This window comes from Zea mays, chromosome 1 (genome assembly GCF_902167145.1).
Source record: "Zea mays cultivar B73 chromosome 1, Zm-B73-REFERENCE-NAM-5.0, whole genome shotgun sequence".
Classification (NCBI taxonomy): domain Eukaryota; kingdom Viridiplantae; phylum Streptophyta; class Magnoliopsida; order Poales; family Poaceae; genus Zea; species Zea mays.
In genome coordinates, this window is record NC_050096.1 from 249,207,929 (window position 1) to 249,280,017 (window position 72,089).

Below are 72,089 nucleotides of genomic sequence, written 5' to 3' on the forward strand. Positions count from 1 at the left end.
GCATTCTTGAAGGAATATCTCTTTGTAGCTTCGGCATTCTCATAAGTCTGTGACGAAGGTATATTTCATTTTGACATAAACGAAGCTAGTTCAGAGAATTTAAAAAATAGGAAGAAAACTAGATTTACATTGATTGTTCCTTATTAAAAAGAAAACGACAGTGAATGTAAAACTGTGCCAAAGGTAGGATATCTCTTAATATATATGTTTTGATTCTGGCACAGTGTTGTTAACTGTGCGAGCTTCGGACCCCTCCCTGAAATCTCGCTGCTGATGGGTCTGTTGGCTCCCTTCTGGCTGCTGACCTCGTGAGTAGGCAGGCTGTAGTGGCGGCGACGGTGGGAGCTATGGCCAAGAAACTTGTGGCTGACTAGCCGAAGCAACAGAAGCTGCGGGATGATTACCCACATATTCTGGTATGTAGGGTGAATGACATGAAGCACTGTGCAGGACTTGCTTCGGCTGATTTTTCTGGGCTTCGGTTTCTGCAATTTCTTTTTGCTTTTGGACGGTGATTTGACATGTTCTTGTATTGTGGCCCTTGTCTTCACCACAAAATAGGCAGTAGATTTTCCTGGGCTGGTCCCCATATCTTCCTCCGAAGCCACTAGCGCCTCTACCTCTTGGAGCTGGCGGTCGGAAAGAGTTTTGTTGCTGTCCCGAAGCTTGCGAAGAATACTGCGGTCTCTGCTATTGACTTCCTTTGTCATCACTCTGGATGGAGTTGTGAATTGACCTGACATGCCTCGGGTGGATTCTTCCTCCGAAGCCCCTGGTCATTTCAGAGAACCTGTATGCTTCCTCCCTTCTTTGGCGGAAGTCATTGTCAGCTCGAATATACTCATCCATCTTCTGAAGCAGCTTCTCCAGAGTCTGCGGGGGCTTTCTAGCGAATACTGAGCAGTAGGTCCTGGACGAAGCCCCTTAATCATGGCTTCAATGACAATTTCATTGGGCACTGTAGGCGCTTGTGCTCTGAGATGCAAGAACCTTCGGACATATGCCTGGAGATATTCCTCATGATCTTGCGTGCACTGAAACAAGGCCTGAGCTGTGACTGGCTTTGTCTGGAAGCCTTGAAAACTTGTCACCAGCATATCCTTGAGCTTCTGCCACAAAGTAATGGTTCCTGGCCGAAGAGAAGAATACCATGTTTGGGCCACATTCTGAACTGCCATGACGAAGGACTTGGCCATGACAGCTGCATTGCCTCCATATGAAGATATAGTTGCTTCATAACTCATCAAAAACTGCTTCGGGTCTAAATGCCCATCATACACGGGAAGCTAAGGTGGCTTGTATGATGGGGGCCATGGGATAGCCTGCAGTTCTGCTGCCAAGGGAGAAGCATCATCAAAAGTAAAGGTATCATGATTAAAATCATCATACCATCCATCGTTGTTGAACAAGCCTTCTTGATGAAGCTCCCTATGTTGGGGCCTTCGATCTTGTTCGTCTTGAACAAGATGGCGTACTTCTTCAGTGGCTTCGTCGATCTGCCTTTGAAGATCAGCTAGTCGAGCCATCTTATCCTTCTTCCTTTGCACTTGCTGATGGATTATCTCCATGTTTATGATTTCTTGGTCCAACTCCTCCTCATGGAGTGTTGGACTAGTGTCCTTCCTCTTCTGGCTTTGGACCTCACGAAGAGAAAGGGTCTCCTGGTTCGGGTCCAGTGGCTGCAGCGCGGCAGCCCCTGACGCCGAAGCTTTCTTCGGTGGCATGACGAAGGTCAGTGCTTGCCGAAGGTGGTCGAAAAGGGTTCACCGGAGGTGGGTGCCAATGTTGGGGACTTGTTCTCAGATGCTATAAATCGAGGACAAGGCAACACAGAATGTTAAATGTTAATACCCTTCGTCCTTCGAAGCATTATCTCCCTTAGGATATAATGATCTTCAGACGAAGGTCATAAAGGACATACCTTCTTCATTGCAGCATATATTAATAACAGAAGAAGCATATGAAATATAAGAAACGACATAAACAATCATATGACGTTGTTAATTCATTCTTATTATATTACCATGAAAAGGTAGAAACAATGTTGAATTACAAAATACCTTCGGCTTGATAGAAGGTAAAAGTACAAGAATGACGCACGAGCAAAATACAGGTCAGCGTGAACAGTACAGGGGGTACTGTTCACCTATTTGTAGGCAAGGGACACAACCTGTGTAAAATTACATCCAGGCCCTTTACATTTGCTAATAACTTTAAGATAATCCACCGAGGTCTAAATAGCCTTTTCCCTTTTAAGTTGGTTCCTCTTTTCTGCCATTATGCCGAAGCTCCCCTGCGTGTAGCTTCGGCGCTGCGTCAACCTTCGTATTGTTCATGCTTTTCACACCGTGTGATTCTGATCCGAGAGAGAAGGCGCATGTTCACATATTACACTCGGAAAACATTGTTAAATTATGTTTTTGATGACCTTCGGAAGACGAAGGCCCCCAACAAGGGTTATTTCTATTTCCTAAACTACCATATTTACATACAATCTATCCACTCTGCCATGGCAAAATAGACCAACTCCTAGGTTTTCGATCTGATGACCACATGCTCCACACGAAGTTGCTTCGCCTTGATGCAGCCTTCGCTGTGACGCCAAATGTCGCCACTGGTTCCCTCCAGAATTACCGCCGCCGAGTTTTGAGGATCAAACTCAATAAAACCCGCCATCCGTAACGTAGGGTGGTTATAAGGCTAAACCACCAAACCGCCGTGAGTATCGCATCGTGTGAGTGTCCTCCACGACCAAATGTGTGTCCCGCCAGTCCAACGACTGTGCTGGTAACACATCCACTCCACCATGTTCTTACACGAGTGCGTGTCCCAGGTGTCATCCACCACAGCTGGCCACTAGGGATGGCAATGGGTCGGGTTCGGATCGGGTATGGTAAATATCCGCCCGCGACAATACTCGCGGGTATTACTCATACCCGCTCGCGACTATACCCGCGGGTAGGATTTTGTACCCGTGCCCGTACCCATCGGGTATTGGGCGGGTATCGGATACCCGCGGGTATAATTACACTCCACACAAATAAAACACATGGTTGACAAATGACAAGGTAGAAAAAAATAAGACATAATAAATCTGATTATTGTTACAGAAGCAAGCTGCAAGCAATATATGAGTAGTCCGTCAGTCAGTCCACAGTGAAGCCTAGTTAGTCAGTACGCCGTGAAGCCTCTGCAACAATTGGTAGCGGCTCCCAGTGCGCAGACGGGCAAACAACACGGGCAGCAGGGACGCCGGACGCAGGGCGTGCTGTGGACTTTGGTGCTGGGCGGGCTGGGCACTGCCGCACTCGCCTGGTCGCCTGGATCTCGCTCCTCGCTGGCGGAGTGGCGGTGGCGGGTGGCGGCCAGGTGGCTGGGGCAGCCGGGCAGGGACGCAGGCACGCAGCCAGCCAGCCACGCAGTGCGGCACCGTGGCAGGACGGCAGGGCGGCAGGACGGCAGGGTCGACGCCGACGAGGAGCAGGACAGGAGCGGTTTCTCAGCTTCTGCTTTCTGGCGGAGTGGCGGCTGGTGGTTGAGTTTGTGCGTGACTGGCTGACTGCGCTGCGTGAGGTTGAGGTGAGAGAGAAACTAGGGTTCCTGGGTGATTGAATAAAGGACATTGGGCTGGGCTGGCCGATTTCTGGTGGGCTGAAAAAATGAAAACTGAAAATTTCGGATATCCGTCCGTACCCGACCCGATTTTATCACGGGTCAGGTATGGGGTGAGACCCGCGGGTTAAATTTCGTACCCGAACCCGAAACCGATGGGTCGGATATCCGTGGATACCCGAACCCGCGGGTAAAATTGCCATCCCTACTGGCCACCCCTCTGCTTCGGTCCGTCAACCAAGACCCAACACTTGTCCTTTACTGCTCCCGGTCCATCAGCACGAGCTCGCATGACTTTCACCTCAATCGTCGACCACTGTCCATGTGCTCCACACATACACACCACAAGTCGACCACCATAGTTGCACATATATAATCTCACAATCTAGTTAGTCCACTGACTATCCCAGAGTGCTACCCGTTGACAATCACTCATCATCAACCCAAAACACAAGGGACAAGTCAACTTTGTGTTCGCACAACCCAAAACACAAGGGACAAATCAACCTTGTGTCGCAATAATTATAAACTTTTTTGAAAAAGACGAGCATGTCAAACTTGAGGTAAAAAGTCAAACAAATTATGAATTGAAACAGGGAAGTAGAAAACAGGAACATTTTTATGAAAGTGAATTATTTAGTAGTGTCATAATAAAAGAGACAATTTAATAGTATGTATAACTTTATTTAATATGTGGTCCCTCAAAGGGTTTATAGGGGATCAATTGAAAACAATATAACTCTATGTCACTCTTCATATATTAATGATTAAAGCTTAGGATTGTATTAAGCAGTCTCTTTGTTGTCTTTTATATTCAGAAAACCAATCCAGGGTCTCTGGGATGTGCATGATGTAAGAGCTAGTAGGAAAGTACTCTATCAGTTCTAAAATATTAGTCATTTAAGTTCTAGATTTTTATGTCTATGTTTAAATAGATGATGATAAATCTAGATATATATATATGTAAATCAAATACATTAATTATTGTATGATAAAAAGAATTTTATTTTGGAACAGATGGAATACATTTTTACGAAGAAGATTTAAATAAGATAGCTTTAGTCTCGATGAGAACTTCAACCTTTGCTGCTTGCGTGTGTATCGTGTCAGTAGCAAGTAAGATTTTCTCGGCGATTCTCCTAGCTTTTTATACTAAATGTCTAGGTAATCCAACTTTTATAAGAAGCCACCCGATTTATAAGATATAAAATAGGCCTGCCCTGCTAAGCGCGGCTCACTCAGTCTTACGGATCGACGGATACGAACGAATACTCTAAAATAGCAGCATACGTGCACCTTATTATCACCATGCATTGATCAGTTAAACCTGACATATGAACTTGGTCGTGCTCGGATACTCAAGCATCTCACACACGCCGCTAGAACATTCCTTACACCGACACCGAGATATTCAAAGTATATCTTGCACACCGTGTCATAATAGAGCGTTCTTATCCTGAAAATGCACACCTGGCATGCCGTAGCTGGCGACACACTCCTCACCAAGCCAGTTACGTTACGCCCGTCACCTTCAATCACAGCAGGATTTCAAATCATTTTCGACGGTCAGGCTAATTTTCGGCCACAGAAAATAATAATTAAATTTCGACGGTTCAAATTAGAACCGCAAAAAATAACATAATTTTTGGTGGTTTCTGTCCATGGTCGCCAAAAGTTAGGTTTCGAGATGTTTAAGCTACTAAAAGACTCTGTCGTTACATTAACATATAAATATAAGTATACTCGCTTTTGTGACTCGGCTTATGGTTATTGAGTCCAAGTAATTTTTCTCAAACAACTGTTACAATAAGATTTTAAAGTTATTTGGGGATGTGCTGCTAAAGCTTCCATTTTCGTTCTCACCAATTTGAAAAGTCCCGTCCTCGTACAGCCATACGTAATACTGGTGTTGTGACTAGGGCACTCGATGCACACGGAAGAGATACTAAATTTTATGTCATCATTCAAAACATCCTTGACTTTAATTTTGCAGGGAACAAAACTCTAAAAGTAGTGTTCTTCCTATGCGATTGGATCGACATCAATAATGGAATTAGACAAAGTCAATATGGCATAACCGAAGTCAAGCACAAGGACCGACTTCGAGGCCATGATAATTTTATCCTTACACACCAATGCGAGCAGGTGTACTATATGTCGTACCCAAACCCGAAGTTCAAAGCATGGTGGGTATTTCACAAGGTGAACCCTAGGGAACATTTACATACTCCTTGCACGACTGGTTATCAATTTGAAGATGACCAGGTTGATGAGGTTTATCAATATCACTAGTACAAATAAGCTCAAAGCCTGCGGCACGTTCAACTTTTCACTGGCGGTTTCCGTTATCAAACGTCAGTGAAAGAAACAGGTGGGCCCGGCTTTAAAAACCGCCAGTGGAAACCTATTTCCACTGGCGGTTATCTTAACACAACCGCCAGTGGAAATAGGATGTTTCCACTGGCGGTTGTGTTACACAAACCGCCAGTGAAAATTGATTTCCACTGGCGGTTATCTTAACTTAACCGCCAGTGGAAACATCCTATTTCCACTGGCGGTTTTTAAAGACAACCGCCAGTGGAAATCAATTTTCACTGGCGGTTTTTAAAGACAACCGCCAGTGAAGTGTCTGTTATAAATACCCCTCTTCCCCCGACAGTGAACTGTATGCTCGCAGCCAACTTCCATTGGAGGCGATTTTGGAGGTCCAGAATTCACAAAATACATGGGGAGAGGTTTTGATCTTCATTTTTTGGAAGAAGATTGCTAAGAAAGGTTGGTTTATGTTGCTAATGTCAATTTTTATTCATTTTTGCTCAATTTTAGCCACATTTTGGATCTAGGGTTTCACCATTGGAGAGAGAGTGTATCCTCTCTCAATTTTAGCCACATTTTAGCCACATTTTTGCTCTATTCGCTCAAATAAAGTTGTTTAATATGGTTAGATTTTGTCTATCCTCTCTCCTTTTTCATGTTTAGTTCTCAAATCAGTTTATCCATGACATATTAAGTTGTTTAATGAATGGTTCATGTGTTGTGTGGAGAGAGAAGAAGATAGGTTTGGTAATTAAGATTGTTTTTATTAGTTGCTATGAAAGTTGGTTTAATTATGTTTTAATTGCCAATTATTGTTCATCTTTGCTCAATTTTGGAACTAGGCCTTCACCATGTGTTAGAGAGAAGAGTATGGCTAGGAAAGTTTAGTTTTATGTTCCTCTTGCCAATTTTTGTTCATTTTCCTTAAATTTAGCCACATTTTGGATATAGGGTTTCACCCCTTCATCCTTCCCGACAGGTGGTGATGGAGAGGACATCCTGGATGTATAACTTATCAAGGCTAGATCCATCATACATATCCGAGGTCCATAGGTTTATTGATGTCGCTACGAACCATGCTTGGAGAACAAAGACAAAACACATATATTGTCCATGCATGGACTGCAAAAATGCTGCTGTATTTAATGACACAGAACAAATCATATCTCATCTGGTATGCCGAGGATTTATGAAGGATTACACAATTTGGACAAAGCATGGAGAGGGTAGCTCTTCGCCTTATACGACTGGAAACCCTGAGAACATCGACGACAGATTTCAGTTCGTTCACGAGACACACCAACCTCTTCCACAGAGCGAACATGTAGTGCAAAATGTTACTGATCATGGTTACGCTCGAGGAAATGAACATGATAGACCTCATGTTCTGCCAAGTGTTATGGATGAGGAAGATGCAGAGTTGCTAGAGGCAATGTTGCGTCGTCATACAGATCAATCGATGTTCTTAATGAAAGGTATGGAGTCCCTGAAGAAGGCAGCAGAAGAGCCTTTGTACGACGAGTCTAAGGGTTGTACCAAAGAGTTCACGACGCTCCGGTCTGTGCTAAAGCTGTTGATGTTAAAAGCTAAATATGGTGTGTCTGATGCTGGCTTCGATGCGTTCTTGAGTATTATCGCAGACATGCTTCCAAAGGAGAACAATGTGCCTGCTAACACGTACTATGCAAAGAAACTAATCAGTCCGCTCACTATGGGTGTGGAGAAGATCCACGCGTGTAGAAATCACTGTATCCTTTATCGAGGTGATGATTATAAAGACTTGGAGAGCTGCCCAAAGTGCGGTGCAAGTAGGTACAAGACGAATAAAGACTATCGAGAGGACGAAGAGTGTGTTGCATCCGTGTCTAAAGGGAAGAAGCGAAAGAAAGCCCAAAAAAAGACTTCAAAATCCACGAGCAAAGAAAAAGAAGTAGACTATTATGCGCTCAAAAAGATTCATGCTTTGGTGATGTGGTACCTCCCCGTCGTCGATCGATTGAGGTGTTTGTTCGCTAATCCTGAGGATGCCAGACTTATGAGCTGGCATGCTTCTGATGAGCACAAAAACGATGGGAAGCTTCGACATCCAGCCGATGGGAAGCAGTGGCAAGATTTCAATGACAACCACCGAGACTTTGCCGATGAACCGAGAAATGTTAGGTTCGCACTGAGTACTGATGGAATGAACCCATTTGCTGAGAGGAGCAGCAAGCATAGCACATGGCCGGTGATCCTCACCATATACAACCTTCCTCCATGGTTGATGCAGAAACGGAAGTACATTTTGCTAACCATCCTTATTTCTGGACCTACACAACCTGGAGTTGACATGGATGTATTTTTGGAGCCCTTAATGGAGGATATGAAAATATTGTGGGAAACAGGTGTTCAAATGTTGGATGAGTATCGTAAAGGTTCATTCACGCTGAGAGCAATTCTTTTTGTTACGATCAACGATTACCCTGCTCTCTTCACATTATCAGGCCAGTTTAAGGGAAAGGTTGGTTGCACAGTATGCATTGATGGAACTGCTTACGTATCCCTTGCTGCATCTAGGAAGATAGTTTACATGAGGCACAAACGCTTTTTATTGGAAGGACACAGGTACCGCATACGAAAGATGGATAAGTACTTCGACAATAATGGTGAACTACATTCTACTGCTCCATCGGGTAACAATAGAGGTCATAGAGTTTTTGAAATAGTCAGGAATATCAAGTTTGTTTTCGGGAAGAAGACAAAAGACGGAAAAACAAGGAAGGATGTCAAACCAGCTTCGGGGGCTATATTCAAGAAGAAGTCTATTTTCTTCGAGTACTTGCCTTACTGGAAAAAGTTAGATGTGCGGCATGCGATCGATGGTATGCACGTTCAGAAGAACGTGTTTGAAAGCATAATGGGCACCTTGCTAGACATAAAGGGCAAAACAAAAGAAGGGCTCAATTCACGCATGGACTTGGTAGATTTAGGCATAAAAAAGGAACTACATCCCGTTCTTCAAGAAAATGGGAAGTACCATCTCCCAGCAGCAAGCTACAATCTCAATGTAGATGAGAAACATGCGATGTGTGTTTGGCTTAAGAATTTGAAAGTCCCATCCGGATTCTGCTCTAGCATACGGAGTATTGTGTCAATGAAAGACCTGACAATAACCAACTACAACTCACATGATTGCCATGTCATGCTGACTACATTCCTACCTATTGCCATCAGGGCTATAAATCCTTTGTTTTTAAAGATGGCAATCACACGGTTGTGCTACTTTTTCAACAGGATTTCACAAAAGGTAATTGGCCGTGATGAGTTGGCATCTCTTCAGGAATTCGCAGTGGAGACAATATCACAGTTTGAGATGTGTTTCCCTCCATCGTTCTTTGATATTATGGTGCACCTTGTGGTGCACTTGGTGCCACAAATAGAGGCATTGGGTCCTATGTACTTGCATGAAATGTGGACGTATGAGCGTTTCATGTCAATACTGAATGGCTATGTATCAACCCGTGCTCGTCCTGAGGCATCCATGATAGAGGGGTACTGTATCGAAGAGGCCATTGAGTCCGGAGGTCCATTCTGCAATAGTATCCTAAAAGACCAGGTTGCAATAGGTCTGCCTCCGTCACGACACGAGGGTAGACTGTATGGAAGCGGGAGGATGGGACGGAAATCTTTCATCCCACCGGATTACGATATAGTACTTGAGGCACATCAGAGCATCCTACATCAGCTAACGATAATGGAGCCATTTATCCAACAACACATCAATGAGCTTCGCGAGCAAAATCCTGGGCATACGGATGATTGGGTAATGAAGCAACATAAGCAGCGGTTCAACACATGGCTAATGGTGAAGGACATTCCACGTGGAGAAACAATAGAAGAACAAACCATCAAGGGCTTGGCATCTGGACCATCACGCCAGGTCACAACATGGCAAACCTATGACATTAGTGGATTCACATTTTGTACCAAGTCCAAGGACAAAAAGAGCATGTCACAAAACAGTGGTGTTCGATGCGAGGCCATAGATGATGAAACTGGTGAGATTATTACATATTTTGGCTTTATTGAGGACATATGGGAACTAGACTATGGTACATTTCAGATCTCGGTTTTCCGATGTCAATGGGTTGAAGACAAACATGTCACGGTAGACAACTATGGGGTCAGAGTTCTTGATCTAAGTAAGGTAGGTTACAAAGATGACCCATGGATCCTTGCTAATCGTGCTGCACAGGTCTTCTATGCTGAATAGATCATTTCTAACAATGAGAAGAAAAGCACCGACAAACCGAAGCATGTAGTTTTTCCTGGAAAACAACAAGCTATAGGAGTTGATGGTGTATCTAATTTAGAGAATTTTAACCAGTTCAACGACATGTCTCTTTTCATAGACCATCCAACCAAGATAAGGAACGTTGAGCGAAGCATCCCACGCAATTCGTTGCCCTGGGTACGCCACGATGGACAAGGCAGAACAATAGCTTCCTAGATTATATACTTGTCATGTAATTGATTATTGTTAGGAACTTGTCATGTAATTGATTATTGTTAGCGACAAACCGAAGCATGTAATTGTCTTCATTCAATTTTCGTGGCTACCATTTACAATTTTACATGACTTTCTATTGACTTTATAGAGAGAGAGGAGAGGGAGAGAGAGAGGAGAGAGAGGAGAGGGAGAGGAGTGAGAGGATGGAGAGAGAGGAGAGAGAGAGGATGGAGAGAGAGGAGAGAGAGAGGGGATGGAGAGAGAGGATGGAGAGGGAGAGGGGAGAGAGAGTGGAGAGGAGATAGAGGATGGAGAGGGAGAGGGAAGAGAGAGTGGAGAGGAGAGAGAGGATGGAAATAGAGGAGAGGATGGAGAGAGAGGAGAGAGAGAGGATGGAAAGAGAGGAGAGGATGGAGAGGGAGAGGGGAGAGAGAGGGGATGGAGAGAGAGGATGGAGAGGGAGAGGGGAGAGAGAGGGGATGGAGAGAGGTAAAAGTATACTAAACAATATATAAAAGTATACTTAATATAATATATAAAAAGTGAAGTAAAACAATATATAAAAAACTATGTTAAATAATAATAAAAAACAATTTCTACTGGCGGTTGTCATAGAGAACCGCCAGTAGAAATGGCTTCCACAGACTGTAGAAGCCATTTCTACTGGCGGTTCTCTATGACAACCGCCAGTAGAAATAGTTTCTACTGGCGGTTCTCGTTGTCAACCGCCAGTAGAAATACTTCTACAGTTTGTGGAAGCCATTTCTACTGGCGGTTCTCGTTGTCAACCGCCAGTAGAAATGGCGCCTATATAAAGGGTGGCACGCGGGAGCCGAAAAATTTACAAGTCCCTGGCGCCAGTTCACTTCAAGACGACGCCATCAGGCTGCTGGATTTCGACCCCGAGGGTTTCGCCGGCGATCGTCCCCGCGCTGTCACACCCGTCTCCGAGGGGCAGAGCCAGGTGCATAGCATATGTGTGCCAGGATCTATTTCCACACATATGTTGACGTCACAAGTGTAATATATCAAAAAAACAATGCATAAGAGCGTAAATAACGATTATATTAACATATTACACTTCGAACAGACATAATGTCTTAACCTTTATTCATCAAAGTACAACGAACATGGACATCCATCCACAGGAAGATGACCAGGGGTATCACTAGACTAGCATCCATGGAGTTCAGCATCATATCTTCATCTGCAACTTCTGATCAAAATTAAGCAAGGGTGAGCTCACTTATGGTCGGGGCTCAGCAAGTGGGGGAAAAACTAATGCAAGTCTAACAAGGTGAGGCTGAGGTTGAGCAGTAAGCATTTTAGTTGGTCAACATTTTATTAACAACACCTGTCTTACTAATAAGTGTGATTCCCAAGTATTCCCATTAAACAAAGGTACAAGAGTATATAAAAAACACTTAAGTGAAACCACTTAAGCAAACCATTGGCAGATAATCGGATCTCGATTTATTTCCATCTTCAAGTTCAATTATCATGTGAGGAGTCCAGGCTGCTCATAACCGTGAGCACGGCTGATATATCGGTTTTACACTCTGCAGAGGTGGCGCATCTTTACCCATGAGTCGCGATTCCCTTCTAGCCCGGGTTAGCTAGACCCGTATTCACTTCCGAGGTGAATGGCCAGGGTCTCACTACGAGGCTTCTCCCTAGAGTCCTCATTACGCAAATGCTGGAAATGGTCAAACTGCATAAGGCACACCTACCGTAACCAACTTATAGTCCAGACTACAGGGTAAAGCTTTGGGAACTATGCCCGTATCCAATCTTCCTGAGCCAGAACTATAAGAGCTTGCCAGATGCCCCCGTTCCTGTCGACCACGACCAGCACCCAACATAAGACTTCCCTAGTTATTTAGCCAAGACCAGAGCCATGATAGTTCTCATGGTAGCACTGTTTTCCCGGGTGGTCACTCCATGTTCCAATTAATATGCAATAATCTTGTTTAACCATCGGGTTAACAACAATAACGTAAACTTACCATTTTGGAACATTAATATCATAAGAGGGAGTGACTGCATAAAGTTAAGTTGTAGCAATAGCATAGCTACGAAGGTAAAGTATAATTCCCAGGTTTGATCAAGGAATAAGGTTGGAAAGGTTATCTAAATAGGTAACCCATCAAATTATGCATATATATCCAAAAGAATAAACTTTATTAAATGTATTGTTTGGGATCAAACAGAGTATGCAGAGAGAGAAGTCCACTTGCCTTGCTTATTGAAAACTTGAGGTCCTTCCACGGATAGGAATAGATCTTGATTCTTAACTACTAGATCAACCACTGAATATCACACAAACAACAAGAAGAACAAACACCACTCAATAACATACAACATTCACCATACATAAAGCTAAAAGAAAGCCTAACGAAAAGAGCGTTCGCTTTTCAAAAACGTCGTAAGTAATGGTTATAATAAGCGGGTATTCTTTTCAAACATGTGATCTATAATTTATAAAACAAGACATAAGCTTAAAAATATCTTAATACAAATATTTGGTTCACCAATTTAAACTTTTATAAACGTTATATGTGATATGTCTAAGATTAAGGGTTTATAAGACGATAAAACACGTTATTAATCTTAGAAGCATTATGAAGCATTTTATAAATATTGTTAACCAATTACTTATGACAAATTAAGATATAAGTCTAAATAGATTTTATGTGAAAAGATTAAACACCTATTTATGGAAAGTTATGATATATGTCTTAAATGAACTTTTATGTAAAAGACAATGAATAAGCAACTTTATTTTTTATTAGAAAGTACATGTCCTATATTCTTTATTAAGAAAGCTATATACAAAACAATATGCAACTAACATCATTATTAAAGAACATGAACACTAATTTCCTTAGTTTATTCTTTAGGAAAAACTAAGTGACACATATATAAATAATATGAACTAATTTTGATTAAATAATTAAGCCTATATAACCAGTTGTAAACAAATATAAATCTAATTAACTAGGTTATGAGAGGACATAATTACTCTATTATTTATCTTTTCATTTAGTTTAGAAACATATGATCTAGATATTTAAAAATGAATATTATATTCATTGGTATGTTATTAACTATTGTTTTAGTTATAACGACGTGAGCACTTAATTAAGCCATTATATCATTATTAGACATATTATTATTTAGTACGGCTACACTTAAACATCTATAACAAATCCTATTAAATCAACATCATGATGTCTATTAAAAAGGTCATTTTATAGTTAGAAACAAGTTCTCTAATTCTTTAGTAAGAAACCTATGTTTACCAATATAACTATTATTTTCTTTATTAGGAAAGTATAAGTGCCTAGTTAAGTCATTTTAACACTATTATAAATTCTACTATTTCAGTTTTCTCCTTTCTTTTCTAAATAGAATTTATACATGTAACTAAAAATTGTTTATTTAATTCTTCTAGCATCAATATACTAAGCATTAATTGTAAATTACTAAATGGGACTTTTAATCTATACGCATATTCAAAGTAAAATCTATATATTTTCATTCGACCAAAAATACGTGGCTTAATTCCTATTATACTTATATAAAATTATACAATACCAATACTAACCAATATCATTCTACACACTAAAGCAAAATAAATTCGTAAACATTTCTAGTATGAAAATCACTGAAGTAGTGAATAGTGACCATAATCATTTTTAAAATTATAAAATCATACGCATATTCAAAGTATTATCGCGGGGTTCGATTTTGGCTACACGTATACATCGCATCTCTAAAAATCATATGCGTGAATCGCCAAATCGCATCAACATTTTTACAACAATAATTCATAAGATCAATAAAGTAATTCAAACATGATTTAGAAAATACATTAACGGGTTGGGGTTGTCTTCAACCTTGAGTTCTCGTTCTTGCGCAGGGAGTGATGAACGTCGACGAAGCGAACTCCGATGAGGCGTGTCAGCGAGTCGATGTGTGGACAACAGGGGCTCGGCGTGCTGTTTCAGTCGCGGTGGCGAACGGCGTGCGGATGCGGACGGTCCGGCGAGTTCCACGGGGGGTCCGAGCATGACGAGGCGATGTATGGTCCAGCCGGGGTGCTGCGCGGTTGCGTCGACAGTGGTCGGTGAGCGCCATATTTACAAAAGTTAGGGACCAAAACTGAAATCGATCATCTTCTACCTCCGGTTCTTGGCTTCCACGGTAAAGGAGACAACGGACTAGAACTGGGCCGGTTTCACGACTGCGGACAGCGGTTTGGGCAGGGATCCGTCAAAGGGGACGCCAGTGAGTCGTCTTCGCCGGCGACGGGGAAGGAGCAGGGACCTCCAGTCTCGGCGTGATGGCACAAACACACACGCAAACCAGCGAGCAGCGAAGAGGAGCGTGTGAGAGCGACGCAGGGAGGCGGGATGGAATGGAGAGACAAGTCCGACGTTTTTATAGAGCGAGAGGGAAGAGAAACGGCGGCCGGTGTCTTCAATCGACCATCAATGGCGTCGACATTAATGGAGGGAGGTAATGGGGAAGGGAAACAGTCGTCTTAAAGCTCCATTAACGAAGAAACGACAGTCGGCGCGGGGTGGCTCTGCGCGGGGCGGTTCGGCTGCTCGGTCGGTCGGCTTGCAGGGGCGGAACACATCGACCTGGGCTCGGCGCTGGCTCGGGCGTCGCGGTCGGGCGCTGCGCAGTCGGGTCGGTGGCGCGGACGTCGCGGTTGGGCTCGGTGGCCGCAGGGCCGTGGCTGGGGCGGCGGGTCGTCGCGCAGGGGCGCGCACGGCTCGGTCCTCGCGCGGGCGGCCTGGATGGAGGGCGAGCGGCGTCGGGTCAGGGAAGAGAGCAGGGGAGGCGAGAGAAACGAGAGAGGAGAGGGAGAGAGAAGCAGAGGCGGCGGCTGGCTTGGAAGGCAGGGGGAGCGGCTGCTTAGGGTTAGGGGGCGCGCGGCTGTTGGGCCTAATGGGCCACACGGCCGGTAGGATTAGGTTTTTTTTTTCTTTTTTTTATTTCCCTTTTCCAAATTCGAAATACATTTTGAAATAACCCTAAAAATCATAATAATCAAACTAAAATTATTTATAAATAAGATATTAATTCTTGGACTAATATTATTATATATATTATTTACTAGGATTTTTATTTAAAACGAAATGCTATTAAATGACCAAAATCAATCATGAGCATCCAAAAAAAATCATTCCAAAGGCAAATAAATGACACACGCTTAAAAGAAAATTCATTACTAATAATATCATTATTAACTAAATTAATTATTTTATTTAATGATTTTCATAGTGTTACAAATCTACCCCTCTTAAAAAGAATCTCGTCCTCGAGATTAGGGAAGGCTAGCAAGAAAACAAAGGTGATACATGGTTTATTTGTAGGTTCTTAGTTCTCATTGAACTCCTCCAAACTTAAGGAACTTCCTTACTTCTTTGCTCCGCAATGTATGCTAATCAGGCGACCTTCATCATTATACTTATAAAATGGTGGGTCTTCTGAACTACTGCTTAGGTCATGCTTGGCAGCTATCTTCTTTATTCGGTCCAGACGCTTCTTGGGGCACTCGCGAATAAGATGTCCTTCATTTTTGCAGTAGTAGCAAGCACCTCTTGCTTTGAGTTCTTTGCGAGTCAACTTTGCTTGACCAACAGGGGGTGAGGGTTGATTGGGTGTCTGTATCTTATGTAGCTGAGCCTGACTTGATTCTTCTGTTTGGGTATCCATGTTTTTCGGGGCTTTTGCTTGTGGTTGAGGTGAACTAATCATGTATCCAAACATTTTTCTATTCCTTTTGTTGTTCTTCATTCCTTTCATTGAATATCTCTGTGACTCATTTTTCTCGTTCATAGTTGTTAAGGTAGGAATATTGTCGTTGGCATCATTTACTTCATTTCCATTGGGGTTCATCATCTGGTTAGAGAGTAAGAGATAGTGAGACAGACTGCATAAGAGGCTTGTATGACATTAAGATAGAGAGCGAACACAATTTTTTTTTATTTCCAAAATAAGATTAGTCAAGGACCAAGGATGGTTTCAGATTTCCGCCTAGCTTCATCATACTACAAGAGCGTACAAGTGTTGTAATCCTTAATAGAGATCGTTTGAACCTTATAGATTACAGAGCATGATATCCAAATCATCTTTCTGATCCAACAGTATTTCTTTGAGCACAATTTGAGAGAAAGACTTGAGCGGGGACTTTAGGCCAATTAGAGTATCACATTGTTTGCATATAGCAGATGACACCACACTTTATTTTCTTTATAAAGAGGCAAAACACAATAGGTGCGAAAGATTCTCCAAATTTATTCATATATCACTTAGCACAATTACAAATCTTGAAAGGGCAACAACTTGACACTTTTTTCGTGAGACATACTCTTTCTTCTAGCTAAATGATATATTACTCTTCCTTGATAGATGTACCAATCTGAGCTGGAGGTCGGTTGTCTTCAACTACTATTGTTTCTCCAGATGGAGTTTCCAAGCACATGGTTTTCTCAGTATGTTGGATTACCGCATTAGTTCTTTGTAACCAATTCTTTCCAAGAATCACATCCTTTCCCATTGATTCTATCACTAGGAGATCAGCTGAAAAATCTATCCTGTTGATTTTAACACTTACTTTCGGACATATGTAGTTTACTAACATTTTTCCTTCAGGTGTACTGATGGTCTTCCTTGATCTCAAGGGACACTTAAAGATACCATACTTCGTTGCAAACTGGGCACTGATAAAAGAATGTGTTGTACGAGGATCATACAACACGGTGGCGATGGTTGTGTGAATGACTAGTGTTCCAAAAATTACTGCATCATCATATGGAATGGTTCCTGTCACTGCATAACTTATCTTTCCTGTGGTCTCTTTCCGTTGTTTATTCTTTGTTGATGCATGGGTTTGAGGGTGTTGTCTTTTCTTTTGGACCTTATTGATCTCCACATCTTTCTTAGGGCAACCATTAACAAGATGGCCGGTATCACCACAGCCAAAGCAAGCACGACTTGATAAGTTACATGGTGGAGTTGTCTTTACGTTGTTGGTACAAGTTTCTGTGCATTTTTGTTCATATTCCATGACTGAAGACTGAGATAGCTTCATCTCGGAGGTAATCTGAAGTGAACTCTTCTCAGGACAGTTACGGAAGTAATGACCTTCACGTCCACATTGATAGCAAGCTTTTCTTGAAGTTATTTCTTGACTTTTTCCATGTTTCTCTTTTCGTTTCTTGGACCTGATGCGACGATGAGGCTGAAACTGTGTGCAAGTAATAGTCCATCCATCAATGTAACACTCATGTGTTTCTTCTTGGGGCTGGGCATCTTTGTGATGTTTCCTTTCTGGAATACTTTGCAATTCATCAACTGACAATGCGTCAGGTATGAGAGACTCTGCTATTACTTGTTCTTGGAGAGACATTTGTCTTTTAATGCCAGAAAACAAAATTCGGTTCTTCTGTTTTGTAGTTTCACTTTCGTTTGTACTGATCTGGCGACAAGGAATTCCATAGTACTCACAACAACAACATGTTCCAAGGTCACTTGTCTGTTGGTTTGGTTGTGCATCCTTTTGTGTCTTGAATGTTTGTTCATCAGCTGTTTTATTTATAGTGTTGTTTTGACTTGCCAACACACCACATTCTTTGCACTTAGTGACATCACTTGTAATTGACATTCCAAGGTCTGACATCTGTATGGGTATGGAAGAATGGGAGGGATGAAAGGGTTGAGTAAAAACAGATTATAGAGAGCAGAGAAAACTCATCTATCTAAGGTTTTACCTAGCTAACTGATGTCATTGTGGACAAAAGTCACACAATATACCAACAATCATTTCAAAGAAGCAAATCAAACATGAACACAAAGGACAATGAACTCAAGCATACCAGCACAACACAATCCCATTCTACTCATTCAACCAAAACAATGGTGAGACAAGGTTTGGAATAAGAAAGATAATATAAAAATCAAGGAGTTGGGTAAGAATTATCAAGGAGTTAGACAAGACATATTTGTTGGTAGCCAAGAATAAAATAAGATAACCATGAACTATTAAAGTGAGGATAAATGATATAACCAAGGATATGAAGTGAATTAGGTAGAAAGCTTTATCAAGGAGACAAAATAGAGAGGCATAGGTTCAATATATCAAGGTAGATATTGCGCAAGAGTGGCAATATAATGGCACGAAAGCATAAGTATAAGAATTCAATAGGGAGAAAGCATTATCAAGGAGAAAAGTAGAGAGGCAAAAGTTTAATATATCAAGGTAGATATTGTCCAAGGATGACAATACAATGGCAAGAAAACAAGAGTAGAGAAAATCAAGGGTTATATAGCAATATTAGGGATTAGAAAACCACTTATAATATAATATCGCTATTACCGATCTAGTCGAAAATCTTAATACTAAAGAACTATCCTATCAACCTAACCAAGAAGTCTAGTAATAGATCCAGGGGATCCATCACAAAACTTCTTCCAGAGTGGGGATAAGATAGAGAATAGGGCATCGTCGATAGCTTCGAGAGGGTTTCTTCTGGCAAACTTCGCTTCAAGTTCCGCAATCCTAGCTTGATCATCTTGCAATGCTTCTGAGTAGAGTCTTCTGATAGACCAAAATCAGACTAGAAGAGTTGAAAATAAAAGAGACGAGTTTCGATATAAAGTAAGTTTTTATGGAGGAAAATATATCAAGCTTTGAAAGACTGACTGGGCTTTCCATTTCTAACTAATCTAGCGACCTACGGTCACATTGCTTTGATACCACTTCTGTCACACCCGTCTCCGAGGGGCAGAGCCAGGTGCATAGCATATGTGTGCCAGGATCTATTTCCACACATATGTTGACGTCACAAGTGTAATATATCAAAAAAACAATGCATAAGAGCGTAAATAACGATTATATTAACATATTACACTTCGAACAGACATAATGTCTTAACCTTTATTCATCAAAGTACAGCGAACATGGACATCCATCCACAGGAAGATGACCAGGGGTATCACAAGACTAGCATCCATGGAGTTCAGCATCATATCTTCATCTGCAACTTCTGATCAAAATTAAGCAAGGGTGAGCTCACTTATGGTCGGGGCTCAGCAAGTGGGGGAAAAACTAATGCAAGTCTAACAAGGTGAGGCTGAGGTTGAGCAGTAAGCATTTTAGTTGGTCAACATTTTATTAACAACACCTGTCTTACTAATAAGTGTGATTCCCAAGTATTCCCATTAAACAAAGGTACAAGAGTATATAAAAAACACTTAAGTGAAACCACTTAAGCAAACCATTGGCAGATAATCGGATCTCGATTTATTTCCATCTTCAAGTTCAATTATCATGTGAGGAGTCCAGGCTGCTCATAACCGTGAGCACGGCTGATATATCAGTTTTACACTCTGCAGAGGTGGCGCATCTTTACCCATGAGTCGCGATTCCCTTCTAGCCCGGGTTAGCTAGACCCGTATTCACTTCCGAGGTGAATGGCCAGGGTCTCACTACGAGGCTTCTCCCTAGAGTCCTCATTACGCAAATGCTGGAAATGGTCAAACTGCATAAGGCACACCTACCGTAACCAACTTATAGTCCAGACTACAGGGTAAAGCTTTGGGAACTATGCCCGTATCCAATCTGCCTGAGCCAGAACTATAAGAGCTTGCCAGATGCCCCCGTTCCTGTCGACCACGACCAGCACCCAACATAAGACTTCCCTAGTTATTTAGCCAAGACCAGAGCCATGATAGTTCTCATGGTAGCACTGTTTTCCCGGGTGGTCACTCCATGTTCCAATTAATATGCAATAATCTTGTTTAACCATCGGGTTAACAACAATAACGTAAACTTACCATTTTGGAACATTAATATCATAAGAGGGAGTGACTGCATAAAGTTAAGTTGTAGCAATAGCATAGCTACGAAGGTAAAGTATAATTCCCAGGTTTGATCAAGGAATAAGGTTGGAAAGGTTATCTAAATAGGTAACCCATCAAATTATGCATATATATCCAAAAGAATAAACTTTATTAAATGTATTGTTTGGGATCAAACAGAGTATGCAGAGAGAGAAGTCCACTTGCCTTGCTTATTGAAAACTTGAGGTCCTTCCACGGATAGGAATAGATCTTGATTCTTAACTACTAGATCAACCACTGAATATCACACAAACAACAAGAAGAACAAACACCACTCAATAACATACAACATTCACCATACAAAAAGCTAAAAGAAAGCCTAACGAAAAGAGCGTTCGCTTTTCAAAAACGTCGTAAGTAATGGTTATAATAAGCGGGTATTCTTTTCAAACATGTGATCTATAATTTATAAAACAAGACATAAGCTTAAAAATATCTTAATACAAATATTTGGTTCACCAATTTAAACTTTTATAAACGTTATATGTGATATGTCTAAGATTAAGGGTTTATAAGACGATAAAGCACGTTATTAATCTTAGAAGCATTATGAAGCATTTTATAAATATTGTTAACCAATTACTTATGACAAATTAAGATATAAGTCTAAATAGATTTTATGTGAAAAGATTAAACACCTATTTATGGAAAGTTATGATATATGTCTTAAATGAACTTTTATGTAAAAGGCAATGAATAAGCAACTTTATTTTTTATTAGAAAGTACATGTCCTATATTCTTTATTAAGAAAGCTATATACAAAACAATATGCAACTAACATCATTATTAAAGAACATGAACACTAATTTCCTTAGTTTATTCTTTAGGAAAAACTAAGTGACACATATATAAATAATATGAACTAATTTTGATTAAATAATTAGGCCTATATAACCAGTTGTAAACAAATATAAATCTAATTAACTAGGTTATGAGAGGACATAATTACTCTATTATTTATCTTTTCATTTAGTTTAGAAACATATGATCTAGATATTTAAAAATGAATATTATATTCATTGGTATGTTATTAACTATTGTTTTAGTTATAACGACGTGAGCACTTAATTAAGCCATTATATCATTATTAGACATATTATTATTTAGTACGGCTACACTTAAACATCTATAACAAATCCTATTAAATCAACATCATGATGTCTATTAAAAAGGTCATTTTATAGTTAGAAACAAGTTCTCTAATTCTTTAGTAAGAAACCTATGTTTACCAATATAACTATTATTTTCTTTATTAGGAAAGTATAAGTGCCTAGTTAAGTCATTTTAACACTATTATAAATTCTACTATTTCAGTTTTCTCCTTTCTTTTCTAAATAGAATTTATACATGTAACTAAAAATTGTTTATTTAATTCTTCTAGCATCAATATACTAAGCATTAATTGTAAATTACTAAATGGGACTTTTAATCACATATTCATGGTTATTATGACATAAATGAGCATTTTACTATTCTAAGTGATTAAGTGCTATACTCATGAGTAAAATCTATATATTTTCATTCGACCAAAAATACGTGGCTTAATTCCTATTATACTTATATAAAATTATACAATACCAATACTAACCAATATCATTCTACACACTAAAGCAAAATAAATCCGTAAACATTTCTAGTATGAAAATCACTGAAGTAGTGAATAGTGACCATACTCATTTTTAAAATTATAAAATCATACGCATATTCAAAGTATTATCGTGGGGTTCGATTTTGGCTACACGTATACATCGCATCTCTAAAAATCATATGCGTGAATCGCCAAATCGCATCAACATTTTTACAACAATAATTCATAAGATCAATAAAGTAATTCAAACATGATTTAGAAAATACATTAACGGGTTGGGGTTGTCTTCAACCTTGAGTTCTCGTTCTTGCGCAGGGAGTGATGAACGTCGACGAAGCGAACTCCGATGAGGCGTGTCAGCGAGTCGATGTGTGGACAACAGGGGCTCGGCGTGCTGTTTCAGTCGCGGTGGCGAACGGCGTGCGGATGCGGACGGTCCGGCGAGTTCCACGGGGGGTCCGAGCACGACGAGGCGATGTATGGTCCAGCCGGGGTGCTGCGCGGTTGCGTCGACGGTGGTCGGTGAGCGCCATATTTACAAAAGTTAGGGACCAAAACTGAAATCGATCATCTTCTACCTCCGGTTCTTGGCTTCCACGGTAAAGGAGACAACGGACTAGAACTGGGCCGGTTTCACGACTGCGGACAGCGGTTTGGGCAGGGATCCATCAAAGGGGACGCCAGTGAGTCGTCTTCGCCGGCGACGGGGAAGGAGCAGGGACCTCCAGTCTCGGCGTGATGGCACAAACACACACGCAAACCAGCGAGCAGCGAAGAGGAGCGTGTGAGAGCGACGCAGGGAGGCGGGATGGAATGGAGAGACAAGTCCGACGTTTTTATAGAGCGAGAGGGAAGAGAAACGGCGGCCGGTGTCTTCAATCGACCATCAATGGCGTCGGCATTAATGGAGGGAGGTAATGGGGAAGGGAAACAGTCGTCTTAAAGCTCCATTAACGAAGAAACGACAGTCGGCGCGGGGTGGCTCTGCGCGGGGCGGTTCGGCTGCTCGGTCGGTCGGCTTGCAGGGGCGGAACACATCGACCTGGGCTCGGCGCTGGCTCGGGCGTCGCGGTCGGGCGCTGCGCAGTCGGGTCGGTGGCGCGGACGTCGCGGTTGGGCTCGGTGGCCGCAGGGCCGTGGCTGGGGCGGCGGGTCGTCGCGCAGGGGCGCGCACGGCTCGGTCCTCGCGCGGGCGGCCTGGATGGAGGGCGAGCGGCGTCAGGTCAGGGAAGAGAGCAGGGGAGGCGAGAGAAACGAGAGAGGAGAGGGAGAGAGAAGCAGAGGCGGCGGCTGGCTTGGAAGGCAGGGGGAGCGGCTGCTTAGGGTTAGGGGGCGCGCGGCTGTTGGGCCTAATGGGCCACACGGCCGGTAGGATTAGGTTTTTTTTCTTTTTTTTATTTCCCTTTTCCAAATTCGAAATACATTTTGAAATAACCCTAAAAATCATAATAATCAAACTAAAATTATTTATAAATAAGATATTAATTCTTGGACTAATATTATTATATATATTATTTACTAGGATTTTTATTTAAAACGAAATGCTATTAAATGACCAAAATCAATCATGAGCATCCAAAAAAAAAATCATTCCAAAGGCAAATAAATGACACACGCTTAAAAGAAAATTCATTACTAATAATATCATTATTAACTAAATTAATTATTTTATTTAATGATTTTCATAGTGTTACACGCGCCCGTCCCCACGCCGCCATTCCCGCCCCCGCACCGCCGTCTCCAGGTTTCTTTCACTTTCCCCTAATCTGTACCGCCGCCGTCTACCGCGCCGGGCCGCCGCCGCCGCGTTTTAGTAAACCCTAGGGCACGCGCCGCCGCCGAGAGGGAGGAAGAGAGATGAAGGAGAGGGAGAGGGAAGAGAGAGGAGGGAGAGGGAGAGGGAGGAGAGAGGAGGGCGCGCGCGCCGCCCGCCGCCGAGAGGGAGGAAGAGAGAGGAAGGAGAGGGAGAGAGATAGAGGGAGGGAGAGGAGGGTGAGAGAGAGAGGAGGGAGAGGAGAGAGATAGAGAGAGGGAGAGAGATAGAGGGAGAGGAGAGAGATAGAGGGCTCATACAAATGTATTCAAATGTGTTCAAATGTATTCAAATGTAGAGAGAGGGAGAGAGATAGAGAGAGGGAGAGAGATAGAGGGCTCATACAAATGTATTCAAATGTGTTCAAATGTATTCAAATGTAGAGAGAGGGAGAGAGATAGAGAGAGAGGGAGAGAGATAGAGGGCTCATACAAAAGAAGGGCTCATACAATACTTATTTTTATTCATATGTGTGTTATATATGTGTTCAAATGTATGTGTTCAATATATATATGTGTTCATATGTGTTCAAATGTATGTGTTCAATATATATGTGTGTTCATATGTGTTCAAATGTATGTGTTCAATATATATGTGTGTTCATATGTGTTCAAATGTATGTGTTCAATATATATATGTGTTCATATGTGTTCAAATGTATGTGTTCAATATATATGTGTGTTCATATGTGTTCAAATGTATGTGTTCAATATATATATGTGTGTTCATATGTGTTCAAATGTATGTTGAATATATACATTGTAATTTTATCCGTCACAACTCGATAATATACGTATCCGATCCGATCCGAATTCGATCTGAAATCGATAATTTCTGTACGACTCTCCCTCTCTCCCTCTCTATACGTCCTATGCGACTCTCCCTCTCTCCCTCTCCTCGTCCTATACGACTCTCCCTCTCTCCCTCTCTATACGTAACTCGATAATATCCATACGATTCTCCGTCTCTCCCTCTTTATACGTCCTATGCGACTCTCTCCCTGTCCTACACGATACTATACGACTATACGATACTATATGGTTAGGGTTTAGGGTTATGGTTAGGGTTAAGGTTAGGGTTAAGGGTTATAGTTAGGGTTAGGGTTAAGGGTTAGGGTTTAGGGTTAGGGTTAGGGTTAGGGTTAAGGGTTAAGGGTTCGGGTTTTGGGTTAAGGGTTCGGGTTTTGGGTTAGGGTTAAGGGTTATAGTTAGGGTTAGGGTTTAGGGTTAAGGGTTCGGGTTTTGGGTTAAGGGTTCGGGTTTTGGGTTAGGGTTAGGGTTAAGGGTTTAGGGTTAGGGTTAAGGGTTATAGTTAGGGTTAGGGTTAGGGTTTAGGGTTAAGGGTTCGAGTTTTGGGTTAAGGGTTCGGGTTAGGGTTAGGGTTAGGGTTAAGGGTTTAGGGTTAGGGTTAGGGTTAGGGTTAGGGTTAGGGTTAAGGGTTTAGTGCCCGCGAGGATGTATTTAATTATACTATTTGTTAATATGAATTTAATTATTGCTTACGTTAATATGTGTATTTAATTATTGCTTATGTATTTGTATATATATAGCTCAATGAGTTCTCCGATCAAGGACCAAGGATTAGTGCCCGAGCACATGGACAAGAGTGTTGCTCAAGAACAATCCAGCAGTGAAGGATATGAAACGCCTAGCGACCCTTTTCCTACCACTAGCATAGATAGGGCCGCTCTCCGTGAGTTGCAACGTGACCCTACTTATGATCCACGAGAAGCTGAGGTAAAAGTACGCATCTTTAGCTTCGTATGTGTACCCTACTGATTTCACATGCATGATCTCTTGTGCATTTTATTACATGAATAGGAGGTCGTGTCTGAATTTCGTGCGATACTCGAAGAAGCCGTGGCACGATACGAAGACGTACCGGAGCCGACCCAAGACGCACCGGAACAGACCAAGACAACAACCGAGACATCAAGGAAAAGGAAGCAGAGCGATCGAAAAAGAGGTGACAGGGGGCTGAACAAATTTCCCGACAAAACATACAAAATCTCAGACGTGAGCCCGAAAGGTCAGCCCCTAGCTCCAGAAGAGGCACTACCTAAGTTCCGGAATGCACTTGGGTTTTTAGTTAGAGATAATCTTGACATAACAATACGACAGTGGAGAGATGTGTCAGATGATGTCAAGAATCAAATATGGAATAAGCTATTAATGAGGTTCGTTCTGCCTCGGGGTTCAGAAGAACTCGTGAAGGAATACACGATGAAGCAGCTTGCAATAAATTTCCGAAACTGGAGGTCTGAGATGAACACAAAGTTTGCAAAGAAAGGTCTGGACCCGACCAAAAAATATAAAATCTCAGCAGGTCAGTGGGCAGTATTTCTAGAGCAGAGGAGCAGCCCTGATTTCATATCTCTAAGTGAGGCAAATTCAGAACTATCAAAGAAGAACAAGTACCGCCACCACCTAGGCACAGGTGGTTACAAGCGTCAGGTTCCTAAATGGACACAAGAAGACGCCGAGAAGAAGGCCGCAGGGTTGCCGACGCTGTCCGAGCAACTTGGTGAAAGGGCGGCAAATTGGCTCCGTGCTAGAAAACCAAGGGAAACCGAGACCAGTGTATCTTTTGATGATCCCATTGTCGAAGAAGCGGCAAAAAACATATATACAATGGCAGCTAAGCAGAGCGAAGGAACTTTTAAGCCACAAAGGGAAAGAGACATCCTAACGGCTGGTCTCGGTAACCCTGAGCATCCTGGTCGTGTACGAGGAATCTCGTCTAAGGAAGGATGGAAGGAAGGATTCGGACCACAGTGGGAAGGTCTGTACAAGAAACGTGATCGATACAAGGAAGAGATCGCGGATTATTTTAAGGAGGAGGCCAAGAAAGAGTTCAAAGCCATGATGTCTCAAATGCTATCAAATCCTCCTCCAGAATTGATGCAACAGTTGGCGAGTGCGATGTCTGTTCAACAGATGACCACTCCACAGATACAAATAATTCCAGCAGCTCAACCGCCGGCTTCCACAGATTGTACGACATTACCAAGCTCTGTTGCTTCAACGGGAAATAAGGACCGTTATCCAGTTGATGACATCACAAGGCCTGTGGCGTGCACACTGGTTATAAGATATGGTATTAACAATAAACGTACAAAGATAGTAGCCACAGGCCTTGCGATCCCAGGACGCAAGTTCCATGGAAACGATATTCCAGATGATTATTGCAAAGTAGAAGTGACGACGGTCGTCCAAGGATCCGAGGACGACATGCTAGACATCCCTGGGCCCGAAGGTATCGAGAAACTTGGACAAGCTATCAAGAATTTTATCCTTTGGCCTCGAAGGGATGTCGAATTGCTTGATTGGTCGAATTCGTCGCAGGCGTCGCAGGCCCAACCGTCTCCGCCTTCTCAAATTGTTGTTCCTATTGTACATCCATCCTCACCTCCTCAAACTTCACATGCTGCTCCTCATCCTTTTTCTGACCCACCGTCTCCGCCACAAGCATCACCATTCAGGGCTCCACCACCTTCTCCTCCCCATCCTCTTGGTGACCCACTGTCTACGCCACCATCAAGGGATCCACCTTCTCCACAGCCATCAAACGATCCACCGCCATCAAAGAAATCTAAACTTCCTATACCAAAATTGGTGTCCCCGTATCAGAAAAAGAAGAGTAAAGCTACTACTGCTGGCACAGTTCGGTTTTTGAAAGGGATTGGACGGAGCCTCACGTCACAAACTGTTGATTTGGCCGAGCACGAGGAGTCTGCAAAAAAGGCTGAGGCAACGGCCGCAAAGATAAAGAAGCCAACTAAGGCAGATTACAAAAACATGCCTAAAAAATATGTGCCGGGCAGACCTCTGCTACCTCTTGACAAACTAAGAAAGGTCCCGGCTGGTGTTAAAAGGTTGCATGACTGGTACATGCGGGCATCATCGGTTGGCATCGACACCATCAGTGTGCATATACCAGACCATGCTTTTATTGGTTCGAACCAAAAGGCCGTTGTTACATTCGAGGACATGTGGTTAATGATGAACCTTCAGAGACTCGACGTGCAACTTGTAACGATGTTTGCATTGTAAGTGTCGCTCATACTTCCACATATGTGTGTTATTATTAGTGAGCTGTATAAAATTTCAATATCTGACATGCACGTGTGACTTGCAGAATGCAACATGATCAGCAGGAGATTCTTTACGGTACCAAGCCCAATGCTAGTGCCAGTAAAAGGGTTGGGTATCTCAACCCAATACTTATATCCGAGGAAAGCCACACTTTTAGAATCGGGAAAGACAACGATGAAATACGGGGAAAGACGGACGAAGAAGTTGAGAAGCGTATAAAGGATATGAAGAAGGATTTTGAAGCTCGATACGCCACATACATAGGACATGCAATGCTTCAATTTCAAGACAGGGAAGCCATAATGGCCCCGTACAACTTTAAGTAAGTGTGATTTTGCATAAATAAAATTAATAATTTCAATACACATGCATCACAAATTTGATTCGTACAGGGACCACTGGATATGCTTCCTCATTTATCCTAAGGTTGGAAAGGTGCTGGTGCTCGACTCCTTGAACTTCGACCCTTCGACATATGCAACATTCCTCAGCATCTTAGAGCTGTAAGCCTTTTCTATGCATGCATACTTTTATCGATTAAAATTTGAGAATAACATGGTGATTCTATTTGAGATCACAGTGCTTATAGATTCTATAAGATGAGAGGTGGAAAGTACGACCTGTCGAAAAAACTCGCGCCACTAGACATCCATCATCACTGGCCGGTAAGTATGTGATTTTATGAATACATATCATACACAATGTTGCAACTAAATAACCAATCTCCCGTTATGTAGTGCCACAAGCAACCACAAGGATCGGTCCTATGTGGATTCTATGCGTGCGAGTTCATGAGAGTGAACGGACGATACATCACGAACCCTGACAAGGTATTATTAGTAATAGTTAAGTATGTATTTATGTCATTAAAGATGCAAATGTGTTATTATTGAGTATAAATAGATGATGTTTATAAAATTCCTTTACAGCAATTTCAACGAGGAAACCTGGAGAACTTGACCGAAGCTGCATTGTATGGCATAGTCGAGGACCTCTGCACATTCATATTGAAAGAGGTCATTCCCGCAGAAGGAAAATATCACGATGCTTCCGGAACATTAGCTTTGCCAGAGTTTAGAATACTAACAGAAATTAGTAGATTATCTCTTAGCCGAGATAGTTATTAGAGCTTAGGTGAAAACTTATGATGTATAGAATGCATGAAGGATATATGGTTGTAAACAGAATACTTTGATGTATATAAATGTATGATAGAATTTAATTTCATGTTGCTTTCAATATCAATATAGATCTATATATATATGTTTGTGTGTGTGTAAATAAATATATATATAATTCAGTATTGTTTGAAATTTTGAAAAAAGGCCGGAAAACTTCCACTGGCGGCTGAATAAAGAAAACCGCCAGTGAAAAGTGCATTTCCACTGGCGGTTTGCTTTATAAAACCACCAGTGGAAATGCATTTTCACTGGCGGTTTTCTTTATTCAGCCGCCAGTGAAAATGCACTTTTCACTGGCGGTTCCTTAAGAAAACCGCCAGTGAAAATGCACTTTTCACTGGCGGTTCCAAAATAACCGCCAGTGGAAATGCTGATTTCCACTGACCCCTAGCACTGGCGGTAGTGAAAAACGCCAGTGTAAATATGTTTAGAACCGCCACTATAGAGCTTATGTGTACTAGTGTATATTAGAGGAATTACCAACCACTTTTACTTTGGATGAGGGTGTTGCACTCAACTCACTAGTCGGAGACCGTGACGATATCATTGTCAATGAGGGTGTTACACCGAAACGAAAATGATAAGCAAGTAATAAAACAACCACACAACGATGAAGACTCGTTGATCACGATGTCAATGAATTTCGATGTGTAATGCATACTTTACTTGTAGTTGCTTTAAATTATTTATGTATTATTTGTGTTTTATGTTCTATATTTAATTTTATGGGGTTAATACTTTTAATGTTTTTCTATTGAACATGATGAGTAGTAAGAAAATCAGGCACATGACGAGGGGTTCCTTAATGCGGCTAGCATGATACTCCCTGGTGCACGTGGTCGTTCCCTTTTCCATGGGAGTTCTAGCCAGAGCAGACAGGAGGCGTTGCTGAGACATGCCAGGCCAGAACTGCGTGATAGACCTATCGCTCTACAAAGGAGTATCGATGTAAATGTTTATGTAATTGCCATGAGGAAGGGGTTTTGACCATAGGTGCCGGGGTGCATGGCCCTGTGGAGGAGGTCACGGCCATAGATTATGGGGTGCAGGACCATGAGGAGGAGGTCGTGGCCAACGGTGCTGGGGTCTAGGGCCATGAGGAGGTCTAGGCGGATGACGAGACCAATGAGGCTCATGCCTTTCGATGGAGGGGCACCCGGAAAGGCCACTTTGTCCTCCCTCCCTTAGCGCTTGCACAGTCAGAAGCTCGGGTACTGATCATCCCAGTTGGTGATAGGTACTCACATTTGGCCATTTATGTTCTTACATAGTTCCTTATTTTACCGCACATTGTATATAAGACATGCATTTCTTGTTTTTTGTTATGTAGCCAATGGAATGATCTTTCAAGGTCGGGTCACCATAGATAGGTTAATCAAGTCTTAGGTAATCTATGTTGTCTACATAAACATAAAATTATGACCGACTCGAAAGGAGTCGTGGTTCCTTGCACTAGCTGGTCGACTTTCGCACTAGCTCCACATACTATGTATGGAACAGCTCAGGGCGCCGTCAAGCACGACTTTTGGATAAGAGTATTGTTTGATACTAATACTTTATGATTTGTTTTATACTAACTTTTATTTCGATGTTGGACAGAGATGCTATCGTGTTGAACTTGAGGCTCAGGAGCATGCAGACCAAGTATTAGAGAAAAATACGAAGAAGGTGTGTAAGGATGTATTTTCAAATGCTCGTCTATAGGTGTGCAAGGTTGTGAACACGTACATGAAGCGTCGAGGGTATTCTATCAGCAACTTTCGACAGTATTCGGATGTCTACTTAACTGTGGACTAGTACATGGAGGTAAAAATCTAATCTACTAGATAACTCTTCCATAGATGGAACACCGTCCACAGGCTTAAGATGTGAATGTAATTATGTGCTAACGCTTAGATGCAGGTAACTCTGCCATGGATGGAACACCGGCCATAGGCTTATGGGGCTCTATTTTACTATGTTGATGAGGTCATAGTCAACCATACCTATGGGACTAATGGACATATTCGGTTGGCGAAACTAATGGTGAGTATGTAGTATTCTATTTTACTAAGAAATGGAACTAGTTTAAACTCATACATTTGTAGGAGGCTCAAACTAGAGTTGTCCCGAGGCTAATTGATGTTTATAGGCGAGGGCATATATAGAAAACAATGAAGACCCCAAAGAGCTATGCAGTCAGGCGGCCGCTGAGCGTCTGGTAAGTAGTTGTTAGGATTAATGTTTTCTTGCCATATAGCTATACATTACATGTGTGATGAACCTTCATATTGTATTGCAAGAGACTTACAAGCAGGAGATGGTTAGAAAGCATGGTGAAGACTATGATTGGCGAGGAGCGTCTACCATCGATGTTGAAGTTGTGCTGGAGAAAAGGCCCATAAACAGTATGAACTTATGAATTTTTTCAATAAAATTGAAATTATGAACAAACAACTAATTTTCTAATTTTTTCAAGGTATTCTATGTTTACTGGTGTGATCAATTCGACGGAGTTGCGGTCTCGTGGGGGCTCTTCGTCATAGGCGGGTTGTGGTAGCAACCATAGTCGGCGCTCGAACATGGAGGAGGCTATGAGGGAGCAATAAAAAGGTTTTGTGAAGAGATGTGCTAGCAGCAAATGTCATTCATCCGACAACAATAAGAATATATGGCTGCTTACAATGTACATGTGCAACAAGCAATGAATGTGAGTGTCTTCTTTATTCTCAACACGGTCGTATATTTGTCCTATAACTAATATACTGTATTTGCAACAGTCATGATTTCTAGAGCAGGCATAACAACAACCATTCGTTTTCTCTAAATTTCAGTCGTCGATGCCTCAGTGGGGATTACATGCTCCGACACCTCCTCCAGCTCAGGTGCGTTGATAAGTATCTCTACTCGAATGTATTATGAAAAAGAACTTACTATAAACCAGCTCCGGTGCGTCGATCAAATTCAATTTAGTTTAGACTTGTCATTTGAATTAACCTTTCAAATCTTGACTTAACTTGATTTTGTAGAGATCGGGGGTTATGGGCCACAAAATGCCACCATCGTTAATACCAGCACTAGGAGGAGCTTTTGGATGGGAGCGAGCTAGTACAGAGGACCTTAGTTGGACAAACAATTCATTTGAATAGTGGTCAATTTAACATTGTAGTTGTTAATGTATTATTCTTTCTTTTAGACTCCAGACTAGATAGACGACTTCGTCAACAACTTCTTCGCTTCTGGAGGTAGTGGTCACAACTGAAACAACCGATGATTTAACTCTTATGGTGAATTTGGCCTATACGATGGATTTGATATGAAGTGCGATGGATTCTGATGTATGTGGTATATTGTGATGGATGTTATATTTGTGGTGGATGTATTGTAATATTTGTGGTGGATGGATCGTGATATTTGTGGTGTTTGTGAGGAATTGTTATATCTATGATGGATTTGTGTTGATGTAATATATATGTATTGCCGTTAATTGTTATAATATATATCTATGATGGATTTATTGAAATTGTTGTTAATTTTATCTTTTTCACATTTTTTTCTTTGAAAATGCTTAGTTTTGGTGATATAGTCCTTATTTTCGATGGTTTCTGGCCGCCGAAAATTGTTCTCGTTCAGGTAGAGAATCCCAGAGAATCGATCTAAACTAGTGATCTGTATATGTATCTGGAACTTAAAATACTTGCAACAGTTACTTGAGCCCGATGCATACAGCCAGCTCTCGCATTAGTTTAGCAGCAATAATAAAGGCGGTGACCATGAGTGGCTATTAGACTATTACACTACTACTCAGGGCTGTATTTAATCTACCGTTCTACAGCTTGCCACGTAAGATGTTGCAGCAGAAAAAACCATGCATGATGCATGCACATATATAGTCGTTCTTAATTGGTTGTCATCAGATACTGGATGATCTCACTGATATATTGTTTTAGTTTACCAGGCTATTTTTTATACACCGACAGCATAGTAGTATATCTTTTGAGTGTCCCTGTCAATGGCTCTTAACCCGTTTGGGTTTTTTTTTGGATGGGCGCGTGTAACACCCGGAACATATACACCACAATGTATGGAGCATTACGTACGTACCCTTACTACACTTTAATATCTAGTTGAAGAAAACACTAAAAATAAAACAGCAACAACATTTTCTTAAATCGAGTATGTGAACTTGTGAAGCCAAATGAGATCTAAATTGAACAACAAAAATGTCGGATTAATATGGGTTTGACCAAATTAATATTCAATAATAATCAAAGATAAAGGTCCATTTTAATGTTACGGTGTACTAAGAGTATGTTTGGTTCGTTGACTAACTTGTCACACTTTGTCTAACTTTTTTGCCTAAGGTTAGTTCTTCAATTCAGATAACTAACTCTAGGCAAAATGTGGCACAGTTAGTCACAAACCAAACAGACCCTAATACTTTAGTACCATACCGGAAGTTCGAGGGACAAATCAATCAACTTAGATAGGTGGACCATTAGTGCATCTATTAAGAAGTTGAGAAAATGGTGAAGGACTGTCACACGCACGTGCGCGTTGCCGGCCGGGCCAGGCCGAGGCCGAGGCCGTGGCCGGGCCGTGGCTCGTGGCTCGTGGTAGATCAGACCTTGGTCCGAATATTCCTTCCTAACAGTTGCACATTTTGCCGAGAGTGATGACCGTCCATTATTGTCGTTCGTTACTGTCTGTTTCCTATGTTATGGCTAGTAATGGACGGGCTATAATGGCTATCAGTTTCTGGTCCTAATGGCGACCGTTACTGTCCATTCCCCTCCCTCTGCGTGTATACAAATACGAAGGAGGTGAGGCTAATTCTTTTCACACGCACGAACAATCTCTTAGACATGTTGCACATAGCCTATTCCTGGCCGGGTGGACCACCACGAGACGAGCCGCCACCCCCACGGCCGCCCTTGCGGGAACAACGACCTCCGTCGGCGGCGGACGCCTGATGAGGGGCCACAGGGACGGCAGGTGTGGGGCGGGTAGGGGCCTCGGTAGACGGAGGGCGAGGGGCCTGGCCCCCTGAAGGTGCCTAACCGCCGGGAGGAGCGCTGTAGAGCGCCGGAGCCGGAGCAGGGGCCTCAGACGCCATGGTGAGCTCCTCGAAGAGAAGCTCGTTCCTGATGGCATGGAATGTGGGAAGTGAACGGTCCTCTTGATGAGAGCCTTCAGGTGGCCATAGCGGGGGTTGAGGCCACGCAGAAGGTTCAACACCAAGGTCCGGTCGGCGATAGGCTCGCCGAGGTCACGGAGAGAGTCTGCCATGCCTTTCATCTGGCGATAGTACTCGTCCACGGAGAGCTCCCCCTGAGAGAACAGGTGGAACTGGGCATCGAGGTGCAGGGCACGAGCGTCCCGGTTCCCGAGGAACTGTTCTTCGAGGCGAGCCACGCCTGTCAGCCCGTGTCCACCTGATCACGGATGATGTCCTAGAGCTCGACGGTGATGGTTCCGTGGAGCCAGGAGAGGACCACAGAGTCCATCAGGGACCAGGCTGGGGACGATGGGGTGGCGGCGTCCTCGAGGACGTGGTCGTCGAGGGCGTAGCGCCGCAAGGTGAGGAGGACCTGCCCCCTCCAGCGAGGGTAGTGGGAGGACGTCGAGTCCAGAACGACGGACATGAGGGACCGAATGTTCTATAGTCCGGCCGCATGGGCGTGGAGAGCGGTGATGTGGTCAGCATCGAGTCTAGAGGCGTGGGGAGCCTCTGGGGTGGGCAATGGTGTCTCCTGGTCGATCAGAGGAGGGCCGATGACGAGACGCTGCGCATTGGCCATCTGGTCGATCAGTGTGGCGGCCAGGGCGCGCTCCTGTTCCAGTGCGCGGGACGCGGCGCGCTCGCGCTCCTAAGAGGCGGACAGTGCAACCTGGATAACCGCGATGGTCGATGACATGGTGGAGTAGATGGAGAGCGTCGTGGAAGCCCACGTGGCATCGACAACGAGCGGACGAGTGGTGGAGAACCCAGGGCACGGCTGCCTGGGGAGGCAGGTCGGTGATAGAAGACCGGTAAGGGCGCCTGTACACGCCGGGTAGCCTGGTAGGCCAAGACCAGAGGTGGTGAGGCTGGCGGCGCGGGCGCTGGCCACAGCAGTGGCGGGGGCGGCGCTGGGCGAGGGGAGGTCGGCGGGCAGGGGCGCAGCGAGGCACGCGTCGACGCCAGCGGTGGACAAGGGTGCAGTCGAGCGTGTGGCTGCATTGGCGGGAGCCAGGGGCGCTGGCGTCCGGCAGGACGACGTGGAGGCGATCCATGGCGACGGGGATCTGCGCAGGGCGGCGGAGCAGCAGTTCAACAGACGCCGGCGACGATGTGACGCTGCTAGCTGCTGCACGGTGTGGGGAGGGAGGGGGAGGTGAAGCAACGGCCGAGCCTAGGGGAGATGGCCGGCGGTGGCTGGAGTGAAGGGGGAGAGCAGGGGCCTCACGGGAGCTCGCACGGCGGGCGTTGGAGGCCGGGCAGCGCTGCTGCTGGGAGAAGACCTGCGGTAGAGTGCGCGACAGACGTGGCCGGTGCAACCTGGCGACGGCGGCGTGACCCTGGCGCGCCATCTCCAAGCGGCGGCTGGAGCACCTGGCGCGAGCTTGCTCCGGCGGCTCCTTGACGCAGGGGCAAGCGAGGCCGGCCAGACGAGCCTTCGGCGCGCGGGCGGCTGGAGCCCCTGGCGTGGGCGCGGCGGGCGGATCGGTCGAGGGGAGGGAAGGAAACGGCGGCCGGGCCAAGGGGGGCGGTCGGCGGCGGCCGGAGGGAGGAGAGGGAGTCGGCGGTGCCTAGGGTGGCGGCGGCGGCCGGTGGGATGGAGAAAAGAAAAAAAACTACTGTGGCTCTGGTACCATATTGAATGTTGGGAAAAAACCCTAAAACCCTAGCAAGAGTTGGGTGCTATATTAATAGCCTTGAGTAACTGGGCTTGACCCATTACAGAGGGGTAAGAGAGTAATTACACGGGGAAAACCCTAAACCCTAAACGGGTAATCTAACATTTTGGAATCTTGTAATGAATAAACAAACTTAAATAAAAATTTTAAATATTGTCAACGACTAAAACTTTAACGAATGAAGTGTATCCAAAAAATTGAAAAAATTAAATCTTAAAATATATGAATTTAAAATAAGTATTTTAGATCCTAAAAAATTCAAATAAAAAAAATGTATGAACAACAAACAAACATGTAGATCAAGTTGGTCACTACGGACATGTAGATCAAGTAATAACCCTGTAAATATTCAAATGGTTTAGAAATTCTAAAATTCAAGATTTTTAAATACAGAACACATTATTTGCACACTAAACTATTTGAAATGAAAAACTTTTTAATTATAAGGTTGTAGGAAGTATTGAGGCCACAACTTTGATACAGATCTTGTGAACAACCGAGATTGTTTGAAAAAAAAAATTAATTTTCAAAATCTATGGACTTTGAACAGTTTTAAATAAAAAAACAATTCAACTAGAGAGATGCAGATTGCTTTGGGAGCTATAATTTCGATATAAAGTTTGTCTTGGTACAAGTTCACATGTAAGACGTCCGTCTTTGAATCGATTTTTAGAGAACGTCTGTCTCTGTGCCGTAAATCCATCTTTGAAAGTGGGGTAGTAAAATGGTTTGTCTTCATATATCGATTTTTATTTAAGAGACATACAACTTTTAAGTGTATACGTAAATAAAATGATATTTTGGGACACATGTAACATGTGTGCTGGACATGTCCTCTGTTTTTTTGGTAGTGGGAAAAAAAAGAGAAAGGTACACTGTATAATCTTCTATTCACGTGATATCTAGATTGAACTTGAAACATCTGGAGTACTATCGTAGCATATCTGTTCGCTATTATATTGAAATCGACATTACAATCAAACTTACATGTATTGTATAGACCATTGTTAATATAGTTTTTTTTTGGTTATTACTCTTCGCTATATACAAATGGAAAGCAAACTGCATAGTTGAGCTCCATCCCGATTTGGTTCTTTCAAAGGAAAACCGACATGGTTGGATCTGAAGTGGATTGCCCAAGCTTGGATTTGGTTCGGTGACGCGTTACCGTGACAGTATGCACAGTGCTGCACCGGCGCAAACTCCCAAAACCACACGATTTGTTTCTCGCACCTAAAAATCGCGTTAGATTACTCGTACGAGTATATAAAAATATACACCGGCAGGGCAGTTCCCTCCAAGCAACGAATGCCTACATCACATGATTTTCGTTGAGATCACGACAAAACTAGAAATCCTCACACGTCGTCTCCGGCATATAGACCCATAAGCTGAGGTGAACAAACCAAACTTATTAAACTATCGCAGATTTTTCATCCAGATATCTATCTAATTTATACTAATCTATCAAAAATCTAATGTGAATCATTCGGTGCTACCACGACTTTACCCTACGTGTTGGGCTCCACGTCCAGCGCCCGCGTAACGCTTTCTTAGCTACTCCCATGTGGACCCCAGCGCCCGCGCAGCCAGCTCATGCGCCTGTTCAGCACCTGAACCCACTCGCACACCTACCACCAGACCAAACGTATCTTATTATTTAGAAATAAACAATAATTATACAAAAAAATATTGCAGAGTAAGTACTCAAACTCATGTCCCCCTGCTCGATAAATTTGGGCTAACCACCAGACCACGTATACTTTAGTGTTTGGAAATAAACAATAACTATATTTGAATAAATATCTCAAAACCTATTTATATGATATATAAAAACCGTAGCAAAGCACATGCTATTGGCTAGTTATTCTAATTATTATTACTGACATGTCACACTTACACCACGAGAAAACACTAAGGCCTTGTTCGGTTATTCCCATTATATATGGATTGGATGAGATTAGAAAAAATTTAGAAGAACTTTGACTTGCTTGGGATTTAAACCCACCCAATCCTACTCAATCCACATGGATTGAGAGCTAACCGAACAAGCCCTAAAGGGGTGTTTGGTTTGAAGATAAGCTAGTCCATGATCTTCTTACTCCTCAATTTTTCTATTTGGATTGTGTAAGGGAATGAGTTGATACATCACCACCTCATTCCTCATAGTTAGGGGGTGTTTGGTTTAAAGAGTCAATCCATTGCATCATAAGTCCATTTCACAAATTTGGTGGAATGAATTCATTCCTCATATTATTACTAATTATGAGCCTATGAGGAATGAAATGGTGATGGATCAACTCATTTCAGTCCATAAACCAAACAAGAAAATGAGGAGTGAGAAGATGATGGTCTACCTCATTCGTTAAACTAAACACGCTATGAGTTAATACTAACATGAGGAATGAGATCATTCCACCAAATTTGAGGAATGGACTCATTATGCATAACCTAAACTTGGATAAAGTGATTCCTCAAACCAAACACACACTAAAAGTCCAATGGCTTACATAATTTCCAAAGGCTAATGTCAAAGCCGTTGAACATTAACTAATTGACGAAAGTCACTAGGGGCCATCAAAATTAAAACTAACGTCCCACGACTTATCTGATAGCCGTTAGACTTAAACCTTCTCTTCGATAGTTGTCAAACGGGCCGCAGACATAAGCCAATTTTAGGTAACAACGACCCAGCCGTCGTTTCATTCCTTATGCTTTGTTCTCTCCTCTCGCTCACGTCACTATCAGAATCCAGCTCTTTGTCGACTTATGCTTTGTTCTCTCCTCTCGCTCACGTCACTATCAGAATCCAGCTCTTTGTCGAGTGCCTAGATTTTTGCCGGGTGCTATTTATTAGGCACTCGGCAAAACTTGCTTTGCCGAGTGCCACTCTCGGTGAATGCTAGCACATGGCACATACCATCTTTGACGAGTGCAAAACGCTCGGTGTAGAATGACGCTCGACAAAGGATGCTTTGTTGAGCGTCAAACTCTCAGCAAAGAGCGTCACTAGCCGTATATAGTTGACGGTCGTTAACTATGACGAGTGTCGGGGGTTGACACTAAAAAAACAACTTCTTTGCCGAGTGTTGTCGGCGTTTCGAGACCGGGGGGTCCCTAAGCCGACGAGTGAGTGTGCTGCGTGCCCCAGCCCAGATGGGTCGAGCGCGTGGGCGAGCGCGAAGGGGGGAGAGGCGAGGTGGCCGGAGACGGGCGTGAGAGAGGTGGAAGTCCCGCGACCTTCGTGTTCGTCCCGCGCCCAGGTCGGGTGCGCTTGCAGTAGGGGGGTTACAAGCGTCCACGTGGGTGAGGGAAGCGAGCGGCCCCAAGAGAGCGCCTGTCCCGTCCTCGGTCCCGCGCGGCCAACCTTCTCTGAGAAGGCCCTGGTCCTTCCTTTTATAGGCGTAAGGAGAGGATCCAGGTGTACAATGGGGGTGTAGCAGAGTGCTACGTGTCTAGCGGAGAGAGAGCTAGCGCCCTAAGTACATGCCAATGTGGCAGCCGGAGAGATCTTGGCACCCTGCTGGCATGATGTCGTGGCTGTCGGAGGAGCAACGGAGCCTGGCGGAGAGACAGCTGTCGGGGCGGTCGAGTCCTTGCTGACGTCCCCCCGCTTCCGTAAGAGAGTTGAGAGCCGCCGTCGTCACAGAGCTTGTGGGGCGCCATCATTGCCTATCTGGCGGAGCTAGCCAGATGGGACACCGGTCTTGTTCTCTGTGACCCGAGTCGGCTCGGGGTAGGACGATGATGGCGCTCCCTGTTGACGTGGCGGGCCCGCGTCCGAGGCCGGGCGACGTGGGCGTTCCTCCGAAGCTGGGGTCGAATCTGTCTTCCGTTGCCGAGGCCGAGCCCGAGCCCCTGGGTCGGGCGAGGCGGAAGTCGTTCGGCAGAGGCCAGGGCGGAGTCCGAGCCCTGGGGTCGGGCGAGGCGGAGTTCGTCGTCTTCCGGGGCCGGGCCCGAGTCCGAGCCCTGGGGTCGGGCGGAGCGGAGTTCGCCGTCTTCCGGGTCTTAGCCCGAGTCCGAGCCCTGGGGTCGGGCGGAGCGGAGTTCGCCGTTTTCCGGGTCTTAGCCCGAGTCCGAGCCCTGGGGTCGGGCGGAGCGGAGTTCGCCGTCTTCCGGGTCTTAGCCCGAGTCCGAGCCCTGGGGTCGGGCGGAGCGGAGTTCGCCGTCTTCCGGGTCTTAGCCCGAGTCCGCGCCCTGGGGTTGGGCGGAGCGGAGTTCGCCGTCTTCCGGGTCTTAGCCCGAGTCCGAGCCCTGGGGTCGGGCGGAGCGGAGTTTCCTATGGCACCTCTGGCGAGGTCTGACTGCCTGTCAGACTCACTCTGTTGAGTGGCACTGCAGTCGGAGTGGCGCAGGCGGCGCTGTCCTTCCGTCAGACCGGTCAGTGGAGCGGCTGAGTGACGGCGGTCACTTCGGCTCTGCCGGGGGCGTGCATCAGGATAAAGGTGTCAGGCCACCTTTACGTTAAATGCTCCTGCAACTTGGTCAGTCGGTGCGGCGATTTAGTCAGGGTTGCTTCTTAGCGAAGCCAAGGCCTCGGGCGAGCCGGAGACGTGTCCGCCGTTAAAAGGGGGGCCTCGGGCGGGATGGAAGTCCCTCGAGGTCGGCTGCCCGAGTCCGAGGCTAGGCTCGGGTGAAGCGTGATCGAGTCACTCGTATGGACTGATCCCTGACTTAATCGCACCCATCAGGCCTCTGCAGCTTTATGCTGATGGGGGTTACCAGCTGAGAATTAGGCGTCTTGAGGGTACCCCTAATTATGGTCCCCGACAGTAGCCCCCGAGCCTCGAAGGGAGTGTTAGCACTCGCTTGGAGGCTTTCGTCGCACTTTTTTGCAAGGGGGACCAGCCTTTCTCGGTTGCATTTTGTTCCGGTGGGTGCGCGCGAGCGCACCCGCCGGGTGTAGCCCCCGAGGCCTCGGAGGAGTGGTTTCACTCCTTCGAGGTCTTAATGCCTTGCGTAACGCTTCGGCTGGTCTGGTCGTTCCCTCATGCGAACTGGCCGTAGCCCGGGTGCACGGTCGGGGCCCAAGCTCTCGGGCTGGTATGTTGACGCTGTCAACGGTTCGGCCGGAGCCGGGTTTGCGAGAGCAGCCCCCGAGCCTCCGCACAGGGCGAGGGGACGATCAGGGACAGACTCGACTTTTTACATACGCCCCTACGTCGCCTTTCCGCAAGGAGGAGGGGGGGAGTGCGCCATGTTACCCTCGATGGGCACCGAACATGGTGTCTCTGGTGAGCTGCAAGCGGGTAATCCGAGTGGACGTCCGTGCCCCGTTCGTTGGGGGTCGGCTAGGGGCCCAAAGGCACGCCCAAAAGTACCTGCGGGTGATCTGCCGGACCCGGTCCCCTGGCGACGGGGTCCGAGGGCTCGATGCCTCCCTCCGATGGGATTCCGTTACAAGATCGCTCCTGCTGGTCTCGGAAATGTCCTAGGGTACCTCGGGAGCGCAGCCCGAGCCTCGGTTATGTATCGAACGTACCCCTGGTCATCCCTCGCTCGGTGTCTGAGGCGACTGTGAACCCTTCGGGGGCCAGCCTTCGAACCCCTGATCAGTAATGGGCGCGGAGCCCGAGTAGCCTGAGGCGGCCATGGAGCCCTTCGGGGGGCCAGCCTTCGAACCCCTGACCAGTAGTGGGTGTCGGGCCCACGCGATCTGAGGCGACTGTTGAACCCTTCGGAGGGCCAGCCTTCGAACCTCTGATCAGTAGGGGGGGGGGGCTCGGAGCCCGGTTCCTTCATAGGGAAGGATCATTTTCGGGGTATCCCCCTTTCCCGGTCCCTGTTGCAAGAGATAGAGAAAGAGGAAAAAGGGAAAAGGATACAAAATCGAACGACGTGGCGTACCTTTTTTGGCGCGGTTATTATGGCGAAGGCGAAGCGTCGCCCGCTTCTCCTGCCGGAAGCGCCGCCTGTCCCGCCGCGGAGTTAATGCGACGGGGCGAGTGGTTGGCGGGGCGGCCGTTGCGCGTGCGCGAGCCGTTCGGGGGACGGATCACGGGCGCACCGTCTTCACGCCGTGGGAGGAGGCTCTCTTGCTGTCCCTGGACGGGATGTGAGCCTGGCTAACGACGTGACCGCTGCTCCCGCCCGCCTGCCACCGTCATTACTGCCGGCCCACTTTCGACCGCATTGACCGTCGCGCCAGGCTGGCGCTGCTGGGTCGTGCGCTGGGTCGCCTCGAGTCACGGCATAGGCTCCGCAACCGAAGAGGCGCGATAGTGGCACAAGTGGTGGCGCGGTTGCTTGCATGCAGTGACTGGCGCGCCGGTTGCGTGACGCGTGGGCCTGGGCCTCCAAGCTAGCGTGTCAGAAGTCGGAGAAGCGCGTCCACCTGGCGCGGCTGCATGCCGCCTGCATGGCTGCTCGCCCCTTCCGCCCGTTGGTCTGGGCAAAAGTGGGGGGTCGCTTGTAACCGCTGGGCGGTTGTGCGCACCACGCGCGGCGGTTTGGCTTCTTCTGCTCTGAGCCGGTTTGCCTGACATGCGGGACCCAGCCCCCGAGTCGCAGGGGAGGGCCTTGGAGCGTGTTGGAGAAGACTCAGCCCGTGGCGTTTGGGGGCGCACGTAGGGACACCCGGCGGGTGTAGCCCCCGAGGGAGGGTCGGGCTTTTGCCGAGGCGAGGCCGACCCTTCCTTGATGACTAAACTTTGCGCGGGTGCGAGGTATATGAACAACTTGAAAACATCTTAAGGGTAGAAGCGACGTAGCTGTTTGATGTTCCAAGCGTTGCTGTAGATCTCGCCTTGATTGTTGGCCAGCTTGTATGTTCCGGGCTTCAGCACTTTGGCGATGACGAATGGCCCCTCCCAGGGGGGCGTGAGCTTGTGCCTCCCTCGGGCGTCTTGCCGCAGCCGAAGCACCAGATCGCCCACCTGGAGGTCTCGGGACCGGACCCCTCGGGCATGGTAGCGTCGCAGGGACTGCTGGTACCGCGCCGAGTGTAGTAAGGCCTTGTCCTGAGCCTCTTCCAGCTGGTCCAGCGATTCTTCTCGGCTAGCTTGGTTGCTTTGATCGTCGTAGGCCCTCGTCCTCGGGGAGCCGTATTCCAGGTCAGTGGGCAAGATGGCCTCGGCCCCGTAGACCAGGAAGAACGGCGTGAAACCCGTGGCCCGGCTTGGCGTTGTCCTCAGGCTCCAGACCACCGAGGGGAATTCCTTCATCCATCGCTTGCCGAACTTGTTGAGGTCGTTGTAGATCCGAGGCTTGAGCCCTTGTAGAATCATGCCGTTGGCACGCTCTACTTGCCCATTCGACATGGGATGAGCCACGGCGGCCCAGTCCACCCGGATGTGGTGATCCTCGCAAAAATCCAAGAATTTTTTGCCGGTGAACTGGGTGCCGTTGTCGGTGATGATGGAGTTTGGGACCCCGAAGCGATGGATGATGTTGGTGAAGAACGCCACCGCCTGCTCGGACCTGATGCTGTTCAGGGGTCGGACCTCGATCCACTTGGAGAATTTGTCGATGGCGACCAGCAGGTGCGTGTAGCCCCCGGGCGCCTTCTGCAAGGGACCGACGAGGTCCAGACCCCATACAACAAAGGGCCAGGTGATGGGTATCGTCTGCAGAGCCTGAGCGGGCAGGTGGGTCTGCTTCGCATAGAATTGGCACCCTTCACAGGTGCGGACAATTCTAGTGGCGTCAGCCACCGCCGTTGGCCAGTAGAAGCCTTGCCGGAAAGCATTCCCGACAAGGGCTCGGGGTGTTGCGTGATGGCCGCAAGCCCCCGAGTGTATTTCTTGCAGGAGTTCCCGACCTTCGGCGATGGAGATGCATCGCTGGAGGATGCCCGAGGGGCTGCGGTGGTAGAGCTCCTCCTCATCGCCCAACAAGACGAACGACTTGGCGCGTCGCGCTACCCGCCGAGCCTCGGCTTGGTCGAGGGGTAGCTCTCCTTGGCGGAGATATTGCAGGTACGGGGCCTGCCAATCTCGATCAGGCGTGGCCCCGCTCTGCCCCTCCTCGACGTCCAGTGCCTCGCCCTCGGGGGCCGAGGGTACCTCGGGCTGAGCCGAGGGTGCCTCGGGCTGTGCCGAGGGTGCCTCGGGCTGCGCCGAGGGTGCCTCGGGCTCGGGAGCGTCGTTGATCTTGACGGAGGGTTGATGCAGATCCCGGGAGAAGACGTCCGGGGGAACCGTCATTCGCCTCGAGGCTATTTTAGCCAGCTCGTCCGCAGTCTCGTTGTAGCGCCGAGCGATGTGGTTGAGCTCGAGCCCGTAGAACTTGTCTTCCAGGCGTCGAACCTCATCGCAGTAGGCCTCCATCTTCGGATCGCGGCAGTGGGAGTTCTTCATGACTTGGTCGATGACGAGCTGCGAATCACCGCGGGCGTCGAGGCGTCTGACCCCTAGCTCGATGGCGATCCGCAACCCGTTGACCAGAGCCTCGTACTCAGCCACATTGTTGGACGCCGGGAAGTGGAGGCGTAGCACGTAGCGTAGGTGCTTCCCGAGGGGCGAGATGAAGAGCAGGCCCGCGCCGGCTCTCGTCTTCATCAGTGACCCGTCGAAAAACATGGTCCAGAGCTCCGGTTGGATCGGAGCCGTCGACAGCTGGGTGTCGACCCATTCGGCCACGAAGTCCGCCAACACCTGGGACTTGATGGCCTTCCGAGGGGCGAACGAGATTGTTTCGCCCATGATTTCCACTGCCCACTTTGCGATCCTGCCCGAGGCCTCTCGGCACTGGATGATCTCCCCCAGGGGGAAGGATGACACCACAGTTACCGGATGAGACTCGAAGTAGTGTCGTAACTTCCGCCTTGTCAGGATCACAGCGTACAGCAGCTTCTGAACTTGTGGGTAGCGGATCTTGGTTTCGGACAGTACTTCGCTGACGAAGTAGGCTGGCCTCTGAACGGGCAGTGCATGCCCTTCCTCTTGCCTCCGGACCACAATCGCGGCGCTAACCACCTGAGTGGTAGCGGCGACGTAGACCAAGAGGGCTTCTCCATCAGCTGGGGGCACCAAGACAGGCGCCTGTGTAAGGAGCGCCTTCAGGTTCCCGAGGGCTTCCTCGGCCTCAGGGGTCCAAGAGAAGCACTCGGCATTCCTTAAGAGGCGGTACAGAGGCAAGCCTCTTTCGCCGAGGCGTGAGATGAAGCGGCTCAGGGCCGCGAGGCATCCCATGACCCTCTGTACGCCTTTTAAGTCCTTGATGGGTCCCATGCTGGTGATAGCTGCGATCTTCTCCGGGTTGGCTTCGATGCCTCGCTCGGAGACGATGAACCCCAGGAGCATGCCTCGGGGCACCCCGAAGACACACTTCTCGGGATTGAGCTTGACTCCTTTCGCCTTGAGACACCGAAATGTCACTTCAAGGTCGGAGAGGAGGTCGGAAGCCTTCCTTGTCTTGACTACGATGTCATCGACGTAGGCCTCGACTGTGCGACCGATGTGTTCGCCGAACACATGGTTCATGCACCGCTGGTACGTCGCACCCGCATTCCTCAAACCGAACGGCATGGTGACATAGCAGTACATGCCGTAGGGCGTGATGAAAGAAGTCGCGAGCTGGTCGGACTCTTTCATCCGGATTTGGTGATACCCTGAGTAGGCATCGAGGAAGGACAGGGTTTCGCACCCAGCAGTGGAATCCACGATTTGATCGATGCGAGGCAGAGGGTAGGGAACCTTCGGACATGCTTTGTTGAGACCAGTGTAGTCCACGCACATCCGCCATTTCCCCCCTTTCTTCCTCACAAGCACAGGGTTGGCAAGCCATTCAGGATGGAATACCTCTTTGATGAACCCGGCTGCCATTAGCTTGTGGATCTCTTCGCCAATCACTCTGCGCTTCTCCTCGTCGAATCGGCGCAGAGGCTGCCTGACGGGTCGGGCTCCGGCCCGAATATCCAGCGAGTGCTCGGCGACATCCCTCGGTATGCCGGGCATGTCCGAGGGACTCCACACAAAGACGTCGGCGTTTGCGCGGAGAAAGTCGACGAGCACTGCTTCCTATTTGGGGTCGAGCCCGGAACCGATCTGGATCTGCTTGGAGGTGTCGTCACTGGGGTCGAGTGGGACGGCCTTAACCGTCTCCGCTGGCTCGAAGTTGCCGGCATGACGCTTCACATCTGGCACCTCTTTGGAGAGGTTCTCCAGGTCGGCGATGAGGGCCTCGGACTCGACGAGGGCCTCGGCGTACTCCACGCACTCCACGTCGCATTCGAACGCGTGTTTGTACGTGGGGCCGACGGTGATGACCCCGTTGGGGCCCGGCATCTTGAGCTTCAGGTAGGTGTAGTTGGGGACGGCCATGAACTTCGCGTAGCATGGCCTTCCCAGTACCGTGTGGTAGGTTCCTCGGAACCCGACCACCTCGAACGTCAAGGTCTCCCTTCGGAAGTTGGAGGGCATCCCGAAGCAGACGGGGAGGTCGAGTCGTCCGAGGGGCTGGACGCGCTTCCCAGGGATGATCCCGTGGAAGGGCGCAGCGCCTGCTCGGACGGAGGACAGATCGACGCGCAGGAGCTTGAGGGTCTCGGCGTAGATGATGTTGAGGCAGCTGCCCCCATCCATCAGGACCTTGGTGAGCCTGACGTTGCCGACGATGGGGTCGACGACGAGCGGGTATTTCCCCGGGCTCGGCACATGGTCGGGGTGGTCAGCCTGGTCGAAGGTGATGGGCTTGTCGGACCAGTCTAGGTAGACTGGCGCCGCCACCTTCACCGAGCAGACCTCCCGGTGCTCTTGTTTGCGATGCCGAGCCGAGACATTCGCCGCATGCCCACCGTAGATCATGAAGCAGTCGTGGACCTCGGGGTACTCTCCTGCTTGGTGATCTTCTTTCTTGTCGTCGTCGTGGGCCCTGCCACCCTTCGCGGGTGGCCCGGCCCTGTGGAAGTGGCGCCGAAGCATGACGCACTCCTCGAGAGTGTGCTTGACGGGCCCTTGATGGTAGGGGCACGGCTCCTTGAGCATCTTGTCGAAGAGGTTTGCACCTCCGGGGGGCTTCCGAGGGTTCTTGTACTCGGCGGCGGCGATAAGGTCCGCGTCGGCGGCGTCGCGTTTCGATTGCGACTTCTTTTTGCCCTTCTTCTTGGCGCCGCGCTGAGTGGACGCCTCGGGGGCCTCTTCCGATGGGCGGCCCTGGGGCTGCTTGTCCTTTCGGAAGATAGCCTCGACCGCCTCCTGGCCAGAGGCGAACTTGGTGGCGATGTCCATCAGCTCGCTCGCCCTGGTGGGGGTTTTGCGACCCAACTTGCTCACCAGGTCACGACAGGTAGTGCCGGCAAGGAACGCGCCGATGACATCCGAGTCGGTGATGTTGGGCAGCTCGGTGCGCTGCTTCGAGAATCGCCGGATGTAGTCTCGGAGCGACTCTCCCGGCTGTTGCCGGCAGCTCCGAAGGTCCCAGAAATTCCCGGGGCGCACGTATGTGCCCTGGAAATTGCCGGCGAAAGCTTGGACCAAGTCGTCCCAGTTGGAGATCTGCCCCGGAGGCAGGTGCTCCAACCAGGCGCGAGCAGTGTCGGAGAGGAACAGGGGGAGGTTACGGATGATGAGGTTGTCGTCGTCCGTTCCACCCAGTTGGCAGGCCAGGCGGTAGTCCGCGAGCCACAGTTCCGGTCTCGTTTCCCCCGAGTACTTCATGATAGTAGTCGAGGGTCAGAACCGGGTCGGGAACGGCGCCCGTCGGATGGCCCGACTGAAGGCCTGCGGACCGGGTGGTTCGGGCGAGGGACTCCGATCCTCCCCGCTGTCGTAGCGTCCCCCACGCCTGGGGTGGTAGCCTCGGCGCACCCTTTCGTCGAGGTGGGCCCGACGGTCGCGTCGATGGTGCTCGTTGCCGAGGTGGCCTGGGGCCGCAGGCGCGGTGTTGCGCGTGCGCCCGGTGTAGACCGAGGCTTCCCGCATGAATCGGGAAGTCGCGGCATGAGGTTCCGAGGGGTATCCCTGCCTTCGGGAGGCAGTGCTCTCAGCCCGTCGGGCCGCAGCGCCTTCCAGGAGATTCTTGAGCTCTCCCTGGATTCGCCGACCCTCGGTAGTTGATGGTTCCGGCATCGCGCGGAGGAGCATCGCTGCGGCTGCCAGGTTCTGACCAACCCCGCTGGATGCGGGCGGCGGCCTGACCCTGACATTGTTGGCGACACGGTGCTGGAGACCTTGGGGCAGGTGACGTATTTCTCCGGCCGGGGGTTGGCCCGCCCATACCTGCCCGACGTCCCGACGGATCGGCTCAAGCGCTCCTGTTCCCTCGTTGAGCCTGGCCTGCGCCTCGCGGACTTGCTCGAGTTGTGGGTCGTAACCCCCCGCCGGAGCGGGGACCACAGCTAGCTCCCGTGGGATGTCGGCGCGAGGCACCGGCCTAGGAAGGTCACCGTCCTCCGGCATGCCGAGATGGTTGCCTTCGGAGGGATCCCATAGCTCGACGTGGAAACATTCGCGGCTCGGGCCGCAGTCCTCGTCGTCAAGGCTGCGGCTTCCGTCGGAACAGTCGGAGAGGCAGTAGTCACATGCGGTCATGAAGTCCCGCATGGCACTAGGGTTGCCAAGTCCAGAGAAATCCCAACAGATGCTGGGATCGTAATCTTCCTCGGACCCAGAGGGCCCGTAGGTCGAGACGTCCGTCAACCGGTCCCAAGGCGACCGCATACGAAACCCCAGTGGGGTTGCACTCGCCTCAATGAGAGTGCCCGCCAAAGCAAGATTGCTAGGCGGGTTGAGGCCGAGTCGAAATGACGTAAGAGGGGAGTTAGTCAGTACCTTTTGGTCGACGGGGAGCGACGTAGTCACATCGGGGACTGGTTGCACCGTCGTCCTAGGTACGAGGGCGACGTCCTGCAGGCTTTCCGCGAGCGCGCTGGCGTCGTCTTCTTGCTCGGGATCGGCGTGTCGCGGGGGGACGGCGCTTGCCTTCGTCTCGAACGCGAGGTCGACGCCCGGCGTGCCTTCCGTCGGGGCGTCGGGGGCGTCGATTCGCTCGACGGCCGACGAAGCGCGACCTCCCGCTTGGCCTTGATTGCCCCGCCTCCTCCTCCGTTGGCGGGGGAGAGGACGGAGCAAGCTCGAATGTTGTTCTTCCACCATGCGGGGAAGATGTCGTCGATTCCGCCGCCGGCGGGCGGGTTGTCGGCCGCCATTGTCGTTGTCGTGCGGCGGTGGAAGGAGTATCATGTCGTAGCTGCTATCGAAGGACATGAACTCAAGACTCCCGAAACGGAGCACCGTCCCGTGCCGGAGAGGTTGCTGGAGACTGCCCATCTGGAGCTTGACGGGAAGCTGTTCGTCAGCACGCAGCAGGCCCCTACCTGGCGCGCCAAGTGTCGGCGTTTTGAGACCGGGGGGTCCCTAAGCCGACGAGTGAGTGTGCTGCGTGCCCCAGCCCAGATGGGTCGAGCGCGTGGGCGAGCGCGAAGGGGGGAGAGGCGAGGTGGCCGGAGACGGGCGTGAGAGAGGTGGAAGTCCCGCGGCCTTCGTGTTCGTCCCGCGCCCAGGTCGGGTGCGCTTGCAGTAGGGGGGTTACAAGCGTCCACGCGGGTGAGGGAAGCGAGCGGCCCCAAGAGAGCGCCTGTCCCGTCCTCGGTCCCGTGCGGCCAACCTTCTCTGAGAAGGCCCTGGTCCTTCCTTTTATAGGTGTAAGGAGAGGATCCAGGTGTACAATGGGGGTGTAGCAGAGTGCTACGTGTCTAGCGGAGAGAGAGCTAGCGCCCTAAGTACATGCCAATGTGGCAGCCGGAGAGATCTTGGCACCTTGCTGGCATGATGTCGTGGCTGTCGGAGGAGCAACGGAGCCTGGCGGAGAGACAGCTGTCGGGGCGGTCGAGTCCTTGCTGACGTCCCCCCGCTTCCGTAAGAGAGCTGAGAGCCGCCGTCGTCACAGAGCTTGTGGGGCGCCATCATTGCCTATCTGGCGGAGCTAGCCAGATGGGACACAAGTCTTGTTCTCTGTGACCCGAGTCGGCTCGGGGTAGGACGATGATGGCGCTCCCTGTTGACGTGGCGGGCCCGCGTCCGAGGCCGGGCGATGTGGGCGTTCCTCCGAAGCTGGGGTCGAATCTGTCTTCCATTGCCGAGGCCGAGCCCGAGCCCCTAGGTCGGGCGAGGCGGAAGTCGTTCGGCAGAGGCCAGGGCGGAGTCCGAGCCCTGGGGTCGGGCGAGGCGGAGTTCGTCGTCTTCCGGGGCCGGGCCCGAGTCCGAGCCCTGGGGTCGGGCGGAGCGGAGTTCGCCGTCTTCCGGGTCTTAGCCCGAGTCCGAGCCCTGGGGTCGGGCGGAGCGGAGTTCGCCGTCTTCCGGGTCTTAGCCCGAGTCCGAGCCCTGGGGTCGGGCGGAGCGGAGTTCGCCGTCTTCCGGGTCTTAGCCCGAGTCCGAGCCCTGGGGTCGGGTGGAGCGGAGTTCGCCGTCTTCCGGGTCTTAGCCCGAGTCCGCGCCCTGGGGTCGGGCGGAGCGGAGTTCGCCGTCTTCCGGGTCTTAGCCCGAGTCCGAGCCCTGGGGTCGGGCGGAGCGGAGTTTCCTATGGCGCCTCTGGCGAGGTCTGACTGCCTATCAGACTCACTCTGTTGAGTGGCACTGCAGTCGGAGTGGCGCAGGCGGCGCTGTCCTTCCGTCAGACCGGTCAGTGGAGCGGCTGAGTGACGGCGGTCACTTCGGCTCTGCCGGGGCGTGCATCAGGATAAAGGTGTCAGGCCACCTTTACGTTAAATGCTCCTGCAACTTGGTCAGTCGGTGCGGCGATTTAGTCAGGGTTGCTTCTTAGCGAAGCCAAGGCCTCGGGCGAGCCGGAGACGTGTCCGCCGTTAAAAGGGGGGCCTCGGGCGGGACAGAAGTCCCTCGAGGTCGGCTGCCCGAGTCCGAGGCTAGGCTCGGGTGAAGCGTGATCGAGTCACTCGTATGGACTGATCCCTGACTTAATCGCACCCATCAGGCCTCTGCAGCTTTATGCTGATGGGGGTTACCAGCTGAGAATTAGGCGTCTTGAGGGTACCCCTAATTATGGTCCTCGACAAGTGTCCTTTGTCAGACACTCGTCAAATTAGTTATTTGTCGAGTGTCTTTCCCCAACACTTGGTAAAGTATTTTTTTCACCAAACTTTTCTACTATGTTCCTACTCTATATATACCTACATGTCCCATGTTGGCACAATTACCAAAGTGTTTGCTATAACTATAAGATTTAGTTCATTTAATTGAATTTCTTCGGATAATTCAGATTTGAACTGCAAGTCACTCGAAAAGTGGAAAACAATGAATGCAAAATGGTATTCATGTTATTTAGCACAAGTTACAGCCTATTTCAGGGAAATACCGAAATTTTCGAGCACCATGCTCACGAAACATGACCATGAACTTGTGATCCAATTATTTCAAAATTCTATAAAACTCAAACGAAGTCAGAAAATTATAAAACGTGTCGACATGTCATGATATCATATGTAGAGACTCTGATAAAACTTTGACATTGTTCCGTGAAAGTTGTCACACACTATGTGTAGAAACCTAGTGGGTCACCATAGAAGTTTTATGATTTCATATGTAGAGGGTCTAATAAAAATTTGACATTGTCTCAACAATGGAACTAGCAAAGGGGCCCACTGGTGCTCCCTTTGCCAAGCGCTAGTCCAACAGACACTCGACTAAGAGGGTGCCTTTGCAGAGTGCCCCTACGAGCACTCGACAAAGGGACGGGCAAAGGGGCCTACTGGCCTTCTTTGCCGAGAGCTAGTCCAGCAGGCACTTGGTAAAGAGGGAGCCTTTACCGAGTGTCAGTTAGGACACTAGGCAAAGTCTCTGTCGTCATCACTTGACGCCATGACGGCGACTTCTTATTGCTGAGGTACTAGGTGGCACTCGGCAAAGTTTTTACCGAGAGCCCGACAAAAATTACCTGACAAAGAAGCAGTTGCCAATGTACAGTTCACCGAGACCTTTTTGCCGCGAGTCACACTCGGCAAAGCCTTTACCGAGAGTTTTCTTAGCTTTGGCACTTGGCAAAGCAGCTGTGTTTGGTAGTGAGTACATTACCGCCACGCTCACTGCCTTTGCCTCCATGCCCGGCCGCACCTTCTCCGCTATTGGGGGCCTACATTGCCGAAGGTCCTTTGATTAACTGTATTGCATGATTGTCTTAAGAACACAATAAAGGCTATGCCGAAGATCACTTGTTGACGGAGAAACAATAATCTAACTAACATATAGCTTTGGCATGAATAAGTGTGTTTCAAGAACGTTTCTACTTACGGACAAAGCTAACCTTCGACTAAAGCAGTAAACAAAGATGTTTCATCTATGTGCAAGCAGTAGAAGCGGCGGCCGAAAGGCGATGTCACCAAGCAACAAAGGCTAAGACCCACAAGGTGGAAGATGGAGAAAATACGATGTTGTCCTTATATCATTTGTAAACAACGTATGAAAGCCTTGATTGGCATTGTTGTAAATCTGTATAAAGGTGGTTCGTCTCCCCTATAGATAGATGAACAATGCCCTACATAAAGTACCTTTTGGCCATGGGTGAAAGCCTCGTATTGCTTAGCCTTCGAAGAACCTTCGTGCCTTCCTCTGTTCAGGAGCCGAAGGTATGTTTATAAATTTGTCTAGTGTAATGGAGGTCATAATGAAAATGCTAAGGCAATGGAGTAAGTTCTCATGTGTCATTTTACCTATCTTATTACATTGCATATTACCTCCATTATACATTCTTATCCAAGGAGCTTCGTTCTTTGTATTAGCACTTCGAAGGAGTGTTAATCATAGGACGATGGTATTCATCTTTAACTTGTGTTGCCTTGATTTTCAATACCTTCAGGGGATTGAGATCAAGTACCCAACATTGGCGCCCACCTCCGGTGATTCCACGACCACATCAGCATACACCATGGCACCAAAGAAAGCAGCGGCAACGGGCTCCATCCTTGCACCGATTGATCCCAATCAAAGGAACGAAGCTCTCATTAGAGAAGAAAGAAACCAGAAGAAGAAGGCCACCAGTACACCCTCCGAGAATAGGAACTTGATGAGGAGATCAGCAACCTTGTGCTCATCCACAAACAAGTTGAGAAGCGCAAGGAGAAAATGCTTCGTCTTTCAGAGCTCCAGAGAAAGTTTGACGGAGCAACTGAATTGCGCAATATCGAAGCGCACGAAAACATGAACAACTAAAGGGACCAAGATTACGACGGACGTGAATGACAACCTTCGCATGAAGTATACAATGTCTAGGATTTCCTCTATGATGAAGCTTCTCCACTAACACCAGAACTACAAGGTACACCATGGCCACCACTATACAGGCTTCCTACATTGCCTATCTACGATGACCTAATTGACCCGAAGCAATTCCTCATTAGCTACGAGGCTACCATATCCTCATATGGTGGTAACTCAACAGGCATGGCGAAGTCTTTTGTCATGGCAGTCCGAAGTGTGGCCCAGACTTGGTATTCGTCACTTGGGCCAAGGACTGTTAATTCATGGCCAAAGCTCAAGGAATGCTTTTTACCAGCTTCTAGGGTTTTTAGTCCAAACCCTTCACTACACAAGCCTTGTTTCAATACACCAAAGAGCCATATGAGTACCTTCAGTCATTTGTCTGAATATTCCTTAGGCTTTGGGCTTAGGCCCTAGTAGTTTAAGATGACATCGTCATCGAAGCTATGGTCAAGGGGCTCATGCTAGGACCATTTGCCTAGTATTTTCCAAGGAAGCCTCCTCATTCCCTTGAAATATTGCTGCAGAAAATGGACAAGTACATAAGGGCTGATAATGATTTCCGCCAAAGAAGGGAAGAGTTCCAAAGATACACCAAAGTCACCAGGGGCTTTCGAGGAAGGTTTCATCCAAGACATGTTTGAAGCATCCATAACCCACCACTAAGTGAGGAAAGGATGGCTAATCTCAAGGTTAGTCAGGACAGCAGCAGCCAAGCTCTCAGCAGCAACCCTCACAGAGCACATTTCCTCCACCTGCTCCGAGAGGAAGATGAGGCCGAAGCTTTGGTGGCAGATTCCGTGCACCTCCAAGGAAACCATTTTGCTTGTTTTTTTGGTGAGGATAAGGGCCACACTACAAGAACATGTCACCATACCATCAACAAGCATAAAGAGTTTGCTTCGTTAGCTACGCTACCTTCACAATCAAAAGAGGTCTTCAGTACATGTTCATACTGTTCACCCTACATCCCACGACATGTCAAACTTAGTCGCAAGAGCCAAGGACAAGTCTGCCTTCAACCTCAAATGCCTCAAGTAACCCAGCAATGAGTGTATGGTCATGAGTTGCCTCCTTCATCCCAGGACCACCTCCTTATGATCATATCGCTGCTAATCAACCCAAGTTCCCAAGGCAAGAACTACAACAAAGGGATAGAAGGGAGTGATCTGCAACTCGTATTATCAACAGTATGGTCCCAGAGACGAAGCACATATATTGAGGACCCTAAGGGGCTGGGTAAGTGAGCCCGAAGTTACCAAGAAACCACTATTGTATGTTTACATTTACTTTCACAAGCCTTTTGATTGTCATGCAAATCAACACAATGATGATTCAGAATCTTTGAGTTCAATAATAAGAATGTTGCATTTTTTCACCTAAGTAATGGTGAAAAAGCTTCGAAGTCATTCCTAATGGAATGCAGAGCTATGTTTTATTTCACCTAAGTAATGGTTAAAAAGCTCTGAATTCGTTCCTAAGGGAATGCAGAGCTATGTTCTATTTCACTTAAGTAATGATGAAAAAGCTCCGAAGTTGTTCCTAAGGGAATGCAGTGCTATGTTCTATTTCACCTAAGTAATGATGAAAAAGCTCCGAAGTCGTTCCTAAGGGAATGGAGAGCTATGTTCTATTTCACCTAATTAATGGTGGAAATGCTCTGAAGTCGTTCCTAAGGGAATGCAGAGCTATACTTCATTTCACCCAAAGTAATGGTGAAAAAGCTCTGAAGTCGTCCCCAAGGGGATGCACAAATGTGATTCATTGCATCCAAAATAGCGTAAAAATCCAAAAGAAGGGAGTGCATACATACATTTTATTTTGAAATATGCGAAAAGATGGGAAGGTGTTTTTTGCCTTCGGCTCAAAAATGCATAATTGAATAAAGTTTCACACATCACAAAAGAAAAGAGACATAAGTGAAATGCAGATGCAAATATATTACAAAACATTTGAAGAAACTTCGAAAAAAAGATCAGACACTTCGAATCATAACAACAAGCACGATTGTTTTTACACAAATTAATCCATTTGCCAGATTATTCTACATTGCTTCGTCATAAATTTGTTCACGGATCTTCAGGATTGTAACACCTTAGGTGTTACTCAGGGTATCTACTCTAGAGCCACACCCTGACCTATTATCACATGTGGATTAGTGGAGCCTTGGATGAACATAACTTAACAACAAATGGGTCAGCTAGTGTGAACCAAGACAGAAAATGGGTCATAACTTAATAACTTAGAGAAAAATTTCATAATCCTAAGTCTAAACCACTCGAGCTATGTGAACCAAGACAGAAAATGTGAAAAACAAACGATGAAACAATCCTTATCACAAGTTGGGCTAATTACATGAGTTGAAGATCATCAAAATATCTATCAGATATAGTAAGGGAGTTTCCCCCAAAACAAGCCTTAAAAATCCCCAAATTGATCACTAACTGAAAGAACCCTAGAGGCAAAAAACAGATTTTCTCTAAGTCTCCCCAAACCGAATTCCAAAAACCTAACGTGTTCACCTAGCTCCTCTACTCAAATCCAAATGGTCAAATGGACAAAATGACGCCTAATTACCTCAGGCACGCCCTGGTAAAGTTTGACACCAAACCAAGACTGTTTGACATGTCGTGGCATGAGTTTTGTCGTGACTTGGGTACAATGACATACCCGACTTGACACTGGCGTAGCTCCTCGCCCTAAGCATATCACAGCTCAGGACTCACATGAAAAAGCAAGGATTTGGAACAAGGAAGAGATCCTACATGGGACCCTTGCCAAGATAGGCAAGCTAGGGCAGCTAAACAGGCGCTTGGACATGGGCAGAAGCGATCCTCCACGTGTTCGACCTCAGCTAACTGCACTCTGACCGCGCCGCGCACGCCATGAGCTCCAGTCGGCTCGACCGCGCGCTCAACCTAGCGCCCATGCCCGAGCCCTCGCCTATAAGAAGCCCCAACCCTCGACCTTGCCCTCCCACACACTGCATACCCTTTTACCGGTGACTGAACACCGATAATCGCCAGAACACCGAGCGTGGCATCGTCCGCAAGCTTGCCGACAAGTCGACCACGTCAGACCGGCCACACCAACCTAACCCCGTCCATTCTAGCTCCCCGGCTAGCCTCCCTAGAGGCTAGCAAAGCTTCCTAGCCGCTCAGACCGAATGATACCTAGAAGCCAGAACACCTCGCCGGACTTGTCCCGTCTGCGGTTCCCTCGGTCCAGGTAATCTAACCATCCATTCGTCAATTCCTTCCATGCACACACTCCCTGTCACTTAGTGAACCTCCCTGTGCAGTCTGATTAAGCTCTACTACCGTGGTGTGGCCGGTGCAGACATCGCCGACATGCTCCGCCGCCTGGATCCGTGGCTAGACCAGCTCTAGACACCAAAGACGTCGACCCGTACCTTGATGTGACCGCTAGAGGCTCTCCTTCCTCGCCCGACCCTACGCCGGAACCCTACCAAAACCGGTAAGCCGCTCCTCCGTCTTATTCACCGCGGGTACTGTGTAACCTAGCCAGGAACCATAGGTTAGAGGTTAGGAAAACCTAGGGGGTTGTGCGTAAAGGTCTCTACTCAGGTGAATAGTACGCCAGGGACCCGTCTGAAAGAAGGTTTTTTCCTTTCTTTTTCAAAAATCCATTTTAAATAATCAGCAGAAAGCTTTAAAAATTCATAAGTTAGGGAAAATATGACCAACTTTAGTCAAACAAATTTTACTAGGTTCTGGACAAGGTGAACTTTAGAACAAAAATAGAAAACACACTATTCCAGTACAGTTTTCCGAAGTTTAGATTTCTATTAAGATATTAACTAATGTGCAAAAATAGAAGTAAAATTAGTAGAACTATAGTACCGAAGCTGAGAAATTTTTAGAAGATGACCAATCAACAGTAGAGTCCTACAATTTTTTGGTACACCATAGTATTATCATTTAAGTAGAGATTATAAAATAAATTAGGTTTCTACCCATTTTCTTGGAAAATAAAATCAAGACCTAGATATGTGAACCACAAGACCAACTTATTTTTCCTAAACTAATGTAGCAGCAATGTTTCGAGGAAAAATATAAAAATGACCTAAGTATGACTAAGAAATATGTTTCCCCCTGCCCCAAGAGCAATTGTAAGGAACTTTAGAAAATCATACAACCCATCCCCTATAAGTAAAAATTACCAAACTTAGGAATGATTGCTCTTGTGCAAAGAAAAGGTTAGGAAAAATGCCCAATTTGTTGTTTGACATTTTTCAAACGAAAATTTAGTCAAGAGCACCTTTTAGCCTCACAACTTTTGAAAATCATAAACAACGATTCACTAAGTATCATCAAGTATATTTTTACACTAGACCATGATATTGCACCTAGATACCAGTAAAAATAACCTTTGGAGCATAGGTCATTTCTAAATGGAAGGTCTAGTGTAAAGTGGCCCCTCTACCCTAGTTTTTGTTATTTTTGTTTAAATCCGATTCTAACTAGTTTTGACCTCAAATTCATAGAATAGACTAATTTCACCAGGGTTAAGCTACTATAAAAATTTTCAGAATTTTTGGAGAATTCTAAGTAACCTTCGTAGTTCAAATCACCATTATAAACCTGCGGAAAAATGAGAATAAAGGAGGAACCCAAAGTGACCAAATGTCACTCGACCATGCATCACATTTACCATTTGCATTTTATAAATGTACATGCACCTTATGCATCATATTAAATAGATTGCAACCTTGCTAGCGGAGAGTACGTGCTCATCCCCGAGCAAGGAGCTGACCAGGAGGAAGCTCAGGAGCTAGCTGTAGAGGCTGCTACTGAGGATATACCTGCTACCCTAGCAATTGAAGGCAAGCCCCATTTTTATTCAGAACCATTTATATATGCTATTTTACTGCACTTAATGTTTGTAGGCTTGTACTGTGCACTTAAGTGTAGGAGCTGTTTGAAACCCTAGTTGCATGAACTCAGGTTTCCTTTTGAGATGGATACTAGTATGCTAAGTCGAGTAGCTGCTATGCTAATTCAGGATCTCGGTATAAGTCGAGTGATTTTTCTAGCACTCGCTCGAGGTCAGGAATTGATTATATCCACTTTGATACTGGAACTATGATGGCCTGTGGACAAGGATCCATGGGGATGCCTTGTCTACCAGATGAAACTGGAATAAGGATTAATGTGTGGTACCATGTGTCAAGCGTTTGAAAGTACTAAGCACATGCCGAGAAATATGGTACATCGGTAAGCCTAGTACCTGAGTGAACCTGCCAGCAGACATACCTCCCCACGTTTTCATGAGACAAGGTCTCCCATTCCGCTTATGGTGGCTACAAGTGCGGTCACTGCACGGCGGCGGGCAGGTCTGTGGAGCATTGTATGCCAATGACAGTGGGCCCTGTTCTGCTGATGGGGAATCGATGGGGACGATTGACGTGTGTGGGGACAGAGTGCTCCTACATGTCGTGTGTTTAGGTTTACTTTGCAAGGGTCTAAACTTGATTCGAATCGTCTGCTTCTTGCAGCTAATGAGACTGTTTGATATATGTTGCTAAATCGAGTAAGAAATGAAATGAGTTCTCATGAGATAAAGTGTTGCTTGCACTAAATGTTCGTTACCATGTATGTTTAGAAGGATGAAACCTAGTTTAAGGAATATTATTAAACTTGCAAAAGCTAAAATTTGATTTTAGACTCAGTTAGTGCTTTTGGCAAACCAAACCCCTCATCCAAACAACTTCATGGCCTAGAGGTAGAGGAGTAGACTCCTCGCACGAGTAAGTCTAGCTGAGTATTAGTATACTCAGCCTTGCTTATGGCATAATTTTTACAGGTACCTTCGAGGAACATATGGTTTCTGGGTTGACTTGGCCGTCCACCTTGCCACCGGGTTGGACAGTATAATGGAACCCTGCCTCAGCAGCTGATGACCAGGTGGAGTGATGTACCAGGCTTCACCTCACTCTTTATTTATCGTTAGTTAATTTATGCCGCATCAAGAAAAATGTTTACTATTTTCAAACTCCGGTGATGTAATAACTCTAAGTATTTATTTAAATTTGTGGTATTATCCTTTATTGTATTTCTCTGTGTCTCATCTTTGTGTGAGCAAATGGTACTCGATCTCTGGGTAAGTGGCTTCAATCGGACTAGATCTGAGGAATTGACAGTTTATTACGTCTTAAGTGTGAGTTATTTCCCTTGAGGTGAGACCAAGGCACTTAAGCTAGAATAATCTGGGCGGTTCCGTCACAGCTGGTATCGGAGCGAGTACCACTTCAGAGAAGTCAATAAGACATGAATACCAACTTTTCAAAAGTAAAACTTGCTTAGAAACCAATGTTGGATAGAAGTCAGGACGATAAGGATAGACCTAGGACGTGAAGCCTTAGGAAATAGATGGGTAACTAGGTGGCTAATTAAGCATGCCATGTAGGCTGCTATTCTCATATGCAGGATGTCTCACATCCCTATAAGTGAAGAGAGGACATATAGATTAAGCATGCATGCATCATTATGTAAACAAATCATAACTAGGTAAGAGAAAAGAGGAGTTTTGGCTTTTTATTTTTCCACCTTCGTGTTTTGTTTTCCCCTTACTTACGCTCACCTTCGCACAGATGACCTCACCCACACCCATCGAGGGAGGAGATGCACCTTACCACATAGATAGCCTTGTTCAGGAGGGCTTTCCCCTCATTCTATGGGAAGTGCTACAGGAGGCAGGATACCACGCACCTCCACAGTACATGGTGCAATTGTTCGAGGAACATGGAGTGCCTCGCTGTAAGGTGTGGCTAGCGTTAGAGCCCCACCCCTTGCAGCCAGGGTGGCGTTAGACCCTTGGTTTCCGAGCGCACGATACCATTGAGGCCACAGCCATGCATGCACTGACTACCTTCTGTGCATTTCACCCCTTGTAGATGGCAACTCACCCCATCGGTTTATTCCCCGCTGCAAAGGAGGATGACCCGATGTGGAAGGACTAGGTTGACCTGCAAGGAGGTGTGGGCACTCTTCCCCAGGGCCACTGTTAGGCTGACGGTTCGGTGCATCAGTGCACTCTACCGCCTGTAGGTCCTACAACGCGAGGCCATGTCACATTTGATGGGCTTGGCTCAGGATGCAAAGGCTACCATCATTGACAGGGAGGATCTGGTGGTGGATCTATCTACTGAGTTGCTGGAGAAGGATCTCCAGACTGAGCAAATGGGTACCCAGATTCGTGAGCTTGAAGAGCAAGTGGAAGAAAGGAATCACACCATAGAGGTTCTGGAAAACCAGCTCTAGAATACCAAGCAACAGCTCGAGGAGGCAAACGAGCACCTAGACATGCATTACCAGGAGATGCAACAGGACATAGAAGAGGATGAGGACGTGGATATCGAGGGGGAGGATCTTGAGCCATCTTCTAGCATGGACACCGCTAGTGTAGCTTGCTTCGGGGGGCCGCCTTCTCCAGAGTCTAGCGTTGCCTCGTATGCCCACTAGATATCATGGTGGGAGTAGATGTGATAGGAAGTAGCGCTTCTTAGGATAGCTTAGCTTTTAGGTTTCATGGTATACTAAGCTAGGGATTGGATTTTGTGTTGGCAATTGTAACAATGGGAAAACTTTATTTTGGATGATAGGAGAACAAATGAGATTAAGTTCGTGTGTGAAATTGTTCTGACCGAATCTGAAATTGAAATCCCCGCTGTTTGCTTATATTCTTGTCGCAAATGTAGAATTCTGAGTAACAATAGTTGCTCCTTAATTTCAGATGGCGGGAAGAGCGTGCCGCAGGCAGAACCAGCAGATTCCCCTGCCACCGCCACAACCTCCCACGATGCAGGAGTTGATGGCTCAGCAAAACGAGATTCTGCGGCAGCTTGCACAATGTCAGCAACAACCTCAGCACTTTGGGAGTGGCGAGCAATATCAGCACCCGCCTACCACAACCACTTATCAGGAGTTCATCAGCACATAACCACCACTCTTTACAAGGGCAGAGGATCCACTTGACGCGGACGTATGGCTCCAGGTGGTGGAGTCCAAATTTCCACTAATCGTGGGGGCATGTCCCGATGCCACCAAGTCCGGGTTTTCCACATAGCAACTTCGTGGACCAGCCAGGACATGGTGGGACCATTTCCTTGCTATTTAGTCAGTTGGTCACATAGTTACTTGGGAGGAATTCATGACAGCCTTCAGGGGACATCATATACCGGTTGGCATCATGGATCGCAAGCTGAATCAGTTTCTGGCCTTAACTCAAGGAAATCGCAAAATGTTGCCATATGCTCAGGCCTTCAATGATCTTTGTCAATATGTTGGCTATCATGCAGGTGCAGACGAGAAAAAGAGGGACATATTGTAATACCCAAATAATGAGAGTCATAGAATGTACAAGAAATGAGAAATATAAAAAGTCCATTTGACCACTTGTGTTGTTATTCTCATTTTTGCATATAACAAATCATGGGATTAAACCTGACTACCAATAAATATACTAAATAAAAGAAAGTTGCATCATGTTGGGTTTTATTTGTTTGTGCATCTAACAATGATAACAATAATACCAATAAAATATAATAATGAGTGGAGGATTTAAATTAAAACCTAAAGTTAGAATTTGGAAATAAAATGGATGAGGAGAAAGAAATGAGAAAAGAAAGAGTTAAGGAATATAAAACTCACATAAAGTATATATAGAATCATATTTTCAAAATTTGTACCATACTTGTCGGGGACCATAATTAGGGGTACCCTCAAGACTCCTAATTCTCAGCTGGTAACCCCCATCAGCATAAAGCTGCAAAGGCCTGATGGGTGCGATTAAGTCAGGGATCAGTCCATTCGAGCGACTCGATCATGCCTCGCCCGAGCCTAGCCTCGGACAAGGGCAGCCGACCCCGGAGGATTTCCGTCTCGCCCGAGGCCCCCCTCCAACGGCGGACACATCTCCGGCTCGCCCGAGGCCCTGCCTTCGCTAAGAAGCAACCCTGACTAAATCGCCACACCGACCGACCGAATCGCAGGAGCATTTAACGCAAAGGTGGCCTGACACCTTTATCCTGACGCGCGCCCCCCGGCAGAGCCGAAGTGACCGCCGTCACTTCGCCGCTCCACTGACCGGCCTAACAGAAGGACAGCGCCGCCTGCGCCACTCCGACTGCAGTGCCACTTGTCAGAGTGAGACTGACAGGCAGTCAGGCCCTGCCAAAGGCACCATAGGAAGCTTCGCTCCGCCCGACCCAGGGCTCGGACTCGGGCTAAGTCCCGGAAGACGGCGAACTCCGCTCCGCCCGACCCAGGGCTCGGACTCGGGCTAGGTCCCGGAAGACGGCGAACTCCGCTCCGCCCGACCCAGGGCTCGGACTCGGGCTAAGTCCCGGAAGACGGCGAACTCCGCTCCGCCCGACCCAGGGCTCGGACTCGGGCTAAGTCCCGGAAGATGGCGAACTCCGCTCCGCCCGACCCAGGGCTCGGACTCGGGCTAAGTCCCGGAAGACGGTGAACTCCGCTCCGCCCGACCCAAGGCTCGGACTCGGGCTAAGTCCCAGAAGACGGCGAACTCCGCTCCGCCCGACCCTAGGGCTCGGACTCGGGCTCAGCCCCAGAAGACGACGAACTCCGCTTCGCCCGACCCCAGGGCTCGGACTCTGCCCTGGCCTCCGCTGAACGACCTCCGCCTCGCCCGACCCAGGGGCTCGGACTCGGCCTCGGCCATGGAAGACAGACTCGACCTCGGCTTTGGAGGAGCCTCCACGTCGCCCAACCTAGGGCGCAGGCCAGCCACGTCAACAGGAAGCGCCATCATCGCCCTACCCCGAGCTGACTCGGGCCGCAGAGAACAAGACCGGTGTCCCATCTGGCTAGCTCCGCCAGATAGGCAATGATAGCGCCCCGCAAGCTCTGTGACGACGGCGGCTCTCAGCTCTCTTACGGAAGCAGGAGGACGTCAGCAAGGACTCAACCGCTCCGACAGCTGTCCCTCCGCCAGGCTCCGTCGCTCCTCCGACGGCCACGACATCACACCAGCTGGGTGCCAAGATCTCTCCGGCTGCCACATCGACATGTACTTAGGGCGCTAGCTCTCCCCCGCTAGACACATAGCACTCTGCTACACCCCCATTGTACACCTGGATCCACTCCTTACGCCTATAAAAGGAAGGACCAGGGCCCTCTTAGAGAGGGTTGGCCGCGCGGGGACGAGGACGGGACAGGCGCTCTCTTGGGGGCGCTCGCTTCCCTCACCCGCGTGGATGCTTGTAACCCCCTACTGCAAGCGCACCCGACCTGGGCGCGGGACGAACACGAAGGCCACGGGATTTCCACCTCTCTCACGCCCATCTCCGGCCACCTCACTTCCCCCCTTCGCGCTCAGCCTCGCGTCGACCCATCTGGGCTGGGGCACGCGGCGACATTCACTCGTCGGCTTAGGGACCCCCCGGTCTCAAAACGCCGACAGTTGGCGCGCCAGGTAGGGGCCTGCTGCGTGTTGACGAACAGCTTCCCGTCAAGCTCCAGATGGGCAGTCTCCAGCAACCTCTCCGACCCGGGACGGTGCTCCGTTTCGGGAGTCTTGAGTTCATGTCCTTCGACGGCAGCTACGACATGATACTCCTTCCACCGCCGCGCGACAACGACAATGGCGGCCGACAGCCCGCCCGCCGGCGGCGGGATCGACGACGCCTTCCCCGCGTAGTGGAAGAACAACATTCGAGCTCGCCCCGTCCTCTCCCCCGCCAACGGAGGAGGAGGCGGGGCAACCAAGGCCAAGCAGGAGGCTGCGCCTCGTCGGCTGTCGAGCGAGTCGACGTCCCCAGCGCTCCAACGGGGGGCGCGTCGGGCGTCGACCTCGCGTTTGAGACGAAGGCGAGCGCCATCTCCCCGTGACACGCCAATCCCGAGCAAGCGGACGACGCCAGTGCGCTCGCGGAGAGCTTGCAGGACGTCGCCCTCGTACCTGAGACAGCGGTGCAATCAGTCCCCGACGTGACTATGTCGCTGCTCGTCGACCGAAAGGTACCGACCGATTCCCATCCTACGTCATTTGGACTCAGCCTCAACCCGCCTAGCGACCTTGCTTTGGCGGGCGCTCTCGTAAAGGCGAGTTCAAACCCTCTAGGGTTTCGCATGCGGTCGCCTGGGGACCGGCTGACGGACGTCTCGACCTACGGGCCCTCTGGGTCCGAGGAAGACGACGACCCCAACATCTGTTGGGATTTCTCTGGATTTGGCAACCCCAGTGCCATGCGGGACTTCATTACCGCATGTGACTACTGCCTCTCCGACTGTTCCGACGGTAGCCGCGGCCTCGACGACGAGGACTGCGGCCCAAGCCGCGAATGCTTCCACGTCGAGCTAGGGGATCCCTCCGAAGGCAATCATCTCGGCATGCCGGAGGACGGTGATCTCCCTAGGTCGGTGCCTCGCGCTGACATCCCGCGGGAGCTAGCTATGGTCCCCGTTCCAGCGGGGGGTCACGACCCACAGCTCGAGCAAGTCCGCGGGGCGCAGGCCAGGCTCGACGAGGGAGCAGGAGCGCTTGAGCCGATCCGCCGGGACGTTGGGCAGGCATGGGCGAGCCAACCCCCGGCCGGAGAAATATGTCACCTGCCCCAGGGTCTCCAGCACCGCGTCACCGACGGCGTCAGGGTCAGGCCGCCACCCGCATCCAGTGGGGTCGGTCAGAACCTGGCTGCAGCAGCGATGCTTCTCCACGCGATGCCGGAGCCATCAACCACCGAGGGTCGGCGAATCTAGGGAGAGCTCAAGAATCTCCTGGAAGGCGCTGCGGTCCGACGGGCCAAGAGCTCTGCCTCCCGAAGGCAGGGATACCCCTCGGAACCTCATGCCGCGACTTCCCGATTCATGCGGGAAGCCTCGGTCTACACCGGGCGCACGCGCAACACCGCGCCTGCGGCCCCGGGCCACCTCGGCAGCGAGCACCATCATCGCGACCGTCGGCCCACCTCGACGAGAGGGTGCGCCGAGGTTACCACCCCAGGCGTGGGGGGCGCTACGACAGCGGGGAGGATCGGAGTCCCTCGCCCGAACCACCCGGTCCGCAGGCCTTCAGCCGGGCCATCCGACGGGCATCGTTCCCGACCCGGTTTTGACCCCCGACTACTATCACAAAGTACTCGGGGGAAACGAGACCGGAACTGTGGCTCGCGGACTACCGCCTGGCCTGCCAACTGGGTGGAACGGACGACGACAACCTCATCATCCGCAACCTCCCCCTGTTCCTCTCCGACACCGCTCGCGCCTGGTTGGAGCATCTGCCTCCGGGGCAGATCTCCAACTGGGATGACCTGGTCCAAGCCTTCACCGGCAATTTCCAGGGCATGTACGTGCGCCTCGGGAATTCCTGGGACCTCCGAAGCTGCCGGCAGCAGCCGGGAGAGTCTCTCCGGGACTACATCCGGCGATTCTCGAAGCAGCGCACCGAGCTGCCCAACATCACCGACTCGGATGTTATCGGCGCGTTCCTTGCCGGCACCACCTGCCGCGACCTGGTGAGTAAGTTGGGTCGCAAGACCCCCACCACGGCGAGCGAGCTGATGGACATCGCCACAAAGTTTGCCTCTGGCCAGGAGGCGGTCGAGGCTATCTTCCGAAAGGACAAGCAGCCCCAGGGCCGCCCATCGGAAGATGCTCCCGAGGCGTCAACTCCGCGCGGCGCCAAGAAGAAAGGCAAGAAGAAGTCGCAAGCGAAACGCGACGCCGCCGACGCAGACCTCGTCGCCGCCGCCGACGCAGACCTCGTCGCCGCCGCCGAGTACAAGAACCCTCGAAAGCCCCCCGGAGGTGCTAACCTCTTCGACAAGATGCTCAAGGAGCCGTGCCCCTATCATCAGGGGCCCGTCAAGCACACCCTTGAGGAGTGCGTCATGCTTCGGCGCCACTTCCACAGGGCCGGGCCACCCGCGGAGGGTGGCAGGGCCCGCGACGATGACAAGAAGGAAGATCACCAAGCAGGAGAGTTCCCCGAGGTCCGCAACTGCTTCATGATCTACGGTGGGCATGCGGCGAATGCCTCGGCTCGGCATCGCAAGCAAGAGCGCCGGGAGGTCTGCTCGGTGAAGGTGGCGGCGCCAGTCTACCTAGACTGGTCCGACAAGCCCATCACCTTCGACCAAGCTGACCACCCCGACCACATGCCGAGCCCGGGGAAATACCCGCTCGTCGTCGACCCCGTCATCGGCGACGTCAGGCTCACCAAGGTCCTTATGGACGGGGGCAGCTGCCTCAACATCATCTACGCCGAGACCCTCAGGCTCCTGCGCGTCGATCTGTCCTCCGTCCGAGCAGGCGCTGCGCCCTTCCACGGGATCATTCCCGGGAAGCGCGTCCAGCCCCTCGGACGACTCGACCTTCTCGTCTTCTTCGGAACACCCTCCAACTTCCGAAGGGAGACTCTGACGTTCGAGGTGGTCGGGTTCCGAGGAACCTACCACGCGGTGCTAGGGAGGCCATGCTACGCGAAGTTTATGGTCGTCCCCAACTACACCTACCTGAAGCTCAAGATGCCGGGCCCCAACGGGGTCATCACCGTCGGCCCCACGTACAAACACGCGTTCGAATGCGACGTGGAGTGCGTGGAGTACGCCGAGGCCCTCGCCGAATCCGAGGCCCTCATCGCCGACCTGGAAAGCCTCTCCAAAGAGGTGCCAGACGTGAAGCGCCATGCTGGCAACTTTGAGCCAGTGGAGATGGTCAAGGCCGTCCCTCTCGACCCCAGTGGCGACACCTCCAAGCAGATCCGGATCGGTTCTGGGCTCGACCCCAAATAGGAAGCAGTGCTCGTCGACTTTCTCTGCGCAAACGCCGACGTCTTTGCGTGGAGTCCCTCGGACATGCCCGGCATACCGAGGGATGTCGCCAAGCACTCGCTGGATATTCGGGTCAGGGCCCGACCCGTCAAGCAGCCTCTGCGCCGATTCGACGAGGAGAAGCGCAGAGTGATAGGCGAGGAGATCCACAAGCTATTGGCAGCAGGGTTCATCAAAGAGGTATTCCATCCCGAATGGCTTGCCAACCCCGTGCTTGTGAGAAAGAAAGGGTGGAAATGGCGGATGTGTGTAGACTACACTGGTCTAAACAAAGCATGTCCGAAGGTTCCCTACCCTCTGCCTCGCATCGATCAAATCGTGGATTCCACTGCTGGGTGCGAAACCCTGTCCTTCCTTGACGCCTACTCAGGGTATCACCAAATCAGGATGAAAGAGTCCGACCAGCTCGCGACTTCTTTCATCACGACCTTCGGCATGTACTGCTATGTCACCATGCCGTTCGGTTTGAGGAATGCGGGCGCGACGTATCAGCGGTGCATGAACCATGTGTTCGGCGAACACATCGGTCGCACGGTCGAGGCCTACGTCGATGACATCGTAGTCAAGACAAGGAAAGCTTCCGACCTCCTCTCTGACCTTGAAGTGACATTCCGATGTCTCAAAGTGAAAGGCGTCAAGTTCAATCCCGAGAAGTGTGTCTTCGGGGTCCCCCGGGGCATGCTCTTGGGGTTCATCGTCTCCGAGCGGGGCATCGAAGCTAACCCGGAGAAGATCGCGGCCATCACCAGCATGGGGCCCATCAAGGACTTAAAAGGCGTACAAAGGGTCATGGGATGTCTCGCGGCCCTGAGCCGCTTCATCTCACGCCTCGGCGAAAGAGGTCTGCCTCTGTACCGCCTCTTAAGGAAGGCCGAGCGCTTCGCTTGGACCCCTGAGGCCGAGGAAGCTCTCGGGAACCTGAAGGCGCTCCTCACAAAGGCGCATGTCTTGGTGCCTCCAGCTGACGGAGAAGCCCTCTTGGTCTACGTCGCTGCGACCACTCAAGTGGTTAGCGCCGCGATTGTGGTCGAGAGGCAAGAAGAGGGGCATGCATTGCCCGTTCAGAGGCCAGTTTACTTCGTCAGCGAGGTACTGTCCGAAACCAAGATCTGCTACCCACAAGTTTAGAAGCTGCTGTATGCAGTGATCCTGACGCGGCGGAAGTTGCGACACTACTTCGAGTCTCATCCGGTAACTGTGGTGTCATCCTTCCCCCTGGGGGAGATCATCCAGTGCCGAGAGGCCTCGGGCAGGATTGCAAAGTGGGCGTTGGAAATCATGGGCGAGACAATCTCGTTCGCCCCTCGGAAGGCCATCAAGTCCCAGGTCTTGGCGGACTTCGTAGCCGAATGGGTCGACACCCAGCTACCGACGGCTCCGATCCAACCGGAGCTCTGGACCATGTTTTTCGACGGGTCGCTGATGAAGACGGGGGCCGGCGCGGGCCTACTCTTCATCTCGCCCCTCGGGAAACACCTACGCTATGTGCTACGCCTCCATTTCCCGGCGTCCAACAATGTGGCCGAGTACGAGGCTCTGGTCAACGGGTTGCGGATCGCCATCGAGCTAGGGGTCAGGCGCCTCGACGCCCGCGGTGACTCGCAGCTCGTCATCGACCAAGTCATGAAGAACTCCCACTGCCGCGACCCAAAGATGGAGGCCTACTGCGATGAGGTTCGGCGCCTGGAAGACAAATTCTACGGGCTCGAGCTTAACCACATCGCTCGGCGCTACAACGAGACTGCGGACGAGCTGGCAAAAATAGCCTCGGGGCGAACAACGGTTCCCCCGGACGTCTTCTCCCGGGATCTGCATCAACCCTCCGTCATGATCGACGACTCGCCCGAGCCTGCGGTGCCCTCGGTCCAGCCCGAGGTACCCTCGGCACAACCCGAGGCACCCTCAGCTCGGCCCGAGGCGCCCTCGGTTCAGCCCGAAGTACCCTCGGCCTCCGAGGGCGAGGCACTGCACGTCGAGGAGGAGCGGAGCAGGGCCACGCCTGATCGGAATTGGCAGACCCCGTACCTGCAATATCTCCGCCAAGGAGAGCTACCCCTCGACCGAGCCGAGGCTCGGCGGGTAGCGCGACGCGCCAAGTCGTTCGTCTTGCTGGGCGATGAGAAGGAGCTCTACCACCGCAGCCCCTCGGGCATCCTCCAGCGATGCATCTCCATCGCCGAAGGTCAGGAACTCCTGCAACAGATACACTCGGGGGCTTGCGGCCATCACGCAGCGCCTCGAGCCCTTGTCGGGAATGCTTTCCGGGAAGGCTTCTACTGGCCAACGGCGGTGGCTGACGCCACTAGAATTGTTCGCACCTGCGAAGGGTGCCAATTCTATGCGAAGCAGACCCACCTGCCCGCTCAGGCTCTGCAGACGATACCCATCACCTGGCCCTTTGCTGTGTGGGGTCTGGACCTCGTCGGTCCCTTGCAGAAGGCGCCCGAGGGCTACACGCACCTGCTGGTCGCCATCGACAAATTCTCCAAGTGGATCGAGGTCCGACCTCTGAACAGCATCAGGTCCGAGCAGGCGGTGGCGTTCTTCACCAACATCATCCATCGCTTCGGGGTCCCGAACTCCATCATCACCGACAACGGTACCCAGTTCACCGGCAGAAAATTCTTGGACTTCTGCGAGGATCACCACATCCGGGTGGACTGGGCCGCCGTGGCTCATCCCATGTCGAATGGGCAAGTAGAGCGTGCCAACGGCATGATTCTACAAGGGCTCAAGCCTCGGATTTACAACGACCTCAACAAGTTCGGCAAGCGATGGATGAAGGAACTCCCCTCGGTGGTCTGGAGCCTGAGGACAACGCCGAGCCGAGCCACGGGTTTCACGCCGTTCTTCCTGGTCTACGGGGCCGAGGCCGTCTTGCCCACTGACCTGGAACACGGCTCCCCGAGGACGAGGACCTACAGCGATCAAAGCAACCAAGTTAGCCGAGAAGACTCGCTGGACCAGCTGGAAGAAGCTCGGGACAAGGCCTTACTACACTCGGCGCGGTACCAGCAGTCCCTGCGACGCTACCACGCCCGAGGGGTCCGGCCCCGAGACCTCCAGGTGGGCGACCTAGTGCTTCGGCTGCGGCAAGACGCCCGAGGGAGGCACAAGCTCACGCCCCCCTGGGAGGGGCCATTCGTCATCGCCAAAGTTCTGAAGCCCGGAACGTACAAGCTGGCCAACAGTCAAGGCGAGGTCTACGGCAACGCTTGGAATATCCAACAGCTACGTCGCTTCTACCCTTAAGATATTTTCAAGCTGTTCATATACCTCGCACCCACGCAAAGTTTAGTCATCAAGGAAGGGTCGGCCTCGCCTCGGCAAAGCCCGACCCTCCCTCGAGGGCTAAAAGGGGGGAACCCCCTCTGCGTTGAAATTTTCCTCGAAAAAAGATCTCTTCTGCCAGAATATCTTTCGTGCTTTCTGACTACTTCGAAAAGTGGATCCTGAAAACGACGGAGTACACGTAAGCAGCCAAGGCTGACCGAGCCGAGGGACTCCTACGCCTCCGGGATACGGATACCTCACTCATCACCTTCTGCGATAAGTAACTCGCGTTCGGATGAAGTGATTCCGCGGACCGAACAAGTCTTCACGTTCGGAAGCTCTTCTGCCAAAGCGATCCTTCGAGCCTTCTCGACTGAGTCGGTGACAGGGCCTCATGGACGGGTGAAAGTGCGCGTAAGCGGCAAGGCTGACCGAGCCGAGGGACTCCCACGCCTCCGGGATACGGATACCTCACTCATCACCTTCCGCGAGAAGCAACTCTCGCTCGCACAAACATCCCTGTTACCGACAAAAAGGTCCAGATACTCGAAACAAGAGGAAAGGAGACACAACTTTACAATGCAGCGAGGGTGTGTGTTCTGGCCTCGGCGGCCGCGGAAGGCACACGCTACAAGACAATCTGATCCTGCAGGCTTGGGTCTTGACGCTGGAAGGGGGCAGCAGCACCCTCGGCGTCGACGACAACTTCGGCGAGGTTCGACCTAGCCTTGGACGGCGACGCGGTCCGAAGACCTCCACTCCGAAGGACGACGTCATCACCACGCCCGGGCCATCGCCGCCAGGGTCTTCTTCAGGAATTCGGCCCGAGCAGGCGGCTCGGCCGGTCACCTCTGGGGCCTCGGCCAACCATCTTCCAAGGGCGCCAGCCCGACCTGAGGCCTTGGCTGGTCAACTCCGGCGTCGGTCCCGCTAACGGACAACCCGGCTAGGCTCCGGCCAACCAGGTTTTCATTTTCGAGCCAACTCCGCCTCTGTTCATGCTGATATCGCTACCCCTGGCCTCGGCTCGTCGAAGAGCGGCCAAGGGGTCCCTTTAACTAAGCTAGAGGAGCCTTAGACAACACGGCCGACCGAGCCGAGGGACTCCTACGCCTCCGGGATACGGATACCTCACTCGTCACCTTGACACGGGGCGACTCATGCTTGGTGAAGCGGTTCAGATAATCAACAGGCGAGTCTTAGTGCTCGAAAATGAGGAAAAAACACGGCTCTGTGCCAAAATTACATACATGTTCAGGCCTCGACAGCCATGATGAACAAAAACACTAGCATTCAAAGTGCCATTACAAACGGAACTCTGGTTCCGTCCCCGCGGGTATGAGCGACCTCGAGCCTGCGGGGCAACGAACGTCGGGGGACCTGCCAGCGACCTCTGCAACAGCAGCCATGGTCCCGGGTGGACGCGGCCACCGGAGGGCTCTCGTTCGCGGTCCCGCTCAAGGGACACGAACCAGCTATTAAAGCCAAAGAGCGGGCCGCTCCCAGGCGCACCGGCAGGTCCTCGCTGCCGTCCTCGCCGCGAATACGAGGGAGAGGGCGGAATGTTGCATCCTAGCTTGGTAGCAACAGTTCGCCTTCCCCGGCATGGCTGGAGGACGTCTCCGCCGCAGGGCTGGAGGGCGATTGCCACCACCAGAAGCTGGAAGAAGAGGTGGCCCGCCGACCCGCGCAGGAGGCAAAGCCACGGCTCGCCTCGCTCCCCGCCCCAGCGAGGATGACGAACACCCTCGATGCTGAGGGCGGGATCGGGATCACAGCCCGGATTGCCTCTCCCCATCCAGGAGCTGGAGGTCACCGTCTTGGGTGACCACCAGCGGAGAGGAGCAACCGGGCTGTGTGATGAAAATCCTTGAAGCCGAACGATGGCTGAAAGGTACCAACTCCCACGGAGTTGCGTTCCTCCAACGATGAGGCGAAAAGACGGCGGGGATCCCCCATCCG